Source organism: Elaeis guineensis, chromosome 1 (genome assembly GCF_000442705.2).
Source record: "Elaeis guineensis isolate ETL-2024a chromosome 1, EG11, whole genome shotgun sequence".
Lineage (NCBI taxonomy): Eukaryota > Viridiplantae > Streptophyta > Magnoliopsida > Arecales > Arecaceae > Elaeis > Elaeis guineensis.
In genome coordinates, this window is record NC_025993.2 from 150389959 (window position 1) to 150462047 (window position 72089).

The 72089-nt window shown below is 39.2% G+C and overlaps 4 protein-coding genes across 7 annotated transcripts; 2 read left to right on the plus strand and 2 right to left on the minus strand.

Annotated features, from left to right (window-relative positions):
* Positions 1 to 36779: 36779 nt before the first annotated feature.
* On the minus strand, positions 36780 to 40582 carry LOC105061049 (GDSL esterase/lipase At2g04570-like). 2 transcript variants are annotated; one of them, XM_073243724.1, is made up of 3 exons: positions 39078 to 40582; positions 38499 to 38988; positions 36780 to 37091 (listed from the first exon to the last, which is right to left on the minus strand). In XM_073243724.1, exons 1-3 carry the CDS (start codon positions 39441 to 39443, stop codon positions 36898 to 36900), a joined length of 1050 nt encoding a protein of 349 aa, XP_073099825.1. In that variant the 5' UTR covers positions 39444 to 40582; the 3' UTR covers positions 36780 to 36897. The 2 variants fall into 2 exon arrangements, with proteins under 2 accessions (XP_073099825.1, XP_073099828.1); XM_073243727.1 differs by lacking the exon at positions 36780 to 37091 and adding an exon at positions 37766 to 37875 and having other exon boundaries at positions 39078 to 40579.
* A 1323-nt stretch (positions 40583 to 41905) lies between these two features.
* Positions 41906 to 48696, minus strand: LOC105061014 (probable carboxylesterase Os04g0669500). Its single transcript, XM_010944924.3, has 6 exons — positions 48277 to 48696; positions 45667 to 45719; positions 44422 to 44545; positions 44209 to 44330; positions 42920 to 43027; positions 41906 to 42263 (listed from the first exon to the last, which is right to left on the minus strand). The coding sequence occupies exons 1-6, from the start codon at positions 48563 to 48565 to the stop codon at positions 42174 to 42176; spliced, it is 786 nt and encodes a 261-aa protein (XP_010943226.1). The 5' UTR covers positions 48566 to 48696; the 3' UTR covers positions 41906 to 42173.
* Positions 48697 to 52705: 4009 nt separating this feature from the next.
* Positions 52706 to 57790, plus strand: LOC105061013 (mediator of RNA polymerase II transcription subunit 11). 3 transcript variants are annotated; one of them, XM_073243744.1, is made up of 5 exons: positions 52714 to 52876; positions 52981 to 53097; positions 54900 to 54939; positions 55029 to 55094; positions 57550 to 57790. In XM_073243744.1, exons 1-4 carry the CDS (start codon positions 52823 to 52825, stop codon positions 55052 to 55054), a joined length of 237 nt encoding a protein of 78 aa, XP_073099845.1. In that variant the 5' UTR covers positions 52714 to 52822; the 3' UTR covers positions 55055 to 55094; positions 57550 to 57790. The 3 variants fall into 3 exon arrangements, with proteins under 3 accessions (XP_010943225.1, XP_073099845.1, XP_019701509.1); XM_019845950.3 differs by having other exon boundaries at positions 52718 to 52876; positions 54900 to 55094; XM_010944923.4 differs by lacking the exons at positions 54900 to 54939; positions 55029 to 55094 and having other exon boundaries at positions 52706 to 52876.
* Positions 57791 to 58783: 993 nt separating this feature from the next.
* On the plus strand, positions 58784 to 62428 carry LOC105061012 (uncharacterized). Its single transcript, XM_010944922.4, has 2 exons — positions 58784 to 59260; positions 62033 to 62428. The coding sequence occupies exons 1-2, from the start codon at positions 58854 to 58856 to the stop codon at positions 62169 to 62171; spliced, it is 546 nt and encodes a 181-aa protein (XP_010943224.1). The 5' UTR covers positions 58784 to 58853; the 3' UTR covers positions 62172 to 62428.
* Positions 62429 to 72089: the final 9661 nt, after the last annotated feature.

The following is a 72089-nucleotide window of genomic DNA, read 5'->3' on the forward strand; positions in this document are numbered from 1 at the left end:
TGTGAATGCAAGGATGAAAATTCTTGTATAGTCAAATTTTTAAAGGAGATTTTTGCATCTCAAAAAAAATTTATTTTTATATGATTTACTTTTTGACAATGAGCCCATAATTTTATTTGACATTTCTTTGCCTTGACCTCAGATAACTTAAATGAAAAAAATAATAAAGTAATATAGCTAGTCAAGAATTTGTTGTATCTGTCCTTACAAGATTAGATCTATTTTAGTGTTTTTCTTGACAAAGAATGATAGTGTGATCATTTAAATAAGAAAGGATATCAAAAGGTATTCTCAACCCTGCCGTCACATGCATGCTTTCTTATTAACTTTAAGCAAACTATGCCTCATTTAATGGCTAGCTTCTGGTTGTTCATTCTAATACTTGGGCAATTTTCACACCTTGATAATAGTCCAAATTTTTATCCAGCATAATTTCAGGAGCAAATCAGCTCACTACAGTTTAGCGAATAAAGTAATGAATGCACTGTGAAATCAAAGCATAAAAGTGCCACCGATCGCCTTAAAATATTTGAAAATCCTGTATGCTTTACTTTTTTCTTTAACTCTTGCTTATTTGCATCCTTTCCTCTAGGCTATCCTTATGATCTTTCAGCCATTTTGCTTCAATATGAATATGAAGAATAGTTTATTTTAATATGTTCTACATTTCAATGACTTAACAGACATCCACTATTAACAGCTATGCTCATTTAATTTTTATAAAAAATTATGTTAAATAATTTAAATTTTTAATATAATATAATTAATTTTTTATTTATAATTATGTTAAATAATTATTATTTTATTTATAATAGATTTAAAAAATAATTTTAAAATATTTAATTATATTTTTTTAAAAAAATAAAAATTATTAGCGATGGCAATGCCGTGGCTAATAGTTTTTTTTAAATAAAAATACTATTAGTGATGGCTTGCCGTCGCTAATAATTTTTTAAAAATTATAATTAAAAAATAAAAAATATTAGCGATGCATCGTCATCGCTAATATCGTCGTTAATAATTTTTTAAAATTATAATTAAAAAAATAAAAAACTATTAGCGATGGCGTTGCTAATGCATCACTAATTATCATTATTAACGACGATAAAATCATTGTCGCTAATAATGGAAATTAATGACTAAAGTATTTCTGTCGGATTTTTAGCATTGACAAGCCGTCACTAATAGCATTAGTGATGGCAAGCTGACTATTAGTGACGGTAATTAGCTGTTACTAATAGTGAATTTTCTTATAGTGATATAGGTGCCATCATACATCTTCCATAGTAATATTTTACTCAATTTATTTCCTACTATCACGGTGGAAACTCTAGTCACAGGTCTCCATGCTTATCTTACACAACTTCGATATATTTATGAAATGCCTCAGTTTTTGGTGAGAAATGATTTCTCTTAATATTTTTTAATTTTTTCGATCCTTTTGAAAAGCATCATCATCCTTTTGTGTCCATCTTATTCTTAATTAAAATTTCTGCTGTCTTCTATTTTCATTATTTTTACTTCGCACAAGAAAAACAAGCTTTGCATCTGTTAAATACTAGTTATCATGTAATGTTAATTTTACCTTGATTTTTGATAGATGATCAACGAATGGGTTAGTGCTACAACAAGAAATAGCAATGCGATAAGGTCATAATAAGCTGCCCATGGAACTCAATATAAAACCAGTGCGCCATATCTTCGTCGCTTCTTGCTTAAACATTTGCCTCCTATCGAGGTTTAATTACCATTTATCGAAGCAAACATTTTGAGCACTTATGTTGAGCCTGCATGTCTTCCAGTGCCAACTCAATATTCTCTATAATTACGTGCATAGGGAGACACATTTCAACGTTTAAACATTGAATTTCTCCAACCATTGTATGAAAGGTGCTGATCGCTCCGCCAATAAACTCGGCCAAAGGTTTATTGGCACACTAATCTTGTTGTTAAAAATCATAATTGGGGAAAAAGGTCTTGTTTGTCATTGTTCGCTTTTGCAAATGAAGTAGTTGAGCTAATATTTTTTATCCACGATGCCATAGGCATTGGAGTGCAAGCATAAAGCCTTCTACTTAAGATTTTTCGCCTGGGTAACTGATATAGATATCTTGTCTAATGTGCAATATAAAGTTCTACCAAAAAAAAAGGTGCAATATAAAGATAATAAATATAGTATCATATAATTAATAAAAAAAAATTTATATCATTTTGTATTTATCATCACTAGTCACTATGATTGTAAGGATGTGTGCGGATGTGTATTTAATTACACATCGATTATTCATGGAGAAGATATTGAATGTTTGTGCAGAATCAAGAAATTTAAATAATATTTTTGAATTAATATTTTAAGATAAAATTTTAAGTTATTACAAATGATATCGGAGGCGATCCAGTTTATAGCTATGTGGATTGGAGGATGCCGCAATATTGATTTATCGAGATTGATCACATGTTACCATAGTAATCTTGCGCGAGCATATATTTAATCCCACTTCGATTACTAAAAAGATTTTATGTATTTATATGAGATCAAGGAACTCAAATAATATCTTTCGGCTGATTTTTTTAGGTGAAATCCTAATTTGTTACCATAATAGTAGTTATGCTACTAGAGTGGAGTGATCATGGAGTTAGTTTAGGAAGAAAATATGAGCCAACTTTACTAAGCAATCAAGTACAATTACAAATTATGCATTTCATAAAATATCATCATATGCATTGAGTCAATAATCTATTTTTTTAAAATAATATTTAGAATTTGAAACATCGGACTCAGATCTAAATCGGGGAGGAGGCGGATGAGAGCCCCAACTATCTCAACTTTTATCCTGTTCCTCCCTACCAGAAGATATTGCAAGAAGAAGACTGAAAAGAGGAAGGAGGACAAACTGACATTAAGAAAAGAACAAGAAAACCAATCAGAAAGTGAGACTCTGGACGGGATAAGCTCCTCGAAGAACCAGAATACTCACTGGAGTTGAAGAAGAAGGCTGAACAAATGGCTGCAGGAATGAAGCACGAAAAGAAACAGGCGGTTGGAAAAATAGTGTCAGTAAATTGTCTCCCAATGGCTCCAATCAAAATCCCATCTTGCTAGATCTTTGCAATGTGTCTTCGATCGAAGCTATCTGACCTCACAATTCTTCGACACACCATCATTCTAATTCAATTGCACTGACAAATCTGTATGAAATAACACAGAAACAATCAATATTTGACAAGTGGCACCATATGATTGGCAGATCTTTAACTACTACAAAGCATCTTTTAAGGTCGAAATGATAATCTGCTTCGAGCCATCCATCCCTCATAAATGCTCCAGGATTCATGAAGCATCGAATCTCTTTAAAATAATTAAAGTGCAATTCATGAAGCGACTTGTCAAATCAAAATTAGATTTTGTGAAGTGATGCGGTGATTCACCTAGAGACCAAAACAACTCAGATTTACCGAACTCGAACAAGCTCTGAGGACTTTTCTGAAGACTACTTCCTTCATCTAAAGTGACTACTTTAGACTCGAAAATAAGGGGTAAGTGTTACGGGATCAATCCATCTCCGCTGATGTTCTCAGAACTCATCCTTGAAAATTTCGGACTGACGGAGACACCGACGTGAACCTTGACAACGAGCACTATCAAATCCATCATGAAGTGTAAGGACAAAATAACCTCATCGGCTTCCGTTCGACCTCTAGCTCGGGGTCCTACCGGCCTCTGAATCGATATCTCATCGATGACGAGAATGAAATCCAGTGACCAATGCAGATTCGGACTCCTGCTGATCTCTAGATCGGGATCTCACCGACCATAAGAGACGAGGTCTCATGATCCGCCCCGGGATGGATCTGATCGAAACAACACCTCGGCCATGGGCCGACCTCAGTGCATCGACCAGTTGGATCACATGGGTAATTAGCTGAAATATCCCAACAAATTCTCAGAACATGGCCACGTCATGTAACAAATGTCCACGACTAACAACTTGGTTAGTGGGCGGACACCCTTTCCCGACAACTTACGGGTTTAGGTATAACAAACTCCACCTCCTCTATATAAAGGTAAGAAGGAGAACCTTGAAAGATGTGAACACCATACTAGGCCACTCTCTTTTTTTTTACTGTGCTCAAGCTCTGGCTAATTTAATCATTGGGGGGTCTCTTGTTGGAGCACCCCCTTCAATGCTAGTAGCTTTTTTTCGCAGATCTCTCGCAACGTTCTGATGACCCAACCAATATCCTTTCTCCACCACATCAGCTTGATGTGGAGCTTTGATGCAATTAATATGCTCCTAATATTATTATTATTTTCAAAATAAAAATAAAAATCTCTCACATCTTTTAAAGAGTTGAGTACCGTGCCGTGCCGGCATAATCCTCCACATTAAAGCACCAACTGCTCTACCACCATAATGAACAAAGTAGTAATGGCAGCTAATCTCATCCTCAGAAGACCACATCACGCGGCTCACAGTTCAACAAAAGAAATAAAGAGGAACGCATTGTTGGACCATCGAGACACTGGTGCAGCGAATCAGTACATGTTCCTTTCAGATGGTTCAATATATATATATTCGCTATGGAGTTTGAAGCAAGGCTAGCTAGCTTCCATCATGGAGTAGAACCATTTCAATTACAATAGTGGATAAGAGACGCACATCCTTGCATCCAATATGTTTCATAGGGAACAATTTTTATGATCCTTTCTCTTTCAATGTTTTCTTTCCCTTTTCCTTTCTCTCATCATTGATGTGAAACAGAATGCATTAATCAGCATTGGTGTAGAAAACGAAAAGACAACTATCAGAAGTTGCTTTCCTTTCTCTCTCACGCCTTAACCACTCAAGTCTTATGATGTTATCTACGACCAGACCATCAAGATGGTGCCCAAAGTAGCACAGCAAATACCCCACAGCAATAAAAAGCCCAACTGCTAACCACTTATCTTGAGTTTATTGATATGCGTGGAGGATTATATATTAGATTTTGATCGAGCTGTGGATTTGCACATATAGTTTGCGTTTGGATATGGACATAATCACGTCATATTAGAACTTGACTCATTGTTGTGCCTCGAGCACATTCTCGTCCAAGGTTTTAATAACAATCGATATATCTTCAACCGTTGACTGGTTGGACAATTTTTGCTACACTTGGGGAAGATAGACTGTTGTTGAAATGAGAGTTTTGTTGGTGATCTTATTTCCATTGTTAAGAGAGATAACAGAGAGTGGTTTCAAAAAGTTTTATAGCGTATTACCTGTTTAATGTTAAAAAAGATATTTTCCAAGCTATTGCACCTGAAAATGTGTTTCAGCTTGCATAGCAATGCAAACTTGTGAACGCCACATCTTGATTAACGTGCAGATATGGATTACAAGTGTTGATAGTACGGAAAATTATTTGTGAATTTTAAATATAAATTGCACGTATATCTGCAACACATTCAGTATTCCAATGACATACCTCCTTTTGTACTCATCATCCGAATCCTTTCTCAGGACCGGGATAGAGTGGAGTGGCAACGATCTGTCACACGAAAACCTCCGCCTCTCATCTATTTTGACCGAAGAGAACAGGCGATTCTACAGGGTGATTCCAAAATTACGGAGGTTTGTTCCCATGAAAAATAATCAGCAGACAAATGGGATAATATAGTGTTATAGCAAGCACAAATATAGGGCACACACAGATTCGTACAATCACACAAAATAGAGAAGAGAAAGAAAAACAAACACAGGATTTACGTGGTTCGGCTGAAAAGCCTACGTCCACGGGCAAGACACGAGAGAAAAATTCCACTATGATGAAAAGAGAGATACAATCACTCCAGAACTCTCCAAACCCTAGCCGCACTTTGATTTCCCAAACCTCTCACAAAAACTGCCGAGATTGGCAGAAAATACAATATTTATACTGGTCCGTACCGCGGGGGGCGTTGCCCCCCGCACCCCCCAATGAGGTCAGTGGTGGGCTTCGGGCATGGGCCTATCGGCCCATGCCCTCCGCTACCACCACAGACCTCCCAAAATATTTCATTCAGGTCGCAACGCGGGCTTTTCAGATTGGGTCATAATTCGAGCCCATAAAAGATATCCAAAATTCAAGCCACATTAACAATTCTTCCCCTTGGCTTAAATTTTCACTATCATCAACAAATTTATCTCAATACTCTGTCTTGCCAAATGCCCTCGCAAGGGCACTACTGAGCACTACAAACACCAACCAAGTCTAGGCAATGCCTAAACTTGCTAACTGGAACTGTCTTGGTCATCATATCTGCCGGATTATCATGTGTAGAAACTTTCTGCACAACTATAGTACCTTGTGATACAATGTCCCGAATGAAGTGATATCTAACATCAATGTGTTTTGTTCGCTCATGGTACATCTGATTCTTTGTAAGATGAATGGCACTCTGACTGTCACAAAACACTGTTGACTTGTTCTGCATCAATCCAAGATCACTCACCAAACCCTGTAACCATATAGCTTCTTTTACTGCTTCTGCTAGAGCCATATATTCAGCTTCTGTGGTAGACAATGCAACTGTAGTTTGCAATGTTGCCTTCCAACTGATAACACTACCAGAAAGAGTAAACAAATAACCTGTCAGAGATCTCCTCTTGTCTAAGTCCCCTGCAAAGTCTGAATCCACATAGCCAACAACTGAATCACTCATCTTGGCCCTATCGAATATCAGACCAACATCTGTAGTACCCTTTAAATATCTTAAAATCCATTTCACTGCTTGCCAGTGCTCTCTCCCAGGACACGCCATGTATCTACTCACAACACTGACTGCATGTGAAATATCAGGTCGAGTGCAAACCATAGCATACATGATACTACCCACAGCACTAGAATAAGGAACACTGGACATGTGTTCCATCTCTTCATTTGTTTTAGGTGACATATCTGCAGATAACTTGAAATGGGCAGCAAACGGAACAGTTACAGGCTTAGAATTATTCATGTTAAAACGCTGAAGTACTTTCTCAACATAAGTCTGCTGAGACAAGAAAAGCTTTCCAACACTTCTATCCCGGATAATCTCCATTCCCAAAATCTTCTTTGCAGCACCCAAATCCTTCATCTCAAACTCATCACTCAACTGCTTTTTCAGTATATTAACTTGTGACATGCTTTTAGCAGCAATAAGCATGTCATCTACATACAACAGCAAATAGATAAAGGAATCATCTGAAAGCTTTCTGTGATACACACAACTATCATATGAGCTACGGATAAAGCCATTACAAATCATGAATGTATCAAATCTTTTGTACCACTGCCTAGGAGACTGTTTCAAACCATATAAAGATTTCTTAAGCAAGCAAACATGATTTTCCATACCTGGAATGACAAATCCTTCAGGCTGACTCATATAAATTTGCTCCTCCAACTCACCATGCAAAAATGCTGTCTTCACATCTAATTGCTCGAGCTCTAGATCATGAAGAGCAACCATAGCAAGAAGGGCTCTGATGGAACTGTGCTTCACAACTGGAGAGAACACTTCATTGAAGTCAATCCCCTCCCTCTGAGTAAAGCCTTTAGCTACCAACCGTGCCTTGTAACGAGGTGCTTCTATCCCTGGAGTGCCTTCCTTTTTCTTGAAAACCCACTTGCAGCCTACTACTTTCTGTCCCTTAGGCAATGTCACAAGCTCCCAAGTTTGATTCTTATGAAGTGATTCAACTTCTTCACCCATAGCACCGACCCATTGATCTGCATCTGAACAAGAAACAGCTTCACTATAATTACTTGGTTCATGCATATCAACTATCTCAGCAACTGATAAAGCATACGCAACTAGATCTGCATATGCATATCTCTGCGGAGGTCTGATCTGTCTTCTCTCCCTACCAGTTGCAATGCTATATGGCTCTTGTTGCTGTTGTTCAGGTGCATCCTCTTCTTGATCAGGATCCTGCACCTCATCATCTGGATCACTGAACTGAACTGCTGAAGTATCAACCTCAAGCTTCACCTGTTCTCTGACACCGTGATCTGATTCTGATATTGACTTCTCCCTCTGACCATCCAGTAAAGCAGACTCATTAAATGTCACATCCCTGCTGATTATTAACCCTGGAGACTTTATATCATTGCACCACAATCTATAGCCTTTCACTCCAGATGCATACCCTAGAAATATGCATTTCTTTGCCCTCGGCTCAAGCTTACCATCCCTCACATGAGCATAAGCAGAACAACCAAATACTCTCAACTGAGAGTAATCAGCAGGTGACCCGGACCAGATCTCAAAAGGAGTTTTACACTCAATAGCTGTAGATGGAGATCGATTTACCAAGAAACAGGCTGTATTAATTGCTTCAGCCCAGAAATCCTTTCCCAAACTTGAATGTGAGAGCATGCTTCGTGCTTTGTCACAAAGCGTTCTGTTCATGCGTTCTGCAATACCATTCTGTTGTGGTGTCCCAGTACAAGTGCGGTGTCTCACTATACCTTCGTCACTGCAGAAAGCATTGAACTCACGATTACAAAATTCCAATCCATTATCAGTTCTAAGACGCTTGACCTTCTTTTCTGTCTGCTTCTCGATCATCGTCTTCCACTTAACAAAAGTTGGAAATGCCTCATCTTTTGTTTTCAGAAAATACACCCAAACCATCCGAGAGTAATCATCAATCAAAGTCATGAAATATCTGGCACCATTCTTGGAAGGAATTCTGTTAGGACCCCATAGATCTGAATGGATGTAATCCACTGTACCTCTGGTCCTGTGCACTGCCTTTTTGTTGAACTTCACCCTGGTCTGTTTGCCAAACACACAGTGTTCACAAAAATCCATAGATTCTGTTTTCTGTCTGTCCAATAAGTCTCGCTTGCTCAATACAGATAACCCTCTCTCACTCATATGACCAAGACGCAAATGCCACAGCTGAGTCTGATTCTGATTACTGCTCCTAGATACTACTGCAGCTTCCCCTGAAACTATACTTCCCTGAAGAACATACAATCCTGAAACCAAACTGCCTTTCATGAGTACCATAGAGCCCTTGCATACTTTGAGAATTCCATTCTCTGCATGGTATTTGTATCCATGAGAGTCTAGTGTCCCAAGGGAAATTAGGTTCTTCTTCAATCCTGGAACATGCCAACACTCCATAGTTCTGACAATCCCATCAAACATCCTTAATCTGATGTTACCTACACCCTCCACAGGTAATGCACGATCATTTCCCAGAAATACTTTACCACTCATCTGTTTATAAGTGACAAACCAATTTCTGTGTGGACACATGTGATAAGTAGCACCACTATCAAGGACCCAGGAACTCTGTCCATGATCTGAACTCACAGATAGAATTTCTCCAGCACTATCACTGTCATCAGAATTATTGAACCTGTCAACAACATTCGCAGAACTCTCTGATTGCTTTCCCCTTTTATTTTTCAACTTGGGACAATCTCTCCTGTAGTGTCCCCGCTCCCCGCACTCAAAACAGTTAGCCTTTTTCATTCTAGACTTTGATCTAGCTTTAGATTTCTTTTTAGTTGAAAAACCTTCCCTTGACTGTGTTCTTCCCCTGCTCAACAAACCCTCTCCCTCAGATCTGTCTCTATTGTCTGAAAAATTCTTTTTCAACTCCTTCGATTTTAGTGAATTACTAACATCATCTAGTGAAATACTGTCTTTTCCATACAACAGAGTATCAACAAAAGTCTCATATGAGGGTGGCAACGAACATAACACAATCAAAGCCTGATCCTCACTATCAATATCAATATCTATATTCTTCAGGTCCATAATGATTGAATTAAATTCATCCAGATGTTCTTTAATGGGCGTACCTTCGTTCATTCTAAGATTGTACAGTCTTTTCTTCAGATAGAGACGATTTGTCAGCGATTTGGCAGAATACAGCTCCTCCAATTTCTTCCACGCTTCAGATGCCGATTTTTCACTAGCAATCTCTCGCAGAACATTATCAGTGACGCTCATGAAAATCGCACTCAAGGCTCTCTCCTTCAGATCGGCCTTGTCCGCCTCCTTCATACCCTCTGGAAAGTTATTCTCAACTGCCTTCCATAAACCTTGCAGAATCAAGGAAGATTTTATTTTAATCTTCCACAGACTGAAACTCGATCCTCCGTTAAACTTCTCCACCTCATACTTCGTTGAAGACGATGCCATCTGTGAACCTTAAACTGCACGCATACAATGCTCTGATACCAATTTGTTATAGCAAGCACAAATATAGGGCACACACAGATTCGTACAATCACACAAAATAGAGAAGAGAAAGAAAAACAAACACAGGATTTACGTGGTTCGGCTGAAAAGCCTACGTCCACGGGCAAGACACGAGAGAAAAATTCCACTATGATGAAAAGAGAGATACAATCACTCCAGAACTCTCCAAACCCTAGCCGCACTTTGATTTCCCAAACCTCTCACAAAAACTGCCGAGATTGGCAGAAAATACAATATTTATACTGGTCCGTACCGCGGGGGGCGTTGCCCCCCGCACCCCCCAATGAGGTCAGTGGTGGGCTTCGGGCATGGGCCTATCGGCCCATGCCCTCCGCTACCACCACAGACCTCCCAAAATATTTCATTCAGGTCGCAACGCGGGCTTTTCAGATTGGGTCATAATTCGAGCCCATAAAAGATATCCAAAATTCAAGCCACATTAACATATAGCTTAAACTTTTTATTTGAAATGGACTTCTAAATTGTATACGTGGCTATGCTCAAACTCTCCCTTTCTCACTACCAAGTGGTATCAGAGTCGATGATCAAAAATCCTTGTAGCTCTTGGAAAAGCGTCAGGATTAGTGCATCAAGTGGGTGTGACAATGGGCTCTTGGAAAGCTGCTTCTTATAATGGGGTTTAAATAGTGACCATTGTACCTTTCTCATTGGTGCTTTGAGATTTGTCCTTCATGACTTTTTTGAGTGATCACTGGCGATTGGGCAGGATGCAGCGGTCAGCAGTGCTAGATAGGATGGCAGGCAACCCGGAGAACTGCCAGGGGAGCTAACAGGGGGGAGGATGGCTGGATTCTGCAGGGAGGAGGATAAGAAATGGCCGCTGGATTTGGGTCTCACCGGAACCATTATCGAAGGAGGTGGAGGAGCTCGTCCGACGGTTCTCGAAGGTGGTGGAGCTCTCAGAGGAAGTGGTGCGGGTAGAAATGGAGGTGCAGGCAAAAATGAAGGTAGTGGCCAAAGCCTTAGCTGGCGTGTAGCGGTGGATGCTGTGATCAGGGAACACTGCTTGCCGGAGGCGCAAGCTACAATCTAGAGCTCGGCTACCTCTTGCTCTGATTTGCGGTGGTTGGGGAAAGGATGTGATCCTCGGACGGCGTAGGTGATCGTCAGCCAGACTCTGGCAGAGGAACCATGGAGGCATGTTCTTTCTTCGGAGGAAACAATCTAGTTGGCTTTGGTATGGGTGCGGCTATCGTGGCTCCTAGTGGAGCTCTGGGGGGAGGCAGCGATCCGAAGCATCCTTCGTTGAGCCGGTGAGCCGATGTCTGTGGATGCATGCACGGTGAAATGAAGGCGGCTCGATTTCATTCGGGCCTGTGTTCGGCTTGACCTTGGGCAGCCGTTGAGGTTGGGGGTTTTAATCGATGGACTGGAGGGCCCCTGATGGTAGAGATTCATGTATGAAAATTTTGATGGTGTTTGTTTCTGGTGCAACCAATTCCACATGCCGGCTAGGTGCCCATCGGATGAAGAAGAGGAGAGCTCTTATGGTCGGGCTTTGGTCGGACAACGTGGTCCGACCTGGCGGAGATGAGACACTAGGGCCATGGGTGGTTGCCATCCGACGGTGGCTACTTGGTCGGAGGGAGGTGGGACAGGGACGGAAGGGGCTGAGTCAAATTGGGCCCCAGGAGCGAAACCCAGACCGTTCTGATTTGGAAACAAGTTAACTCGGGGTGGTTCGGACTGAGTCAAACTTGCAGTGAATTTCAATGGCTAGATCAATCTTGTGAAGATCACATGATGGCGATCACCCCTCTGACCAACAGCTAGATCATAGAAAGGGGGTGGCGTGGAGATTCGTGCAGGCCTGGGCATGGGCCTGGGTGCAGAGATGGGCCTGGGTGCTGAAGAGGGGTCTTTCGGCTCGCCAATAGATTTAGCGTGTTGGTGGTAGGTCGCATAGGAGGGGAGGGCCCGAGCGCTAAGGGGCCATCTGGGCCGCGATCTAGCCTGGTGAATCCTGTTGGGGTGGGCTCTGGCTAGCCCAAGTGAGCCGACCCAGTGAATTTGTTGTGGGCTGGGTGCTTGAGAAGCCAAAGGGCCGAGGAAAAGGGCCCACTTATTGTAGAAAGGCCCTTCATGTCTGCACAAGGCCAAGGACAAGGGCCCAACCTATCCAGAGGATCAGATGGAGGTGGTTGCCTCCCCAAAAGGCCCTAGGATCTTCTTCTTCTCAGCTGGAGCTCTATGGGATGGGGAATCAGCTACGCTTCAGACAAGCACACCCATAGTAGACCAGGGTGGCCCAGCAGTAGCGGGGTACTCCAAGCAAAGGGTGGTGGACGAGATGGTTGGCGGCCAAGCTCCTACGATGGATGGCCAGGGTTTGGATCATGACGAGGCTGTGGTCTGGTTGCGGCAGGCCCCTTAGGGGGAGGAGGGGAGGTCAGATGACATGGACTCTTCGATAGTTGGGTCGAAGGTTGATGCTGAGATGGAGGGGAGTACTAGTGTGGAGCCCCTTCCTTGCCAACCTCCCTAATGAGGCTACTAATTTGGAACACTCGACAGGCGGAAAAGTCCTCGTTTCGGATGACATTTGAAAGGATCTATAGTAGCATAGACCATAGATCTGTGTCCTGCTTGAGACCTGACTTTTGAGGATGAGCTTGCCCAGACTAGAAGACGGATTCCACCGACATGGAGTACCTATCCGGTGGAGTCCAGAGGTCTGTTCGGGAGGATCATGGTGATGTGGCATTGTGGCTCGATCAGGATGGATGTTTCTATAGCTACGAGCAGCAGATTATTTTTGTCATCTTGGAGCAGACTGATGGCCCTTGACTTCTGTCCGACGTCTACGCGAGCACTGAGTATAGGAAATGGTGGGTTCTTTGGCTCGAGATATAAAGGCTGGTGATGTAGGGCTTGTATTCTCTTATCGCTGGGGACTTCAACTATATTGTGGGGTCCCATGAGAAGATGGATGGTAGATAGTATGTGGATACTATTGACTCTAGAAAGTTTAGAGAGTTTATCGATGACTTGGGCTTGATTGATCTCGGTTACACTGGACCCCAGTTCACTTGGTGTAACAACCATCTTGGGAGAGCCAGGGTTTGAGAGCTGATTGATCAAGTGCTTGCTACCACCACCTGGCTCCAGCGGTTCTCAGCCATCAGGTTCAGCATCTTCTGAGGATCGCTTTAGACCACCATTTGCTTCTCATTACTACTGATAGCTCGCAATTGTCTAGAGCCTGTGACTACCCAGAGCTCCGTTCAGGTTCAAGATGTTCTGACATTCTATCCGAAATCATGGAACCTGATCAAGAAGTTTGGAGGATGGTAATTCGTGTGATGCGAGGTGTCTGATGACCAAGAGGCTTGAGCTGGCGAGGCATCGACTCATTCGGTGGAACCATTTTGAGGTTGGAGATATCTTTGGACATTTCAAGAGGGTAGAGGCAGATATTACGGTGCTCCAGAGGAGAGAGGACTAGGAGGAGGGTCTTGTAGAGCCTGATCTGAGGGAGCTTTGCCACAAGCTCTCGGAGCACCACTCACTATTGAGACAGTAGGAGACTTTTTGGAGGCAGAAGTCCCAAGTGCAGTGGATCAGAGAGGGCAACCGCAATGCCAGGTTCTTCCACCAGGTTACAATGATTCGAAGGTTGGCCAAACATATCAGATAGTTGAGGAAGAGTGATGGTAAGATGGTAGAGGACAGTAAGGAGATCAGAGATCAGATTCTTTAGTTCTTCAAGTCCTGTTGGACTGCCTCCTTGGGTGGGATGACCACCTCCAGGGGTCCCATCTACTTGCAACATTTTGATGAAGAGAATACGGCCTTGACTCATCCAGCATCTACTGTTAAGGTGGGTAGAGCCCTTTGATCTCTCGATGAAGATAAAGCTTCGGGACCAGATGGCTTTCCTCCCCTCTTCTTCCATAGATACTGGCCGATTGTCGGTGGCCAAGTGACTAAGGCAGTACAGATGGTATTTATTATCAAAGACATCTCAAAGCAGTGAAAGAGGATCCTGATTGTCCTCATCTTGAAGAGACTGATACATTGGCTCCAGGATATTTAAAATCTATCAGTCTTTGTACCATTCTCTATAAAGTGCGTGCGAGGGTCATGATTGGATGTCTACAGCTGATTATCCCATGACTGATTAACTAGAAGTAGGGTGTTTTTCTCAGTGGCCGCTACATCACCGACAACGTCCTACTCGTCCAGGAGTTCATGCATGACTTGCGGTGCACCCCCATTCATCGAGCTTGATGATGATCCAGCTAGATATGGAACGGGTGTACGATTGGATGAACTGGTAGTTTCTACGCCGCATACTTTCTGAGTTCAGATTTCATGATGGATGGACCGATTGGTTCACAGATTGTGTGGAGTTTCTGAGTTATGCCATCTTAATCAATGGTTTTTCGATGGAGTTCTACTCGATGGGCAGTTTTCATCAAGGGTGCCCTCTCTCCCCTTAATTTTCTTTATGTGCTGATGCTGTTTCTCATGCTCTTCGAGTGGCAGTTCAGGGGGTAGAGTTGGAGCGCTACTAACTTGCCCTTGCAGTTGCTCTCGCATCTTCAATTTGTAGATAATTGCTTACTCATTGATCGGACTTCTGTGCGGAATGCAGGGTGCTTTGCATCTATTGTTGAGGCCTACTGTTGGGCATTGGGCCAGCTTATGAATCTGGAGAAATCTACTATCATTTTCAATCCTAAGATGGAGATCCAGGTAGAGCAGATTATTTGGGATAGGTTGGAGATCCTTGAGCTAGCAAATCAAGACTTTACCTATCTTGTGGTCCCTATTATGGAACTGAGACTTCGAAGGGCTAATTGTAGGCTCATGGAGTAGCGATTTCAGGAGTGACTAAAGGGCTGGCAAACCAACACCCTTTCTGTGATGGGGAGGATCACTCTTGTGAGATTCATCCTGAGTTTCATTCTGATATATCTCCAAGTGAATGCTGTTGTTCTGTGTTCTTGCCTTAGAGACCTGGAGCAGCAGCTATGGAACTTCCTTTGGGGTTCCAGATATGCAGCTGCGGGCCTCACCTACTATCTTGGGAGGTTGTTTGCCAATAGGTATGGGATGGAGGGTTGGGATCCAGTTTTTATTAGTCAGAGGGGAGGCTATGATCGTCAACATGCTACCGGATTCCTCACTCAACCTGACTGCTTGTGGAGCAGAGTGATGAGGGCTCGATATAGAATTTGAAGACAGAGGTCCCATATTTGCATTGAGTGCAGCTACTCCTTTATCTAGAGGGAGATCTGTATCCACACCCTTACAGTGATGACTCAGATTAGATGGATGATTGACAATGGAACTTTTATTGATGTGAGCCAGGATGTATAGATTTCTAGCCTCCTACTATCTTGTTGGCCTATGTCAGCATGGAGGTGGATGATGGCTTGCGAGTTTGTAAGTTGATTACTATCGATGGCAGGGGTTAGAGGGCCCAGAACGTTGGTCGTCTCTTTGGTGGCCAGCTTGCGGATAGGATCCTTACTATACCCATCTCTCTACATCAGAGCCATGATTTGAGGGTGTGGAGCCGGTCATGTTGCTCCAATGCCCCTATCAGAGATCTTGTTGCGATGTGCAAGCCTATTCCTAAGCGGAGGATCGATGCTGCTTGGATCTGACGGGTGGCGGCTCATCTTTGGATCAGACTTTTGAAGGAAAAAAATCTGTTTCTTAAGAAAAATGCAGTGGATAGCTAGGATTGCATTTAAAAACTTTCTATAACAACTTAATAAAGATTAGATCTTTACCTGATACACAGTAAAATTTGAGTCAAATTTCAAAAATTTTGAATCCAAAGTCTCACATGGATCTGAATCCATAAATCCTCTACTTTGCATGCACGCCAAACTTTCTAGAAAAATGAATGAAGCCTCAGATTGAAGCACCTTCGCAAGACAACAAGGGAGGAGAGAGAGAGGCTCTGGTGTGATGCCACACACCAGTAAGAGGGATGTCCAAAAGGCCTTGACGCCATGGAGAGGAGGGATGCCAAAGGGATCTCACGCCAAGAGGGAAGAGGACGCCCACAACTCCTTTACCCCTTCTCTTTCTCTCTTTCTCACCTTAGCACACAATCTAATTGTTATTCTATGATATTTAGAGGTTCTCCCTATTTATAGATATTTTTTATGACCTATAAGACTAGAATTTTTAATTTAAATAGGGTTTGAATTAATTCATAACTTATCAAAGAAGGAGTCCTAAGGAAGAAAGGATTGGTGCCTAATTAGGCACCCTCATGCACCCACGCCTACACCCAAGTGTGGGGCAGCAACAACCAATACCCATCACCTCTTGGTCGGTCATGAGGAGAGAGAGTCTCAGTAAAAGTGGATTTTAAGGATCTAATCCAAATTTGGGTCAATTCGAATCCAATTCGAATCTGATTCGAACCAAATTCGAATAGGCTGTCAATCTCAAACTGTTTAGGACTAAGTCTAACTTAGATTTATGAATCCAATTACGTCTAATTAAATAAGATCTAATTTAAAATTAATTAATAATTAAATCTAATCTCTCATAGACTCTTTAGATCATAGACCAAATCTTGTTCATCTTCAAAATTGAACATGAACCTCATATCTAATGCTAGCTAGATATAGTCAACTGTTTAACCCCGTATGACCCATAACTTAATTTTTAATCAAGTTAATCTATTTATTTAATCAAGTCATGTACTTTTAAATTGAATATATAGACTTAGATCAATTCTTTCCTACGTCGTTTGACCTTGTGTGTGGCTCCATAGATTCGAATACTAAATCGATAGCATAGAAACTATTTTCTGTACTAATCGAAGTTACTATCTAGCAATAATTTTCAATATCCGGATAGGTCGAATAATCGTAAGATAATATTCAAGAATCTATGCATATGGTTACTGCATAATTCATCCTTTGACTCTGAATGCTCTAGAATGGTCTAGGATTAAACTGTCAACTTTGAAGGATCATCCACATTGTATTCCAATCTTTCAAATCTATTACATGGATTATCCTGACCAAGATTTTACTAAATTGAAATACAATGATACATCAACTTTTATAATCCGAAGGGATTAATTTCATCTTGATCTACACACAGACTTTGCAAGTACTTTGACTATACTCATAGCTTTCCGTCACTGTATTAAAAATGCAGATAGTTTGATATCAAAGCATAGTGAGTTGCTTACAAGTCACTATGATGATCTCAAGTCTGAGGGACACTTATGTCCATATACTTCTCGAGCTGCTCTTGACAACAGAGTACTTAGTAGGTGAGTCACTTGTTCAGTGATGATGTGCTCCTACATCTTACCTGTATGCCATACAAATCTCTCACGCTCTTTGGTTAAGAAGATAACCAATCTATATAGCACACAACAACCTTCACTGATAAACATCATCATCCTTTAATGACGTATCATTTGGTCGCAAAATATTTAAGAACTATACAATAAATTTTTTTATAGATTACTTTATAGTTCTAAAGGCTTCATCACAATACAAGAGTTCTAGTGAGAAAGATATAACTTTATGATGAATGATGCTAAAATAATTTTTATTCAATGATTAATAATTTATATATATATTACAAAATGAGCATAATTGTCCAAATAATTGACTTTAGGATATATTTTTCAATAACTTCCTTGTACTAAAGTCAATCGAGACAGTATCTTATATCCATTTTTCACTTATGATCATCGAACTCTTTGATCCTAAGAGCTTTAGTGAAGGGATCAACTATATTCTCCTTTCCGTCGATCTTTTGAAACTTGACGTCATCTCAATCCATAATCTCTCATACAAGATGATAGTGATGCAGAATGTATTTGGTATGTTGGTGTGATTTTGATTCTTTCGTTTGAGCTATGGCTCCAGTACTGTCACAATACAGCAGAAAGGGCCATCAACAGTGGACGTAACTCCAAGCTCGATGATGAACTTCCGCAACCACTTCACCTCCTTTACAACATCGGATGTAGCAATATATTCTGCTTCGCATATATAATCGACCATAGTATATTGCTTGAAACTCTTTTAGTAAATTACTCCTCTATTTAAGATAAATACGTAACCTGACATGCTTCTACTATCATCATGATTTGACTGAAAATTAAAATTAGTGTATCCCATAAGTTTTAAGTCAGTGTCCCCATAGATAAGTCATTGGTCATTAGTATTTCTCAAATACTTAAGGATTATTTTCACAACCTTCTAATGGTTTTCATCCGAATCAGACTAATATCTACTCACTACCCCTAATGAATATGCCACATCTGGTCTCGTATACGTCATGACATACATGATAAATCTTACTGTTGAAGTATATGGGATCTTACTCATACGCTCTCTCTTCTGAGGGGCTGTCGGACAATCTTTTTTGGAGAGAGAAATTCTATTGCCTATCGAAAGATAGCTTTTCTTAAAATTCTATATATTGAACCGTTTCAATATGGTATCGATATACATGGATTGAGATAATTCAAGCAACCTTCTAAATCTATCTCTATAGATCTTCATGCCTAGGATATAGGATGCTTCTCTTAAATCCTTCATGAAAAATTATGATGAGAGTCACAGCTTCACACTTTGCAAAGCTGAGATGTTATTTTCTATTAACAGTATGTCATCTACATACAGTGCAAGGAAGATAACTGCAGAATCATTAGCCTATTTGTAGATGCAAGATTTTTCTTCGTTCGTAATGAAGCTATACGTTTTGATCACCTTATCAAAACATATGTTCTAACTCCTAGATGCCTGCTTCAGTCCATAGATGGATCTATTTAGTTTGCACATTTTAGATTCATCTGTGGATGTGAACCTTTTAGATTGTATCATATACACCTCTTCTTCCAGATCTCCATTTAGAAAAGTAATTTTGACATCCATTTGTCAGATCTCATAATCTAAGTGTGCTGCTATCGCAAGCATAATCCGGATAGACTTGAGCATTGCCATAGGTGAGAACATCTCAACATACTCAATACCATAACACTGATGGTAATCTTTGGAAACTTGACAGGTTTTATCGATCTCCACCTTTCTGTCCGCTCTTTTTTTCTTTTGAAAATCCACTTGCACCCTATGAGTTTTATCTCTTCGGATAGATCAACTAGTATCCATACACTATTGATCTCCATGAACTCAATTTCAGATTTTATGGTCTCAAGCTATTTCTGAGAGTCAGATCTTTGCATGGCTTCTACGTAGGTGATCGGGTCCTCATCGTTCTCATCTAGTTTGATAGGATCATCATTCCGAATCAAAAAATTATAGTATCTGTCTGGTTGATGCGGTATTCTATCAGATCTCCTTAATGGTACCTCTACACGCTCTAGATCTCCTTAATTTTGCTGATATTAGTTCTTTTTTCAAAAAATTCTTTTTTTAAAAAGATTATCCTGTTGCTGATGAACATCTTTTGATCTTCAGCAAGATAAAAGTAGTATCCTTTAATTTTTTTTGGATACCCTACGAACAAGCATTTATCGGACTTTGATCCAAGCTTATCAGTTTTTAAATGCTTGACATAAGTCAGACACCTCTAAATCCAAAGGTGTGAGAACACCGACTTACGTCCTGTCCACATCTCATATGGAGTTTTATTGACAGACTTGCTCGGGATTTTGTTAAGAATATGCAAGCAGTTTCAAGAGTGTATCCCCAAAAAAAGATTGACAGATTTATAAATTCTATCATGGATCGAACCATGTCTAATAGGATTCGATTCTTTCTTTTAGATATCCCATCATGTTGTGGTGTTTCAGGAGAGGTCCACTGAAAGAATCTCATTCTCCTCTAGATATATCAGAAAATCACTGACGAGGTATTCACCTCCTCAATTTGACCGAAGAGTTTTAATGCTCTTTCCAGTCTATTTTTCTACTTTACTATAGAATTATTTGAACATTTCAAATGATTCAGATTTATGCTTCATAAGGTAGACGTACCCATACCTTGATAGATCGTTTGTAAATGAAATGAAGTAATAGTATCCTTCTTTGGCAGCCATATTCATGGGTCTACATACATCATTATATATTAGACCTAAAATATCACTGACTCGTTTATATTTTTTTCTTAAAAGATGACTTGATCATCTTACCAAGCAGACAGGATTCACAGATCGATAATGATTCAAAATTATTAATTTCAAGGACACTCTTCTTGATTAACCTATCTATCCTATTCTTATTCACATGACCCAGCCTACAATGCCAAAGGTAGAAATCACTGATATTATCTATCCTAGGATATTTGTTCGATGTGTACATTACAACAATAGGCTGTGATAATATATATATGCTATGCTTTAATTGTCCATGCATAATATAGTATCATTCACAATGATATCATAAAAATTATTCTTTATTAAAAATTTGAAACCAAATTTGATCAAAAGGTCTATAGAGATGACATTCATCAAAAAGGAAGGACAATAATAATACTTATCTAACATGACACTTTTGGACTCGAAAATAAACTACATAGTTTTTAAAGCTAGAATTGAAATAAGATTTTTATCTCCAATATTCAGGAATCGCTCACTTTCTCTAAATCTCCTACTAACCTGCAGTCCCTACAATGAATTGCAATACCCAGGTAGTAGTATCATAAATAAAGAAATTATAAGGAGTTATCATATAAATATCTTATGAAATAATCGATTGCTTATTTCTATTATTATGTGGCTTGTTTAGGTCAAGAAAAGCTATATAAGTCGAACAATTCCTTTTCTAATGATCCAACCTCTTAAAAAAGAAGCATTCTACCTGGTACTTATCAACTTTCGACTTTTTGCTTTGGTTTAACTTGGGATTAGTGGCACTATTTTCTGCACCTTCTTATTCTTTCCTCTTTTAGAGCATCGACGACCTACAGAAAAATCTCCCACTACATGCACCAGCTCCTTCTGGAGCTGATGGTCCTTTTCGAATGTCTACGCAATCCTAGCTGTTGGTGCAAAAATCCGCTTGCGTCGGAGAAGCTGGAGATGAGGGAGTCGCGGTCGCCGTCGGGACCTGCAAAAGAAGTCTAAACCGGAGGTGGGGTTGCTCCGATAAGACCCTCCGACGCTCAAGTCAGTTCTCTGCCTCAACAAGAATGGAGTGCTCGAACGGAAATTTTAGCAGAGTTTTTAGGTAAAAATGAGAGCCCATAAAATAACGTATCTGGGGTCCCCCTTTTATAGGCGGGGGAGCAACAGACTGATACCAGTGTCTGTAACTGTCTGGTAGTGGGCCGTCCATAGTCAGGAGGATTTGTTGCGAAGAGTAGTGGAGTAGACCCGTGGCTATCACCGAAGCGCGCCACGTGGAGTCTGCCGCAGGGAGTGGAGCGGCGTCCGTTGTCGCGACTTGCCAGAGGATGGAAGAATCGTGCGGTATCCATCATAGGAAGTGGAACAGGATCGTGGGCATCATAGCGGTCTGCCAGAGAATAATGGAGCCGCATGGAATCCGTCGCAGGAAGTGGAGCAGGATATTGGTCGTTGCTGCGTCGCGCCAGGGAGCGCAGACCTGTCGGCTGAAGTTCGGCTGGAGTGTCTGGCGGAGAGGGGTGGTTAGCTGTCCATTTGAGAGGAGCCCGGAGTTCGGCTCCCGTAAGAGTCCGGACGAAGTCTTCCTTTAGCCGAAGTCGGAGACGAGGCTCGGCTCCCGTAGGGGTCCGGGCGGAGTCTTCCTTGGAGTGGCGGACGGAGCCCAGCTCCCGTAGGAGTCCGGGCGGAGTCTTCCTGCGATTGAAGTCAGATGCGAAGTCCGGCTCCCGTAGGAGTCCGGACGGGGCTTACCGGCAGTTGAAGTTGGCGGCGGAGCCCGGCTCCCGTAGGAGTCCGGGCGGAGTCCTCCTTGCGGTTGAAGTCATGGACGGAGCCCGGCTCTCGTAGGAGTCCGGGCGAAGTCCTCCTGCAGTTAAAGTCAGGTACGAAGTCCGACTCCCGTAGGAGTCCAGACGGAGCTTACCGACAGTTGAAGTTGGCGGTGGAGCCCGGCTCCCGTAGGAGTCTGGGCGGAGTCCTCCTTATGGTTGAAGTCGTGGATGGAGCCCGGCTCCCGTAGGAGTCCGGGCGGAGTCCTCCTGCAGTTAAAGTCAGGTGCGAGGTCCGGCTCCCGAAGGAGTCCGGACGGAGCTTACCGGCAGTTGAAGTTGGCGACGGAGCCCGGCTCTCGTAGGAGTCCGGGTGGAGTCCTCCTTGCGGTTGAAGTCGTGGATGGAGCCCGGCTCCCGTAGGAGTCCGGGCGGAGTCCTCCTTGCGGTTGAAGTCGTGGACGGAGCCCGGCTCCCGTAGGAGTCCGGGCGGAGTCCTCCTGCAGTTAAAGTCAGGCATGAGGTCCGGCTCCCGTAGGAGTCCGGACGGAGCTTACCGGCAATTGAAGTTGGCGGCGGAGCCCGGCTCCCGTAGGAGTCCGAGTGGAGTCTTCCTTGCGATTGAAGTCGTGGACGGAGCCCGGCTCCCGTAGGAGTCTGGGCGGAGTCCTCCTGCAGTTAAAGTCAGGCGCGAAGTCTGGCTCCCGTAGGAGTCCGGACGGAGCTTACCGGCAGTTGAAGTTGGCGGCGGAGCCCGGCTCCCGTAGGAGTCCGGGTGGAGTCCTCCTTGCGGTTGAAGTCGTGGATGGAGCCCGGCTCTCGTAGGAGTCCGGGCGGAGTCCTCCTTGCGGTTGAAGTCGTGGACGGAGCCCGACTCCCGTAGGAGTCCGGGAGGAGTCCTCCTGCAGTTAAAGTCAGGCGTGAAGTCTGGCTCCCGTAGGAGTCCGGACGGAGCTTACCGGCAGTTGAAGTTGGCGGCGGAGCCCGGCTCTCATAGGAGTCCAGGTGGAGTCCTCCTTACGGTTGAAGTCATGGACGGAGCCCGGCTCCCATAGGAGTCCGGGTGGAGTCCTCCTTACGGTTGAAGTCATGGACGGAGCCCGGCTCCCGTAGGAGTCCGGGCGGAGTCCTCCTGCAGTTAAAGTCAGGTGCGAAGTCTGGCTCCCGTAGGAGTCCGGACGGAGCTTACCGGCAGTTGAAGTTGGCGGCGGAGCCCGGCTCCTGTAGGAGTCCGGGTGGAGTCCTCCTTGCGGTTGAAGTCATGGACGGAGCCTGACTCCCGTAGGAGTCTGGGCGGAGTCCTCCTTGCGGTTGAAGTCATGGATGGAGCCCGGCTCTCGTAGGAGTCCGGGCGGAGTCCTCCTGCAGTTAAAGTCAGGCGCGAAGTCCGGCTCCCGTAGGAGTCCGAACGGAGCTTACCGGCAGTTGAAGTTGGCGGCGGAGCCCAGCTCCCGTTGGAGTCCGGGTGGAGTCCTCCTTGCGGTTGAAGTCGTGGACGGAGCCCGGCTCCCGTAGGAGTCCGAGCGGAGTCCTCCTGCAGTTAAAGTCAGGCGTGAAGTCCGGCTCCCGTAGGAGTCCGGACGGAGCTTACCGGCAGTTGAAGTTGGCGGTGGAGCCCGGCTCCCGTAGGAGTCCGGGTGGAGTCCTTCTTGCGGTTGAAGTCGTGGACGGAGCCCGGCTCCCGTAGGAGTCCGGGCGGAGTCCTCCTTGCGGTTGAAGTCGTGGACGGAGTCCGGCTCCCGTAGGAGTCCGGGCGGAGTCCTCCTGCAGTTAAAGTCAGGCGCGAAGTCCGGCTCCCGTAGGAGTCCGGACGGAGCTTACCGGCAGTTGAAGTTGGCGGCGGAGCCCGGCTCCCGTAGGAGTCCGGGTGGAATCCTCCTTGCGGTTGAAGTCGTGGATGGAGCCCGACTCCCGTAGGAGTCCGGGCGGAGTCCTCCTTGCGGTTGAAGTCATGGATGGAGCCCGGCTCCCGTAGGAGTCCGGGCGGAGTCCTCCTGCAGTTAAAGTCGGGTGCGAAGTCCGGCTCCCGTAGGAGTCCGGACGGAGCTTACCGGTAGTTGAAGTTGGCGGCGGAGCCCGGCTCCCGTAGGAGTCCGGGTGGAGTCCTCCTTGCGGTTAAAGTCGTGGATGGAGCTCGGCTCCCGTAGGAGTCCGGGCGGAGTCCTCCTTGCGGTTGAAGTCGTGGACGGAGCCCGGCTCCCGTAGGAGTCCGGGCGGAGTCCTCCTGCAGTTAAAGTCAGGCGCGAAGTCCGACTCCCGTAGGAGTCCGGACGGAGCTTACCGACAGTTGAAGTTGGCGGCGGAGCCCGGCTCCCGTAGGAGTCTGGGTGGAGTCCTCCTTGCGGTTGAAGTCGTGGACGGAGCCCGGCTCCCGTAGGAGTCCGGGCGGAGTCCTCCTTGCGGTTGAAGTCGTGGACGGAGCCCGACTCCCGTAGGAGTCCGGGCGGAGTCCTCCTGCAGTTAAAGTCAGGTGCGAAGTCTGGCTCCCGTAGGAGTCCGGACGGAGCTTACCGGCAGTTGCAGTTGGCAGTAGAGCCCGGCTCCCGTAGGAGTCCGGGCGGAGTCTTCCTTGCGGTTGAAGTCGTGGACGGAGCCCGCAAGGGTTAATCCCGCTGAGAACTTCGGCTGTGGGTATTTTATACCCAACACTAGCAAACCATGATAGTTCACTACAGGCTTGATCATTCTATAATGACTCAAAAAGGATAGATAGGATTTCGATAGCAAATTGAGGATAGTATCCTTGCCTAACTGTTCATGTAATGGAAAGTCAAATTTGCTGAAGTATTCAATTTGCTCGATCATGTACAATACATGATTAGTGACTGATGCCCCCTCTCGCATATGGGCATTGAACACAACACAGAAGATTTTATGTCTCTCCACATCCTTAGGGGTGCCAAAGGACATATTCAATATTTGAATCATATCCTCTGGCTGTGCATCCTCAAACTTACGACTAAGTTCATCGTTCATGGCTGTCCTCATAATGTAATGCATCATTGTGCGATCATTGAGTCACTTCAAATAAGTCTTTGATAGCACAGGGTGCATTGGCAGTAGGTTCTTCAGGTGGTGGATCCATAATCACATACAGAATTCTCTCATGCTCCAGGATGATTTTTAACTTTCGATACCAGCTATCGAAGTTGGATCCGATAAGCTTATCGCTGTCCAACAATGATCAGAGTGATAGTGTGTTGGCCATAGCTGAAAAGAAGAAACATAAACCTATTAGTATATGAATTATTTTAATTCGAAAGATATGAATTTTAGTCTAAAGGTTCTTTCACTATTTTATATGAATTGGTAGCCTCTATCTCCAATTCGAAGAATTATATTAATTTCTTAATGGGTACTAAAATCACACAGATTGCATTCGAGCTCGAGTATGGCTCGACCAACCTTGGTGCATCCATAGATAGGTTGATAATCAATTATTTCTCTGAACAACTTCTAGTAATTAGTTTTATTCTAGATATTTCTTCAATAGACGTGTGTACCTCTACTAAAAATTCTGATTAGATCCAATCATTAACATGACTACACCAAGTGCATCCAATAAACGAATGTTCAGCCCGAGTGTGGCTCGATCAACTTGAGCATTGATCTGAAGGGTATAACAAAATGATCATATGATGAATGATAATTTTAATACCCAATAGACACCTAGCGTGTGGCACCTCCAATGCCTATTTAGAATATTAGACTCATTATCATGCACCTTAATGGGAGGTTATGAACAAGTTATCTCTATAACTGTATCATTTTAAGGACCTAATAATTTAAAGAATTTAATTTTATTGATTTGAAAGTAAGAAAAAAATTGATCTGTAAGTCGTAAATCTCCCACTGACTTCACCAAGTCATGTAGAAGATTAGATACAAGCTGGTCTAAAGATATCTGAATCAGTCATACTGATTTATCTTAATGGCATAGATCAGCTCGAATCGATTAGTGATCTAATCAAAATATAATCTATCATGTTGATCAGATAAGTGAGATCAGTGAGAGGGATATACCATTAACTCGTCATAGACTCCATCTAGGTGAGTAGCTCTTAATTAATTATAACTTGATCAAAGCTGCTAAACTTACCTTAGACACCAACTGGTTAACTAGTTTCGATTTGGTCCACCAAAAAATTCGGGCTCAACCACTGAGTCATGATTATGGTCCATTTATTAAGATAAAAATATGGACTTGATCAAGCTTCAACTATTGAGATTGATCTAGAAAAATTCTAACCTAATCTAATTTAATTCTTGATTAGAATTAACCATTTCTCAATTCAATCTATATTTATTTTTAATCCTAAGTCTAACCCAATAGAAGGATCTGATTCATGCTAATCTATTGCCCATCGATTTATATGGTGGCTTAGTAATTTTCAATTCTTAAATCTAGATCGTTTAAACTTAATTCTAAATTAAGTGTGTAAAATATATGTTTCAGTTTGTAGAACTATTCTACTAGAGTTTCAAGTGAAGCATACCATATGTTTCATATCATGAAAATAAATTTTTATATCAATGTTTAACAATTAAATATGTATAAGTGTGATATAGACTTTATACATACATCACATGTATCATGACTATTTTAGATCACTACGGATTAGAACCGAAATAATAATATTAAAATTTTATAAAAATTGATTAAAAATAGATTTTAAAAAAGATTGTTATTCCAATAAAATTCAGCAACAAGAATATTCTATTATAATAACTTATAACAAATCTTAACCAACTGTTGATTAGATTCTTATAATCTAATCAAAATCAGATCATAAATTTTATTTAAATAGATCTAAATCAGATTTAATGTCTAATATAAAATTTTAGTTATATACAATATGTAAATAAATTAGAAATAATCAATTATGCATCCGTGTATCAAAGTCGATCTGGCTCTGATACCAATTGAAGGAAAAAAACATGTTTCTTAGGAAAAATACAGCGGATAGCTAGGGTTGCATCTAAAATTTTTTATAATAATTTAATAAAAATTAGATTTTTACTTAATATACAGTAAAATTTGAATCAAATCTCAAAGATTCTAAATTCAAAGCCTCACATAGTCTGAATCCACAAACCCTCTATTTCTTGCGTACGTCAAACTTTGCAAGAAAGTGGGATGAAGTCTCAGATTAAAGTATCTTTACAAGGCAACAAGGGAGGAGAGAGAAGGGCTCTGGTGTGATGCCTCACACCAGTAAGAGAGACACCTAAAAGGTCTTGATGCCATGGAGAGGAGGGACACCCAAAGGATCTCACACCAAGAGGGAAGGGGACACCTACTACTCCTTCACCCCTTCTCTTTCTCTTTCTCACCTCAGCACACAATCTAATTGTTATTCATGATAGTTAGAGGTCTTTTCTACTTATAGATAATTTTTCATGACCCATAGGACTAGGATTTCTAATTTAAATAAGCGTTGAATTAATTCTTAACTTATCAAAGAAGGAGTCCTAAGAGAGAAAAGATTGGTGCCTAATTAGGCAGCCTTATGCACCTACGCCTATACCCAAGTATGGGATGGCAACAACCAGCACCGCCATGAGGAGAGAGAGTCTCAGTAAAAGTAGACTCTAAGGATCTAATCCAAATTTGGATCAATTCGAATCCAATTCGAACCTGATTCGAATCAAATTTGAATAGGCTGTCAATCCCAAACTATTTAAGATTTAATATCAAGTCTAACTTAGATTTATGAACTCAATTAAGTCTAATTAAATTATATCTAATCTAAAATTAATTAATACTTAAATTCAGTCTCTCATAGACTTTTGGATCATAGATCAAATCTTATTCATCTCCAAAATTGAACCTAAATCTCATGTCTAGTACTAGCTAGACATAGTCAACTGTTTCATCCCATATGATCCATAACTTAATTCTCTATCAAGTTAATCTATTTATTCAATCAAGTCATATATTTTCAAATTGAATATATAGACTTAGGTCAATTCTTTCCTATATCGCTTGACTTTATGCATGACTCCATAGGTTCGAACACTAAGCCGATAACACAGAAACTGTTTTCTGTACTAATCAAAATTACCATCTAGCACTGATTTTCAATGTCCAAATAGGTCGAATAATTGTAAGGCAATATAAGAACCTATGTATATGGTTACTGCATAATTTATCCCTTTGACCCTGAATGCTTTAGGACAATCCAGAGTTAAATTGTCAACCCTGGAGGATCATCCACATTGTACTCCAATCTTTCAAATCCATCATATAGATTATCCTGATCAAAATTTTACTAAATTGAAATACAGTGATACATCAGCTTCTATAATTTAGAGAGGTCAATTTCATCTTGATCCACACACAGACTTCGCAAGTACTTGACTGTACCCAGTAGCCTTCCATCACTGTATTAGAAATATAGATAGTCTGACATCAAAGCACAGAGAGTTGCTTACAAGTCACTATGGTGATCTCAAGTCTGAGAAATATTTATGCCCATATGCTTCATGAGCTGCTCTTGACAGTGGAGCGCTCAGCAGGTGAGTTACTTATTCAGTGACGATGTACTCCTACATCTCACCTGTATGCCATACTAGTATCTTCACACTCTTTGATTAAGAGAACAACCAATCTATATGGCACACAACGACCTTCACTCGGTAAACATCATCATCTTTTAATAACGTATCATTTGGTCGTGAATATATTTAAAAACTATATAATAAATTTTTTTTTATCGATTACTTTATAGTTCTAAGGACTTCATCATAATACAAGAATTCTAGTAAGGAAGATGTAGCTTTACGATGAATGTGTCAAAATAATTTTTATTTAATGATTAATAATTCATGTACATATTACAAAATAAGCACAATCGTCCAAACGATTGACTTTAGGATACATTTTCAATAATTTTTTCTTTGAAAGGTTGTTTAGGATTAGCTTCCGACTCAAGCACTTCTTAAAGACAAAGACATGGAGCTATTGGTTGCCTATCCAATCTACGGATTGGAGGACGAGATGACTAAGCACGCCTTGCTTCGTCGTCTGCGGGCATGCTTTATCTGGGGAATGGCAGGAGGCCAACCCTAAGGAGCTATGACTGACTCCTGGCTTTCCTCATTCTTGGACACGATTCGTCAATGCACAGTAGAGAACCAGGCCGTCGGTGGTAGGATGGCATATGCTGCTTATCAGATCTGATTGTCCAGCAACACCTTAATCTTCGATATTGAGATTTTTTTTATGCATCGGGTGCTAGAGAGAGCCTGTTACCTTGTTGAGGAGCACTATTGGTTCGACGCTGCTGGACGGTTCCTTGTCACCCCGAGTCTCTGAGACTCTCTTGCTACACATGCAGTGATCCAGAGGATTCTTTTCATCGCTTGGGAGCCTCCTTTCTCAGGGTTTGTCAAGGTCAACTTTGATGATAGTATCAGAGATGGCAGAGGTGGTGCGGACTACGTCATTTGGGGCTTGGATGGTAACCTTCTGACAGTTGGGTGCTCACACCTATTTGAGCCGTCAGTCCTAAGAGCAGAGCTCCAAGTAACCTGGGCAGGCATCACTTGCGCACAACAGGAGTGCATATAGAGAGCATCTTCATGGTGGGTGACTCTGTCACAATCATTAACTGGATCCGGGATGAGATGAAGTGGGTAGAGGCTCACTCGCTGCTCCATGACATCTGAGAGTAGGGCTGGCAAAATATGACCTGACCTACTAATTCGACCCATGTTCGATCCATCATAAACAGATTTGAATTTAGACTAAATAGATTTGAATCATAAACGGATTGACCTGTTTAATCTGTTTAATAATTGGATCAATTTGAATTTTAAATATTTGACCCGTTTAACTCATTTAACCTATTTAATATTTAAGTCGGATTGACTCAGATAATCCATTTAATCTGTTTAACTTATTTTTGACTTATTTAATCCGATCTATTTAACCTGTTTAACCCATTTAAAATTTGTTTAACCTATTTCAAATCTGTTTAACCTATTTTTGATCCATTTAATCCGATCTATTTAACCCGTTTAACATGTTTAATCTATTTAATCTAATTTAACCTATTTAATCAATGGGTTAAACGGGTTGGGTCAGATTATCTATTTAATAACAGGTCAGATTCGTGTTTGAATTTTTGATCCGTTTAGTAAACAGGTCAGATTTGGATTGACGATTTTTTGATCCGATCCGCATTGACCTAATTCATTTATAACCCGGCCCTACTCGATTGCCACCCTATCTGAGAGTCCTAGGTCACTTTTCTGCGACGGCTGTTGGACATGTCCACCGAGAGGCGAATAGTGCCACGGATTGGATAACTTCATTTTTGTTGATCATACCGGAGATTGATTATGGCGCCATGGAGATGTATGTCTACGAGCACTTCGTAATATTTTGTATTCTGACTTTTTAGATTATATTGCATCAGAATGGTATGATTGCCCTGCTTGTATCAAAAAAAAAATTCTTCTCATTTTCTATCTAATCATTTAGCCAATTAGTGTTCAAAAGTTCATCATATATAGCAAATTAGACCGCATTCTACATCGAAACTATTATTACGTGTTAAACAAATATTAGCAGCTTTGCTCTTCCAAATTCATTTTAGATTAGGGTTATATTTTAGCCATACAACATAGCAAAAATTAAAATATTAGCAGATGTACTAAAAAATAATTTTATAATTTTAAGCATTAATTTAAGCTGTAATAATTAGTAACTCGAAGTAAGGTGTAGCCTTAAAGAGATTTATAATATTGTTGATGTTATATTAATATTCTATATTAGTTGTTGGTGGCTTGTGATATGAATAGATGTTGAGATGATAAGAGTGTTGGAAATTCTCATGAGATGGGCTTCCATTGATTATAGACCGATTTTTATTTTGATTTGTTATGAAAATATGGGCTAAATTATCGTCTGAATGAATGATTAAAGAGCCATGATTATCAGTGATCATATTATTTTAGGTTCTATTATCTTAGTTACGTGATATAGCAGTTATCAATATAGATCTTACTTATCTAATGGGTCTGTGATGGATAGATCCATTAGCATTACTAATTGCATTAGGTCCCCACTCCACTTCTATATATATCCGTCTGTAGAGAAACCATAGGGCATCGATATCTCTACTTTCAAACTATCCTATTATGGTGACAGATATAAGTGGAGACAGAAGGAAGATCTATTCCGTCATTATTGATTTCTTCTTCCACAAGATGCAGGATGTTGGTACAGTGATCGTGAATAGATGCCCAAGAATTTTAAGAATATTTGATAGATTGGATTTTATTTTAATTTTTTGGATGATTAATGTTCTAATCTTGTATGAAATCCACCAAGTTTTTCTGCAACGAGTCCATATTTCCTTCGTATCATATTTGTGTTATATGTTGTGTGCCTAGCACGAGTACAAACCAAGCTCTCGCATCGGCCGGAAAGAAAAAAACAAAAGAGAAAGGAAAAAAAAACAGCAAGGACGAGGCATTCACAGCCGCCTTGCTGCTACTATAAAATATAAAGGAAGATCTCCATTTGGTTTTTTTATTGGTCCTGATCGATCCACCTCTAACTCTTGCCCATCCTCGGACAACTTACGCGGCACAACCCCTGCCGAATTCAACTTATATAACTTTGATTAAAGGAAAGGAGGGACATGGGCAACAACATAAGAACATGGCTCTTGCCTCCTGTCAAAATTCCTCCTTCCCATTCTCATCATACTGAAGAGCTCTGCCATGTTTGAGTGGTATAGGATGGTCTTTTTTTTTTTTTTAAGGAGATTAATTGAAAGAAAAGGACAGCAACATCATCCCCATAATGATCAACAATAAAGAGCAATAAAAACAGCAACAACAAATGAGATACGCTATTAATGCTTATTATAATAATTCTTATATTACATAATACACCTCCTTCAAAGCTCAAATATGGACTATTGTTGTTGAATTTTAGTGGTTGAGCAACTTCCGCGTGGGTTCACGGGAGTTGCGACTCGCGTGTTTTTCCTATTGGACTTCTGCTTGCGACCTTAGATCTGTATTTTTGAGTTGGCTTCTGGTCAGCGTAAAAAAGGTGATTTTTCATATCATCACCAAAGATCCCCAAAAAAGTCCCCAACATATATATAGATATTTTTATCAAGTTATACAATTTTTTTTTAGAAAAGAATGATCAAGTTGATGGAAGTTCATAAAATTAAGGAAGGATGAAGATTATATGTTACGGGATCAGATTTAGTTAACCATGTGAAAGGGTGTATTTACGAGGGATAATATATTTTGTCTTTTTTCAGAGAGAATATATTTTAGAAATTGAAAGAACAATTTGCTTTGTAGCAATATTGGGGGATGGCGTCCATGGTTTTGCTTGATGCATTTCAAAATTTTTGTTTCTAAGATGAAGTATACTTTTAAATGTGAAAAACAATTAAGGATGACAATTGACCTAATTGGCAGAGTCACTGGGTGTTGATATTAATAACTTGGGTCCAATTAGCCTTTATTATTTGATTTTGCTGAGCTTCCTCCCATCCTAATACTCAAAAGACAGGCAACAGAGTATGAGAGACGTAGTTGGGTCATTCGCTATAACTATGGCATCTTGATACTAGGTCTAATCAAATTCTGGCTAGGTCTCCTATTATTCTCATTGTCAAAAAGAGGATAAGAGAAACAAAGATATCAGCAACCACTTGGAGAAGTGTCGTATTACTACTTGATGAAAGTTGCCGATCTTTTCCTCACTACTCAAAATCCCTAATCAAATCTACAAGCATGTTAGGATCGATGCTAAAATGATCTAATATAATATTGGGTATAAAATATGCATTAAGATGCAAGATGCATAAACATGCATATACTTATGTGATAATCCAAGATCTTATCCAAAAAGATTAGTTTAAAGATATTATTTAAGTTTCTAATCTTATATAAATATTCAAGATTTTTCCAGCTAATAACCAACGTCGAATTGAACACATTCCTGCACCAGTTCTCACATACTTCCTCTATTTAAGTTCTGTTATCCTTGCTAAGCTAAGAGTTCAAATCCAATCATAAACACCATGGTCAACTCGTGGTCGAATCAATAAGTCATGTTGCAATATCCTCTAGTCCACGTAGATCATAGGTTGGATTTGCTCTGATATCATTTCTAATAATCAGGATCTTATTCAAAAAAACTAGTCAAAACATATTATTTGGATTTCTAAGTCTTATATAAATAACCAATATTTCCTCAACAAATAATCAATGCAGGACTAAACATATGTCCGCATAGGTTCTCACACTTCAGAGGCTTGGAGTTTGATATGTTGAGCATCAATTTCTTGGATCTTGTACCTCATGTTGCGGAGAACTATCAAATGATCTAATAAGCATATCCTGCTAGTATTTCCTTTCAAGGTGGGAGGGGGTGGTTAGTCTTCCACTTACATCCTAAGAAAGCAGCACAAGATTAGACAAACAGGGTGGAAGGTCACCGGTCTAGCGGAAAGCTTGTCGAGCTGGTGGCTAAATTGGCAGGGTGGTTGCGTTCATGGACTCGAGTAGGAAAGGAGAATACAATGATGCTGTATTCCTCATAAAGGGGCGTTGAGAGCTACCAAAACAATTGGTCCACAAACATGCAGTAGAAGAATCGTAAACAAGCAGTAGAATAAGCCACTTTCAAGTACAACTTAAGATGCACAAAAGCAAGGAACAAGCATATGCATGAATAGCATGCTTTGTAGTAGTGATTTTGGACGCTATAATCAAGTAGCAAAGAGAATAGACAAGCTAATAGAGGCTTTATGTAAGGGTTTCTTACGAAAACCATGTGCCAGTAAAATTGGGATGCACTGAACCATAAATAATTATTTCTAAAAACTCAAGCTAAGGGGTTGTCGTTGGAAAACCAATAGTTGTAGAACTTGAATTAGCTTCCCTCCTATATCAATCTCTTTATCTTTGTTCCAGGTAAAACAAGCATGTATAGGTGCTCATTTGACATTTGTAATATTACCTCTTCATTGTCGATCATAACTGAGATTGGTCTAAGATATCTAAGTTCTTTTTCATTCCTTAAGTAAGAGGACTTAATTATTATTTGCTGAATGATTAATATGAGAAAAAACAAAAAAGATCGAGTGACGATAGGTGAAAGAACAATTAAATTTAACTAATAGCGATTGTGATGCCATATAAGCGAGAATAAAAGAATTAATCATGAAAAGAGTAGAGGAATTTATCATCTCTGCTTCTCTAATCACAGCCAGTTTTGTCACTTGAACCTCATATAGAAAATGGTACCAAAAAAACCGCATATAGAAAAGGAGTAGGTCGACTCCATTACTTGTAGGTGATGCTGGACCCACTCCTTTTTTTTTTTTTTTCGAGGTTAAGTGGGTTGTAACCTCCATTGGATCTGCTTTCGTGATAGTAGAAATATCGCTCTATTTTTACAAGTCATATGAACTCATGCATGGAAAGTTGATTCTACTCTATGGATCTCTCGACCTTCATGAACAGTATATCAACTCTAATTTATGGAATAAACCTTGACATCCATACAGAAGTAGTAAAATCTTCGCTCGGACAACCGATATCCATGTAAGAGCGAATTGAAACTCTGCTCTTTGAGTAGAATTGGAGTTGCATGCTTTGCTGGTTGGCAGATCCTTTCACCATCAAGAAAGGCTTTGGATCCCAAACTTCTAGATGCTGGTTGTTTGACCAACTGCTCCATAAAATTTTAAGATAGAGATGACTGACAATTGATAGAAGCATTGTAGTGTTGAAATTATTTTCGAAAAGAAAACATGGATCTTTCTTTCTCCTTGTATCATGTAGATTGGAATTTATTTTCAGCAATAACATCTTTCAGGAGGTGGTTTCTTGTTCTGATAGCTTTTCTCCAGCACTTACCAGTTGTTTCTTACATAACTGCTTTGGATGGTTGTTCTTGCAAATAACACCTATGTTCTGGTAACTTCCTTTAGGAAGTTAATTTCAACATCAAACCACCCATATGTCGTCTCTTGTATAAGTAACAAATGACCAAACGCGAGAGCCTTTCTAGTGTCAAAACATTAATGATTAACCAACCTTGACCAGGCTAATATTTTTGAACCTTAATTCCTTCGAGACAATAAGTAATATTGGTTGCAGAATCAATTTGGAGTCAACAAGGAAATGTTATCCCAATATTATTGAAGGAATAGACTTCATAGAATAAGAGCTTTGTTGCATTTCCTTGAAGGAAGAAAAACAGGGAATAAAGTGCATTTAATGTGCATTAAATTTTACAATGATTTGAATTTTATCACAAGAACGTTGTCTCAATTTTTTATTGATGGGTTTGGTACGGAAATTATTTATAATATTTTATTATAAAAAATATTTAAAATATTACATTATCATTTTATATATATATATTATTTTTTAAAAATAATATTTTATTATTATTATTTTGTTTTCTTCTTTCTCCCCTATGGCTCCTCGCTTCTCTTTGTCCGTGGCTTCTTGGAGCCAACCCCACCAAGCACCCATGGCTCCTTCACTTCCTTTGTCCGTGACTCCTCCGTGCCCCCTTATGGCTTCTCCGCATCCCTTTGCCACCCGTGGCTCCTCCATCCTTGATCTCTTCCCCCCCCCACCCCACCTGTGTGTGCCCATGCACAGTTTTCCAACCCCACACCTCCTCCGCCTTGATCACCTCCCTCCCTTTGCACACGCCTGCAGTTCTCCACCCCCCACCGCACCTCCTCCTCCCTTGAATCTTGATCACACCCCACCCTCAACCCCCATCTCCACCCTCCAGCCATCTATGGTTCCTCTGTCTCGATGACCCATTGAGAAGATTTTTTGAAAAAAAAAAAATTCAATTTAATTATGAAACTTGTCATTAATATTAATGTTGAAATAATTTTAATTTTTGAAATAATTACTGTATCAACTGTGTACATTAGCACTTCAACTGGTTGAAATCCGATGATATATATTTAATTTTATGATAAAAAATAGATAAATAATAAAATGATTGAAATATCTTTTAATGCACCGTAGCAATATCTTTTTTATGTATTTGGAGAGTGAACGGGATAAATGGGTAATTGGGCTTTCCCTTGAGAGGGAAGCAAGCTATTCATGTTTAAGGCTGGGATGATTATGTAAGAATGGCATAAGACTATTTCATCCGGCCAAAATGGTTGTTTGGTGGAACAAGTGGGAAATAACAGAGAGAACGGAGATATTCCTCCACTTATTCCATAACCAAACACTGCCTAAGTGCTTGAGGGTTGAGAAGAAGGTATCTTCCAAATTTGTTCATTTTAATGAAGATCCTCAATCCTTGTATTCTTCCAAGTATTAATCATCCACCCATAGCTCTTGTTTCAAAAGCATCCTTATTATGACTCACGATGTTGGATGAAGGTTACCTACATCATTAAGATAATGTTTAGATATTTTTTTAGTAAACTTCTTCTTTATCCTTAAATCTAATCAGCACCAGCTACAGATGCATTGTGTTTGTTATAATCATAAATAAAGTTGTCAAAAGTTTCTTTGGTTGAACTTCTCGAACCGATGGTCAAATCTTGTGCCGTTCTGTTCTTACTTCCTTTTGGCAGTCTGCTGTCCTAATCTCTCTTCTCTCTCTTCTTGTATCAGTTCAATATTTCAGTGAATTGGCCCCACGCCCGACGGTACCACTTTGCAACAAAATTATGAAATATTTACGTATGTGCTACAGAAACGGACTTCAAATTTCTCACTTACCTGGATAAAAACAATTACATGTTGGTAATATAATTCCAGACGAGAATATTACATTTATATGGCAATGTATGTTACTCTGACCGAGCAATACATTTACTTAAATATGGCTAGAGTAGTGTTCATCATTTGATCGGCAACAATGTGGTTCATCCTCTCGGTTGGGTGGAACGCATCCCAGAAGACAAATTTGTTGGCATCTTGGCATGTGAATGGACTCTTTTTGTTGCACATGTATCCCATCTCAAAAATTCCTGTGGCGCAACAGCCAGATGCTGCATCCTCAAACCCTACACACCATGTAAACACATCAGACTTTGATGGCCATCTAACTAGATATGGATTATTGAATCCATAGTGAGTTTAATCCAATTCCTTAGCAATATATTTTCCTTCTCTCAGGTGAGTTATTAAACAATATCTGTTAGAAGGCAAAGCCCCTACGACGATGATTGGAAATTACTAAGGTGGGTTGGTTACATTTTTGGATTTTTGATTTTTAAAAAATATTTTTTATTTTTTTTTATTTTTACTATAAAGTAAAAGTAAAAAAGTAACTACGTTGCTATAAAGCAAAAAGTAACGTTTGGGGATGGCAGATGAAGAGCTTGATGAGGAAGAAAGGTTTGAGAAGGAGGGAGAAGGGGGTGGGAAGGTAAAGGCTCGACGAGGAAGAAGGATCCAGGCTCTTTACTTTTTGATTTGGCGTTTTAGATGTGGGAAAAAACAAAAAAAACAAGTTTTGAAAAGCAAAAAATTTTTATTTGCATATAAAATAATTATTTTGATTTTTTTGATTTTATTTGTTGCTTTTTATTATGTTACTAAACATTATTTTTGATGTTTGCTTTTTAAAAATCAAAAAATAAAAAAAAAATATTTTTTTAATGACTAACCAAATATCATCCTAAATGGATCAAGTCCATGGACTGGTCTAATAGTCACTCACCACATTATCCTCCTCTGTACTTAAGTTATTCAAAATGAAAACGGGATGGGAATTCATCTTGTTATCCACTATACGTGTGCCTCAGGATTTGACTGGTCCACTGGACTTGGTCCACCTTTTAATTTCTGCATGAAGATATTGATTTTCAGCACTTGCAGTAATTGAATGTGTTCATGTCGGCATGTGCATCCATTGATTCTTTCAGGCCCATGGCTTGGTGGAGCTAGATTAATTAATTGATTGCACTAGCATGCACAAAGTTGTTACATATCTGCACGGATCATGAATGCATATGATGCGAATACAATCGATTGTTATGGTCGCATATTTTGAAAAAATAGTCACATATGCTCTAAAGCTCGACAATTAGTACCGGATTCAAAGTTGAGCTGAAAATAGCAACTGAATTGGATTTTATAGAGCGAGCAAGTTATTAATCATATAAGGGCCACAACCTAATCATGATCTTCAATCTAGTCAGGGATTATTGTCCAAAAATATCTTTATATCGTATATTTTTCGAACATACCTAAAAGTGGTCCCTTAAATAAAAGTATGTGACCACCCACTTATGAATTATCCTTGCAGACGTATTGCCATCTATAATACGTGACAGTATTCATGTTGGAGATGGACCACAGTCCAATGTCTGATGCCAACGCCTCCAATGTTGGCATTTATGTGATGATCTATCATTAAATATTATGCGTTACCGGAAAAGTATAGGGCAGATTTTGCTGGAACTCACCATATGTCAATGGCTTCTGGAGGACATCCAAAAAAAGTTGGTAGACATCACTGTATACGATCGTGACACCATGCAGTTCTCCGTTGAGCTTTTTGATCAAGCACTGCAGCTTGCTGTTAAAATTCCAGGCCACCTTGTTGTATAATTCGTTGCAAGCCCCCATCGTCGGACTGGTGACTCGTTCCAGCGGTAAACACCCCATCGGAAGAATGCCGGTGACGTCTACTTTGCGAGCACCAGACTGGTATATTTCTCTGAGGAAACCTTCGGCAATGCCAATTAGGAAGTCCTGGTACTCCTCCACGGTATACTGCGACCCTCGGCCACCGGGTACCGTGTAGTAGTTCTCCAGGAAATCATTGGTCCCCAAGCTTATAATATATAGAGACTCTCTCAGTGTCTGTTGGGCCTTGGCTTCCCCTTGGTAAGCCTTCAACTTCCCACAGAATTCTTTGAAGTACTCCAATTCCTTCCATAGAGGTATGACGGACTGCAGAAAGAAACAAGCTAACATCAGTTCAAAGGAGTGTAAGCGCTCACATGAAGTTTATATTGCTGAATTGTGGCCCAAGGACTTACTAGCACATCAGATGTGGCGTTGTCGTAGCCACTACCGGCGGAGGCGAAGCAGACACCGGCGGCGAAGTCCTTGATGCCATATGTTGGGTCGAGGTAGGCCGGTACGGTCGGCGGGAGCCCGAAGGCTTCTGAGATGAAGTCGGTCGCAAGCCGCCCATTGCAGAATCGACCGGTGGGCTGACCGCCGATGAAGTCACGGCCGTAAGGCTTGAAGTTGCTCCTTGCGATGGTCGGTATGTAGTTGTTGTTACCGGTGTCGACCGATGAGTCCCCGAAGATGATGATTGCCGGAACTTTGGCAGTGATCTCAGCGAGATGAAGAAAGAGCGGGACTAACAGAAGCCAAGGCAAGGAGTTTGGTGACATCTCCAACCAGGCAGGGTAATGCGGAGTGGAGTGTAGTAATGACTAAATAGTTGAGTTGGTGAGGGCTGGAGAGAAGCCAAGGCGTAAGGCAATGGCAGTGAGAGACTGTTTAAAATTCTGAGGTAATAAATGGTGGTTGGTTATCTAACAGTGAAAAAAATGAGTCAAATAAGTACGTATATATATATGGTTCTAGAACGTCCAAGAGTTCGCAACAGCCTACATGGATGGCTAGACTAAAGTGGCAAAGGCTGCTGAAAGTGAAAGCAGAGACCCATGGGGTGCTTCCGCCCAACAAAAATGGGGAGGGCATTATGCCGTCATTGAAAGAGTATCGGCTGGTCCATCCAAAGCTGACGACTACCTGCACCGTTTTAGCTGTTGGATTTAATTCTTTTTGAATCCTTTCCAGTTTATAATCCAGTGTCTTTCTTTTGCCTCTGATTGAAGGTGTGAGTTTAGCAATGCTGTTGATTAAAGTCTCCTGCTGATTGTCTAAGCGAGTTGGATTTAAAAAACCCTGCCTTTATTGGGACTACAGGGCCTTGGCCCTTGGTGTATAGGAGGCAGGCTATCCTTCCCTGCTGTATCAAATCAATAAGACTTTTACATCAATAGTAAATAACAAGGTTATACTTCACTTAGAAAGCAGAGTTAGTAGTATACAGGTAATTAGGATTCGCAACATGCATTCGTGACTGTGTCCAGCACCAATCAAAGTAAATGGAACCAGATCTTATGCTACATCCTGTGAATTTGTTTACATCTTGAACTATACAAATGTTACAATTGATATAATTATGGTCTATTGCTAAAATAATTAATCATGGTTTATGGTAGTGCAGGTAAGGAATGAAGACAACGATCATTCAGGCTCTAAACGAGTAAAAAGCATGCCAACGACTCTTTGCAATAGCAGGACGACGTATGACTTGGAGCCAATAGCAGTCATCCAAGACATCCTGTGGTTAGGTCTGTCCTCAACCTATCCTTCCACCCTCGATCTTCTTCTAACGTCATTCTCCGCTTCCTTTCTTAGTCTTTAAATCTAATCTCAACTAAATTAAACCACATTGTGGGGTTAGATATCTAATTCATAACATATCCACGTCCATGTCAAGACTTCAGCCATTTGGTGGACTGACATAACAAATTTGTTGAGTCCATAGACGTGGTCAACACTGACCAATTTGGTTTGAGATCATGCATGCAAACAATACAACTGATTACAAGAGAAGAATCCAGCTACAAAATACCTTCATAAGGTTGATGACTAATAACAGTGTTACTTAAACAAGCATCAAGATAGTGCACAATGTGGAATGGTTAAGCTTTATCCAAAACCAGTAGGATGCTTTGAGCTCAAGTGGCTCTCAGAAGCTAAGCTTATCCGGGCCCCCTCTCACCAGGTTTTCCAACTCAAAGGCAACCGCTGCCTAGCCCTGTACACAACCTCATGCTTGGTCTTGCAAAAGTACAAGAGGTCACCCCATTTTGGCCCAAATTGATGCCAACCCACTCCAGATTGCAAAAGGATGGGAAGAAAAGTACAGGGGGTAAAGATGATAAGATGGGAGCACTCTTAAAAACCCGACCGATGCTATGATCGACTGCTTGTGATTGCATAATATTTGTCGGTGTATTCATGCCAAAAAGACGGATGGCTGTCCTAATGGAGTAGCATCTCCGACATGGCTGAGGCAGCGGTCTCAAATTTGTTTGAGACCATGAGGTTGTATAAAAACTACAGCTACTTCTGTAGGCTGATTGGATCTGGGAAAATTATTGGACTAATTTTATTTTGTAGCTAGCATGTGCAACTTTACTGAATTAAGCTTACATGTATCAGGTCCTCCACCAAGGCCAACAATTGATTACTTAAACTATCAACGATTCAGGTGATCAATTTATAATATGCTTCTACCTGAAACATGCCCTAGTTCACAGCTTGTTGCTATGCTTGTTCCAGTTCTCCGACTTGCTCTACAAACTCGGCACAGGAGGAACTCTGGTTCATCAGTTTATTCTAGAAACCAGCATGCAGAAAAGGCCTATATTCCAATAGCTTCAAGCATATATGTCAGAAATCTTTGTTTCTCTCTCACAATTCTGACACCAACTGGAGTTGGCAGTTCAAAAATATAATAAGTTGCGTTTTGCTAACCTGGAATAATCGCAATACATTCTGGGTTCGGGTTGTATCTTTTGGGTGAAAGAATGATTGATCTTCTTTTGCAACGTGGACCATTGGATTGCTCCCTGTACAGCTCTCAAAGCACCCTGAATTCCATCCATCTCCCTGCACACATCTGAAAGCAACCATTGCATAATCTAATCGTGGAGTCACATGAAAGAAGGTGAATCCTTCTTTTGCGCCAAAGGTACAACCTTTTCCCATGCATTCTTTCTGACCTCAACTTGGTTTATATATTGTTTGTGCAGCAGAAAGAAAACTATGCACGTCACCGAAATCAAACTCGGAAAGCAGATTCTTGAATTAAGCATTCTGAAGGTACCATCCATCTTGGACACGTCTAAGATATTTCAGTTTTGTAAACCATTATCTCATAATAAAAATGTCACAAAGGAAAGACGGTGCAAGTAGGATTTCCTGGCATCCATAAACAAAAACATCACTGAAATGCCAATAAGGAGATCAAAGTTGTAAGAAAATCAGAATATGGCGGACGGGATGATCCTCGAAATAGAAGATCCGAAGATGACAGGTTTTCACGAAGAACTTTCGAGACGAGCCTTGATCCATGCCTCAAGGGATTTCAGCTCTTCATTTGTTATAGAATGGCCAAGATCAGGATAAGCCTGAAATTTCCAAAATAAACAAATAATTAACAAAAGGTTCAGGTTATATTTAGTGTAGGCATGCTATATATTCATGTGTGCAGGGATTTCACCCCTACATGCAGTGCCAGCCGCTGTCTCCTGCCACCAAACTCATATCATTGTCCAAATAGGCACACTGGTGACTGACAATCGGATTTCTCATGTCAATCACTACGTTATCACAGCTGGGGTTGATTAACATAACAGAAGTGGATGAGGGGGATCCTCTCTATGCATGGCCAATTTGGCTAGAAGAATTACACCAGAGGCAAGTGATCCACCATTGGGTTTTCTCACAACAATCGCTAAACCATCACAGATGAGGGTGGGTGAGATATGAAAATAAAGTGGATGCATGTGGTGGATTCTGCGTCCATGTATGACCTATTTGGGTTCAATGATTACAACCAATATAGATATTCCATGTAGGTCCAGCATGAATGCATCAATGGGAGGTTCATGCAGTGTATCAACGTGACAAACTTGCATGCTTGTAGTTTTAGCACTCTTCTTGGTAATGATTACAGGAGCAGATAAGTCTAACAGACATATGAGGCACCGATGTGATAGCCATAAAAATTGGATACCCACCTAGCTAAAACACCATAAGCTGGAAAGAAGCAGCAGAAAAGTACCTTAAATTCACAGCTCATACCAGCTCGCTCTAGAAAAGGAGGTCCAGCTTGCCCAGCCCCAAACAGTACTGTTCTGTCAGCCATACCATGAGACCACAAAATGGGCGTCTGCAATATTCCAGATCAGTATATTGCATGAATAAAGAATAAGAAACGTCATAATCGATGCAAATCGGTCACTATAGATGAATTAGAGAGAAAAAGTATGCAATCAAGCAAGCACATGATTCATTGGATCATTCAGAAGTGTATGGCATCATATGATATAAATCCTCTTTTAGGGATAACCTATGATATAAATTCTTTTAGGAGTAAGCTATGTCCCTCAGCAAAACCTACAGTTGTTCTAGCAAGATGAAGCTTATCATGGTGGCTGTTCTAAATAAAAAACCATATATTATCTCCTGATTTGCTTTCTATAGATCCCATTTCCTAGTATCATTAATTGCGCACCCAACAGCATCCACTTACATTACCAATGCAGCTTCAAGCTACAAGAATTATGTTATTGCATTTGTATCGTAAATGTAGAAACAAAGGTTGAGACTTTTGAGCAATCATTACATCATTTTCTTTCTGCATGAGTTCATACTTGAGCTGAAAATTTTCTAATCATTTTAGAAACATCTAAGCTTGCTGGCAGTCTCTTGGTGGTTTATAAGATACCCATGATCAATTCTGTCCTTGCTAGAGTTAGGGGGATTTAAGGGAGGTTATCCCTCCGTATTTAGCTTGATGTTGCCTATGTTCACATTTACCAAAAAAAAGGGAAAAGGAAAAAGGCAACACGTACAGTATTGCGACACAGCTATTCGACCATATTTCATTACTTTAGAATTTTTGTTTGTTTATTTGACTTGCATATGTTTGTACATAACTGACAGTCCCATCAGTAATGGCTCAAAAATTCTAATCTAAAGCATTAAATATCATGAATTCTCAAAGGAACACATACCACAGTCCACAGCAATGATTACCAAACATGAGTAAAGCCACCACACAGCTACTATTGATATACTATTAGATGTGAACACATAACTAGTTGAGGACATTATATTATTTTCAAAATTTATGCTGTTTAATATGACTTGCATATGCAGGTATCAAGTCAAGCAAAAATGTTGGTCTCAGTAGTATGGCTGAACAACTCACCCCATCTAAAACATTATGAATCACACATGCTCATACAAGCACACATCATAGCAATGATTACCAAATGGAGTTAAGACACCATATAACAATTATAAATATAATATTAGAGGTGAAATCCAGTCACCCCTGTTAAGTACCTTTCTAGCTTCGGGTGATATGCATTCTATGATTGACGAATTAAAAGGAACCCATCCACTGAAGACAGCGCCTCCTCCCAAAGTTTTTGGGTAGAGCAACACACTTGCCAAGGTCAAGGCACCTGCCAAATTAGAATTGTTTGCAGGTGATAATCACACTATAATAAACCTTATAATAGCAAAGCAACAAAAGAGAAAGAAAAGATCATCTACCTCCTTGACTAAACCCACAGACGAATATATTTTCAGGACTGATGCCAGCAGCTACCTCCTTGTCTATCATCGCATGCACATTCTGGACAGCTCCAAGAAGTCCCTTTTCATCTTTCGGGGATTCCTGATGGTCACCAACAGGGTCAGAAGACAATAACATATACGATGGGCATGTGAAAAAGTATGTATGCATGATCTGATCATTTTAACCAGATATAGGAAAGGACTAACTTTACTTTTTCTTCTTTCACTTTTTTCAAAATTTCTTGTTAATTTCTCCCAGAAGATAAATTGAGGCCAGATATCATAGACGAGGAACATAGGGTGTGGTTAGTCATATCAGAAAACAGAACACCCACTTTGGGAAAGTGAAATGAGTGCCTTGGCAGTCAAATAGGGTAAAAAAGATTTAAAGGGGACGAATCAACTTGGCATTTAGTTTTCCCAGTGGCAAGAATGCTTTGCTAAAAACTGGGAATGATCTCAAATGGCCAGCATTGGGCCTACGTCAATTTTTCAATAAGATCCATTTTTCCCCACACAAAAGGACATCTTTAATAGTTTTAAAAATATTACAAAGTCCAAGGAATGTTTTGGATAAAGTTTAATCTATTTAAAGGGAGCTATTGCTGCACTTATTGCTGTTAAAGCTTATGCATGAAGTTAAGCTTTCAACAAGGTGGACATACATAATGTTCTTTCTTTCCTGGGTTGTGTAAAATTACTGCATTTCTTGATTCCCAAGACATGATCTGACCTAAGTATCCAACTGGTCACTCATCTATCTCAGCAATTCATCATGTCAGTCCAATGTTGTTGGGTGCTTGTTGCCCAGATCCCTTACATTGTGTTTTACCATGTTTCCTGCACTAGTACTCATATCTTCAGCCATAAGATGACATCCAAAGCAAAAGCAAGGTTGCCCATACCATACGTAAGAATCTCAAGAACTTCTATATGAGAATTCAACAGAAAACGAAATTTTTGAGGGAGACCTAAAAGCTACATATGCAATTATAACAGACTTCAAATGCAAGGTTTAGGTCCCCAATAATCAAAGATAAAAAAACAAACCAGTAGACAAGCTAAAACTCCTATGTCGGTTACTAGAAAACCTATGAGAGCAAACTTCACAAGTAGAAGACCCAAAAAGCAGCCTATCAAGTTAAACTGATGTTCAAATGCAAGACCTTACACTATGTGCATAACAAGATTAACAAGATAAACTTAGGAAGCACAACTTACAGCGCTCACAGGTATTTCATAAATATCAAACCATGAAGGCATGATAGCACCATCTGCAGAGAAAGACATCATAAAATGGTGAAGTGTTATGAGAAATCAAATATAACCAATGGAAATGAAAACAAGAGTTGAAAGTGCAGACAATAATAACAACTTACATGAAACTAAGTTAATTTATTATCAGATATACAATTATATTTCCTTATTTCCAAAATATTGACTAAAGGCAGTTATACTGAAATGGCGAGCAACAGGTACAAGCAATTTATAAAATAAGAAAAATATAAGAATAATGTGCTTCAGTTAAACTTCTATGTGATTATAGTACCAAAAAAAGAAGGAAAAAAAAAAGAATTCGAACTGAGTAAGCGCTCATCATCACCTTGAAAGAAAAGTGGTGCTATCTTTCTCCATCATATGTGGAACACTGCAAGATCCACTTTCATTAGATACATTTAGAAGAATCTCATTTCCTTTTTATTCAAGTGCTCTCCTCCCTACCAGTCTCTAAAAGTATGTGGTTCTTATGTTTTGGAAGAGAATTCCCCAAAAGAAGGATGCATTTCATATTCAAATTGAACAAGCAAGAGGATATTTCAGTTTCTGGATGCATGAAGCAGGTAGGTTGAATTATCGCGAATCTAGCTGTTGAACCACCTGCTCATCTGTCACTTACATGTTCTACGAACTCTCTTTTATTTCAGCCAGATATCACTTCCCAATCCAATCAAAGCAAAAATTGTCAAAATTTTTTAATGCAGTAGTTTTTTTCAAAAAAAAGAAAAAATTCAAACTCATTCATGTGTCCTTATTGCTTTAATTCAAAAAATACAAGTCAGATTGGTTATCTTTTCTTATCTAAAGATTTGACTTGGAAGACTCTAGAGATAATATATGCATGTTCGGAAAATTGTCTTGGTTTGGTGTGCATAAATTGTGGCCTACAGATACCATATGTTTCGATCATATGCAGGGGGTCACCATATTCAGTAGATAGCTTGTTTAACTCATATCTTGGAGTAAATATCAGTATTGTTTAACAAGAACACCTATGGTTTCTCAAGTTTCACCTCTGGCTCTTGAAAACCACCCTTTCTCTCCAAAATCACCATCATTGCACATTTATGATGAGATGAACATACTCAGTTTTAGGCAAAAAGAACTTCAAATTTAGTATCAATTGGCTTCAAACTGACAAGCAGCGATTTTGGATATATATTTTTATCTAAAAATATTAGAAATCTTATTTTTTCACAAATTGCTTGGTTCTGTTTGATAATTATATATCCATGGATCCTTCAACAATCCTCAAGTTGTGTCAAGATTAATATGATTTGATATGTAAGCATTTTTGCTATTTGCTACACAAAATACTATAATATCATAAAAGAAAGGCCAAAACTAAACAATAAATATTTTATGTTTAGGAAGCTGAATTTCTGATTCAAAATATTCTCATCTTGTATCAGGGTTCAAGCTAGATGTTATACTCAATTAATTTAACACGTATGATATAGTCACACCATTTTTTATACGTGTAACATAAAAAAAATAAAGTATATTACTTTTAAACATGAAAAATAAATGCACAAAACTCTCTTTTCCACCCAAAATTAAATAAAGAAAACTTACCTTGAAATCAAAAAAAAAAAAATGGTGCACCGGTATGGTTCAGTATGGTACCGTACTGGTCTCCTACTGGCATACAATCCATTACTAGTATTGCAAACCTTGCAAGGGCCTATCATGTGAGACCAATTTGCTTATTGTTTCTGCCCTTTGTTTGACATAACATCTGCATACCCCTTGCTAAACCAATTTGTCCAAGCATTATTAAATCCAAAAACTTGTTATCCGTTAGCCACCAAAAAGAATTGTTTTAATTTTAACCAAACCATAGGCTGTCGCTTTTTTTGGAGCACTTCTTTTCTGAAATTGTAGTTCTCAGATTTTCAGTGCTGGTCACCAACAATTTTAGAGAATCCAGATTCCTTTAAAAGGAGATCACTGTTCCACCTAATATTGTTTTCTTCGTCAACTTCAACCCAGTACCTTCCACCTAATATTTGGAGACCTTCTCCTGATTCACTCATTGCGAGATCCCCTCTCCAACCCCCAACCCCCACCCCCCCCCCCCCACTAGCGAATTCCTTCTTGTTCTCAGTACTTGATCAAGCTTGTTACTTTTGTCCTAGATCCATGATCAGCAAGTTGGAGAGTTTCACTGCTTATCCTCGTTACTGTTGTCCTACCAGGTATTTGACAGTTGGCCTCTTGCACTTTAATACCCTAGATTGCGATTCATTCTTGCTGGTAATTTTCTTTAATGGCTAATAAAATTTAGCAACATCAATATATAACATGGAAAGCCATCTTGATAGTTCTAAGTCTAGCCCAATATAGTATCAGGACAACCAAACCTAGTTCAATTACCCAGGCACTGAAGACATTACAATGTTGGATACACAGCGATCCCGTCCTAACGTCAAAAAAGGAATCGTCTTTGGCTAAATCGACTGGAAAACAAACTAAAACCCACAAAAAAATTTCAGAAAACAGAAAAGAAAAGAAAAGAAAGAAGGTTGGAAGGAGGGGAGAAAGAGGACTCACAGTTGCAAGAGACGGGAGCGTGGGGGGCGGAAGGGAAGGACCACTTGGTGTGCTTGAACTCAGGGAAGGTGAAGAAGGTGCGGATGGGCTCGTTGGCGGGGCCGGAGTCGCCCAGGCCGTGGAGCCAGAGTACGAAGCTACGGGCAACGGTGGTCATGGGGCGGTCCAGGAGCGGACGAGGGGTTTGGCGCTGGACGAAGGAGGTGAAGAGGGAGGTGGCGGCGAGGGTGATGGCGACGAGGGCGAGGGGTTTCAGGAACAGAGGATAATTAGATCGGAGGAAGCTCATTAATGTCGGTGTACCCAGCCCATTACCGTTGGTCCGTTTCCGTTTTGGCGATGCTCATCGGATGCAGATGAAGATGAAGACTTGGTGCCCGCGCCGGTAGGTGGGTAGGAACTAACCAGAAAGAGTAACGTTTACTACGCGTGAGGTCGAAAAAATATTCCTTGCAACGGTGATACCACGTTAAATTTATAATAAATTAATAAAAATTTTAATATTTTATTAATTATTATATATTTTATTAATTTTTTTAAATTATATTTTATATTATATTTTATTTATTTTTAATTATTAATTAATTTATTACAATGATAATATAGTACCACCATTGTAATAATTTTTTTTTTGATAAGATCAGTGTGTTGAGCTACACTTTGCAACGATCCTTTAAAAATTTTTTTTTTTTATTTTTTTTTTAATTTTAAATTTTTATTTTAAAAATTTAAATTTATATAATTATAATATATATATATATTATTTATTTTTGATGAATAAATTATAAAAAAATTAGAGTGATATTCATTGAATTTTGATTCATTTATACTTGGATCCAAAAAAGATTTCAAATGGATTCTAAATTTTAAAAAAAATTACAAAAAAACTTAGCTATTTATCTCCGACTTAACAAAGTTAACAGAAAAGATAAAATAATTAAAATACATTCAGTTCATATATATCAATTAATTTTTAATGAGTTATCTAAAATAAATAGCTTGATTAATTCATTAAAAATTCATACCGAGTCCCCAGACCATATGCACATCATAATTTTGTATCGTACTTTGTATTTCATACCCCACACTCCATTCAAGTTTAATTGAAGATAATTAACAAAATAAAAGTGAGATGACTTACATGAAAAAAATGGAGTACGAGGAGGATTTCAAGAACTTGCCTCGCTCAATTTGAAGCCATGATTGGAGATTGATGGCATAGAGCTGCATTACGGCTGGCAATTCGTGTTCACAGATTGTAAACGAGTCGTGTCGATCTGGATTATGATCTAGAAGTATAACACAGATTAGCTCAATCCGAAAATGATTTATTTAATTAAACATATCGACCTGTGGAACACGAACATGACATAAATATACACAAATTGACACGACACCATCCATCTGACACGATTAAGGGTCAAACGGATACACGACCTGCCTAATGATCCATTTAATTGTCTGATTTATTTATAAATTTTAACTAAAATAATAAAAATTTAGTCAAAAAATAAAAATAATATAAAAATAATTTAGTTATGTGCTATGCTGATTCATAGCTCTGAATTCTATCATTGTTTGTTTTAGGTTAGGGTTATAATTTTTTTAATTTTTCTCATTTGTCCTCAAGTAATCTTAAAATAAATGTGTTAAACATGTTTAAACTTGTCGTGTAATCCGTTAACCTACTTTTATCCATTTAGTTAAATGGGTCAAAATGGGTTACGCAGGTCAACCCGCTTAAGGCATGAATTTGTCATGTCATAAATGGATCAATCTATTTATGATCCGAACCCATTTATTCCAAACTTGAAGCCCCCTAAGTATGTGTCATGTTGTATCCGTATCAATAGATTGTATCAAAAATTACTAGCCCTATGCTGCATCTCTTTTTTTTTTCTTAAAAAAGTATCAAAGACTTATATAAAACACTTCATAATCACTCATCGAAGTACATCTATATTCACCTTCAGACTCCTTGGTGAATTATAGGAATAAGTGAGAAAAAGGTTTTTCATGATATATGCAACATGACCATGCTTGAAGAACCCAATAAGCAAATCAAAATGGGCTAGGATATTATTTTATAAGCCTAGTGAGTAGTGAGTAGAGGAAGTCATAAACAATAAATTATTAAATAAAAGAATTGTACAGTAGCTTAATTCAATGGTCCCTTTCTAATTTGTTTTGAAGTTATTAAATGAGAAATATACTTAGAGAAAAAAACTCCATAATATCTTTTTAAAAAAATGAAAATCAAAGTTAGATGGAAAATAGGGGTAATGAGATTCTAAAAAAAGAGGAAAGGAATGAATGGGATACTATGATGCCAAAGTTGAAGCTAATGATGGTGTGGCAATAGACATGGTGGCTAGCTTGAGATCACCAAGGTAGTTGGTAAATACTTGGGTGATGATGTTCATGCTAAAAATGATCAGCACAACAATTCTCCATAGCTTCTTCAAGTTCTCTCATATACTCCTCAAAAATCCAACCCCCATCCAAGTCTTCTCATAAGAGAGCACCCCTCAACTCTCCTTTCCCCATGTCTTCTCTTCTCCTTAAATATTCTTGATCTCTTTTTCTTGTTCTTTCTTTGTCGTAGTTGTATTTGATAGCATATAGAAAACAAAGACACAAAACAAGAAGATATATATATATATATATATATATATAGATAGATAGAGAGAGAGAGAGAGAGAGAGGAGGTAAAAACAAGAAGAGAGCCCCATCAATCTTATTAATTTTTGTAGCATTCGAGAATACACCCACGTAGTCCTAGAGGCCACACTTGAGATCAAGACTTGCAGAGCACACAAAAGATGGATCGAGGAGGATGGAATGTGAAGTTGAAAAAATTTGTTAGTTCTAGGCTCCTCTCTTTCCCTTCAATTTATCTTTTTCTCTACCCTTCATCCTATCTTCCTTTTTCATTCTCCACTATCATCCTTCCTCCCTCTTCTTTACTTAGTCGTCTCCTTCACTATATCTGATAGAATGTAAAATATAGAGTATCTACTGGAAAAAAGTGGGATGGAAGAAGATAGCCACTTAAGAGTCACGTGATTCTTCTTTTCCTCTACTCTACTTCGTATCAAAATCAAGGAACTTCTGAAAAAGGATACTTATAATATTTCATAAAATTTAACCTCTTAGATGACCCTTACGTCATAATGTTATCTAAAAGAAACAGATGACTGGATCTTTTTGTAACTTTTTTAAAGTTTTGGGATTCGTTTGAGACTTTTTTCTTTTGAAGCCAAATATAAATGGATTAAAGTTCAAGAGATGTTATTATAATTTTTCCTAAATCATATATAGAATCCTCTCTCTTTTTTTTCTATTTTTTTCATATTTTTGCTTTTAATCCAAAAGTTTTTGAAATGTGAAGGTAAAATTAGAGATATTAACATCATCTATTAACAAGAACAATTTCAAGTTTTCAAGTAATAAGAATAAAAGCCAATTCAATTGCCTATTGGAAGTTATAACCTACGGACTTGAAGTGGCTAGTGCTCTTCACAAAGAATATATCTTATAATATGATTTTATGATATTTCTAATTCTCTAATTATTATGCGATGCGAAGTATTTGCAGAGATGGAGGAAGCCATCTCCGATCGAAAAGAAGTGACAATATCTCAACGGATGCATGTGGCCCAATGAGGCTATTCTAGAAGTGAAATAGGGTTATAAGTTGATCGATTTGGGTCTAGATCCGGATTGACCTAGATCTGATTCTAATTAATCTTAGGCAGAGATGCAAATGGGTTGAATCAGATCAGGTTATAAGTGATCCTAACTTGACGCAGTTTCTTAATCAGATTTTAATATTGACCTAGACCTAACCCAACAGAAGATTGTATTAGGTCGGGCCAGGTTCACGACCAAAATTTTTGATCTAATTGATCATTCCGATCAAATCAGATCAATATATATCTTGGTCTAACCAAAAAAATTTGAGTTCGGATCAAATCTAGCCAACTATATTGTAATTATCATGTAGGTGACTACTGTTAACCATATAAAATAGACAAATAGTATTGTTTTCAAAACAAATTAGCATACAAAAATAATTTTAAATCTATCTTAGATATTTCTCATACAAATTTTAAATCACAACTTAGAAGTTCAATCACATTTCGGTCCTAATAATATACCAAATTCGGATCGGATCATAAAGTAGAAGATCCAAAATGATCCAAAAATCAAATAGGCTGAGTTGAATCATATTTCAATTTAATAAATCGAGATCCGATCTAAAGAACGGAATAAATTTAATTTTAGAATCCATCTTTAAACTGAGTTGGATCATATCTAAATAGATCAAGCCGAATTGAGTCACCAATCAATCCGGTCCATTTGCAGCCTGTCTTGGCCCTCTTGGGTCTGTGGCACACCCGGACACCTTGCGGGTATGGTACAATCGGATCCCCTCACGGGCCCGTTCCTTGCTTCCTGTCTTACCTTCCCCGCTTTCAGAGCCTCGCCGCCCCTACCCTGCTGCTCCTTTTCCCCTCCCTCTCCATCTGCTGTCCGAGACGAGATGGGTCCTCACGGCCAAACCACCTCTCTCCAACGCCTTCTTCTCGTCGAGAAGGTAATACCCCAAATTCCTAACATCGGTTTTTTCTCTCCTCCTTTGGCTACGTTTTTCTGACGGAAGGTCCTTCTCTCATTGCCTTGGCGCTCGGGCGCGGGCAGCGAATAGTTCGGGTGGTGGAGCTCGCGGGATCGGTGATGGACGAGCTTGCCAATTCCACTGGACCCCGAACGGACATCCTCACCACCCACTGCCGCGAGTTCATGCAGTCCATCAAGGTATCTCTCTTCCCAGCCCTCTGAATTTATTGATAATGTTTTTATTTCCCTTTTTGTTCTGTTCTGGAAAGTGATCTCATGATCAAGTCACAAAGAGAAAAAGAGGGGGAAAAAAGAAATATCTGGGTTTAGTTTCAATGAGTTTGCTCTGGGGTTGGTCTCTTCCGGCCCGGAAGATTTATGGAAGGAGACTCCGCGTAGATGGAGAACACGGGATCTGTGAAGGGCTTAAATTGAGGATGGAAGCCTCTTTTGTTCTTGGAATGGTGCAAGATTTTACTGAAGAAGAAGGTAGGTGCTTTGGTGTTTGGTGACAGGATTCTGGCTTGGGAATGCGCGGAGAAGACAGTCTTTTGGTGTTTAACATGAAACTTATTGTTAAATCATTTTATTTTGCAGCCTTCTGGACTGTAATAGAGAACCATAGTGGTGCTTTTTTGCTCTAATATTGATCAGGTTTGGTCCAAATAAAATCAGACTATGACTTGGATAAAGGCACTTGGAATTTGTGTAAAATTTACAGAATATGATTTTAGGTTGTGTCGTAGTACTTATGGGTTGGTTGGCACTGACTTAGTTGTTATTACCTATTGAATTATTAAAATCCTTATTTGCTAATAAATGTAGTTGTTTCTGTATTTATTTATTTATTTTATGGAAATATAGATGTTAATTTGAAGTGTACAATTTGCAAGAAGTGATGGCGTAAAAGTAGTTTTTTAAGTTGTTTTTAAATAAGTGTGCTTGTTATCTGAAAATTATATTTTGTAATTACAATTTTGGCTTATTTGGCCCCATGATCACCTATACCAACTCAAAACAGCAAAGTCCAAGAAGCCAGTGTAGAGATATAATATCACAAACCTTTCCATAAAAATTTGGTAAACATCATTATGATAAATTATTTAGCCTGTAATGCAATTAGAGAAGACAAAAGTAAGGTCTTGGATCTGGATTGCTATATTTCGACGCTGCTTGTGATCATGGTAACAAATCTGAAATCTCATCAATTTATGTTTAAAATTCTATTCAAGAAATCATTTCTATTCGTCATTAGGAAAAGACTGTGTTAGAAAATAAGACTTCAAAATAATAACTTTGGTTGAAGGGGAACATGCAGTGGGGTATAGATGCCTATAAAATGTTAAATTCCAAGTTCGTCTGTTGATAGATGAAAGACAAGTTTGTAAGTGCCAAGGGGCTCACTTAAATGCAACTGTTGATAGAGAAACTATCTATCTGAGGAAAGATATTACTAATAGTCTGTTAAATTATGTTACATTAGGAGCTTAGTTGTTGAAAATTGTAAGCTTTTTTTCTCATTATGTGTCATACAATCCATCAACTAACTAAGGTGCAAATAAAATAATGATAATCATATCTTACTGAAGTTGTATAATACATCTGTTATTGTAAAGCAATATGGATTAAAGAAGGTATGCTAACATTTGGAGTATCAGCTGCAATTGCAGTTTTGGTCAAGTTGAGCAAGTTATTTTATTTTCTGTGGACAAAGGGTTTGATCCTTTTTTTTCTGCATAGGAGTGCATAAAATCTCCTACTTCTGAATGTCAACAATGTGCTGTGCTTTTACGCATGCTAATATAGTAGATATTTTTCCTTAAAACATGCACCTTAGAATATTGCCTCTTTGCACTTTTCTTTGACATCTTACTTTCTTAATATTTATACAAGTCTTGTTTCATGCGATAGTTTCTTTGTTCTTTTTTTCTGGTACCTAAACAAAATCAATATATGTCACGTGATCAAAGAAAATCACTGAAAGTTCAATTCTGGAACAGGAGATTCAAACAACATTGCGTGAGGAAATCAAAAGCGCATGTGAGTATCGTCCATTTGAGAAGTGTGATTATAGTGCCAGAATTTCTAATGAGATTTGTTGCAAGAAATTGGAATACATTATTGAGCAGTTGGATGGCATGCAACAAAGCATTGATCAGTGTAAAGATGGAATATGAGAAGCTAAACTTCATCTAGTAAGTATCTAAGTATAATACTTCTCCCAACTTAAAACTACCATGACAGAACGGCTTATCATATAAAAAGTGTTTTCACATTAGAACACTCCCTATTACAAGAGACATGCTTTTTGATGTTTACCCCATTTTCCTAAATTCAAGAACTTGACTGGGATATATCGTGAATGCAATTGATTACATAGAGCAGCGCTTATAAATTTTCCAAGGAAGAAATACCCTGTACTGTTCAATAGTTAATTGATATGTTGTGTGCTCTCGATACATGAATCATTCCAAAAAAAACCAAAATATTATAGCCTAGCAGAATTTCATTACGTACATTTACTTTATAGTGTCTTATAAAATCAAAAGCCCAACATATCTCCCTATAAACGTAGCATAATTTCCTAAAATTTTGTATGAAGAACTGAAGAAAAGAAAAGAAACTAAATTCCCTTTGAGGTTTTGTATGATAGGATGACATGACAGGTAACATGCTGAACTCCATTCTTCTTAGCTTGACACTGTTCTGTTACAAGCAGATTATGTTAGTAGACCCCACATACATCCTGCATGCCAAATAACATCTGACCCCTTTTGTCACTTGTCACCTACATACCAATAGATCCACTTAACTCAGTTATTTCAATCGTGGTGAGCAACTCCATAAGATTTACCATCTTAAGGCCTGTATTTTTATTATTACGAAGGTGTTTCATATCTCATTATGTGTTTGAGACATTTTTTGCTTTCCAATATCACCCTAATGAAAGGCCAAAATGAGTGGGGTCGTTCTGTTCATTTCTCAAAGAATATGTGCATGTTTCTTCCTCATTATATCGTCATTGTTGCATGGACCTCTCTGAACTATGTGAACTTCCTGGAGTTTTCTTGCAAACCTAATTACATAATTGATTGTTGCCATTTGACATCATATAATAGTTTCTTTCCAATGCTTTTTGGGTGCAACTTAGAGTTTCTTAGAGACATAATTGCGAACTGATTCAACTTAGTTTTCCAAGAAATGGGAAACATGCCAGAAATGTTTGGCTGAATCACAAGGTGAACTGGTGGGAAGGTTCATGGACTTGCTTTGTCATGGTGCAGCCCAACCAAGCTAGAAGCCAAAACATGATCTAGAGATCCCTCACAACTCTGGTGCGCGTGCATGGGGTGGGGTTTGGTGGGATGGTTTTGGGGTCACTGAGCCAGTTTTTGGGCTGGTCATACATTCTTCATCATTCAAGCTTTGCTTCAGCTTGAGCTGATTTCAGCTGTGAATATTCATCTTGGGCATTTTAGCCACTTGAAATAGCTGATTCTCAAGCTGAACCAGGGTTCTTAAATTCACAGGCTGGGCCTATCCATGTTTTGACTGCTTACAAGCCAAGTCTGCAGCTTCAGCTTGACCAGTTCCTAATTGAAAAAGTTTTAAATGAGCTAAGCCTGAGCTGTTCATGAACAATTTGAAACCTTACCTTGTAGCCAGATGAACATCAATCTACATCTCAAACTTTTTGCATGGTTTGAGGTTGGCCTTGGCAGTCTGGCAAGTATTTAGCTAGGGTAGGCCTCTAACAAGTTGGGCTTTTCCCTCACCAGCTGCTCGACACTTGGGAGGCTGAGGTGGTGGGTTGGACTGCTGTTGGCCCAGCCCATTGTTCTCATTTATCGGAAGAGTGAGGAAAAAGATGATGGAGATCCCTAAACTATTACTTCTATCATCTAGTGTTAGGACTATGCGTTACATTTTGCAGGGAAAATGACACAAGATTATTGTACATAAGCTGTTCCTCATAAGGTAGGTAAACAAATTCCCTTTTCAATTATTCATCTGCAAATAAAATCTCGAGCATCCGAGGTTACATGTTGTCATTTTCTTGGTAAGAATGCACCAAGATTTTCTTAGATTGGTACCTGAGAGAAGTATTTGCATCATAAGAACATTGCTCGGTTTCACTTTCTTATATGCTGATTTGCTTACCTTCATACTCTTGTTATCCTGCAGTGGCTCAACACTTAAGCCACACGTAACTCCTTTCAGACAAGACTTAAGGCTGTATTTTGTAGGCATTCAAATCTCCTTGTTTCGTTGTGCAGGTTCAACCATCTTGAATTTGAGCTTCTTTGTGATATAGAGATTCAATAACACTTGCTACATTATAGATACAAACTACATTTGCACGAAAGTTCCCAGGTTTATTGTCTAAAATGGACCGCTTCCTCAGTTCAGTTGATTTAATTCAAAACACATTTTTTTGGGTTATTCCTTCTTATGGGATCTATGCTGGTTCTTAACCTATCTATTATGGATACAAGGTCCTTCAATGTGTTTATTTTTGGCTCATTCTTCTTCTTATTTAACCTCTCATGTAACAAAAGGTCTTTTACGGGTCAGCTCCAGTTAAATCATGATTACAATCAGTGCACTTAGCATATGTTTGACTAATTCGCTTCTCAATTTTCTTTTCAGGATGAGTCATGCAATTTTCTTTCTCATCGTGAGTGCAGCTGTGAATATTCTGTCATTGGGGCTACAATACAGCTTGAAGGAAACGGATCAACATGGAAAACAAAATGCCCTCTGATTGCCCAGGATCATGAATCAATGGATGGAGAAGTTGCTACAAGCAATTATATGGACTCTCCTTTCTTTTATATGATGAGATACATTCAATGAACTTGTTATGGAATGAAATTTACTTCTGACTTCAGATGCATTAGTGGCATGGGGTCATTGTTGGAAGGTCATGCTAGTGATAATATGCTTCAATTATATCATTAGCTTAGGAATTTGGAGACAAGATACGTGAATGCCTAGCAAACCACTTTAAACATAGAACATGCTAAATGATCCAAATAACACACCCAAGGCCTGGCATCTTTCTTAATAATTATGATTCAAAGAGGCACGTGGTACCTTAATCTGACCGCCCAAATGAATAGCTTAATAGCTGATGATCTTCCTGGAGAGTCGAGTACCATTAATTTCATCCATATGTGAGATTTATGTGGCCATGGAGCACAAGCTTCGGCTTAGGGCCAGGGACCGTGTGGTCAATGTGGATCTATTCACGCTGTTCTCTTGGTCTTTGTAGCTCAAGGCGATGTGGCATTGCGTCCAGCCTACCAGGCGCTGGCCCATCTCTTTCGAGGGTTTTCTTTGACAGTGCCATCGCCTAATAATCTAACAGTGGTGTCCATCAAGACTGTAATTTACCGTAGAGAATATAAGTATATAGACGCGACGGTTGCTTTTTGCCCATTTCAAATTCTATATTGAAATCTCTAAAAACAAACAACTTGTCGGTATTATATATACAGGGAGAAACAACAAAATATAGTACTAAAATAATAATATCATCTTTAATTAATTAATAAATTTTCAAAAAATTATAGTTAAGTTTATTTAAAATTTCCATCAAAATAAAAATTAAATAATGACCGTTGCTCAGCACCTATGAGGTATGGTTGTCTTGCAGATGTATTTAATCTAATCGAGACGGATGGTTCTGGTTAATTCAAATTAGAATATTATAGTAAACTATATTTTATTAAAATATTAATTTAATGTTAAAAAAAAGATAAAAGATAAAAAACAAAATAATTTTTGATTTTGATTTTGATTTTGATTTTGATTTTGATTTTTTAAAGGGGGACACGAAATTTCGCCATCTTTTCCCTCCATATAATCCCCCCTCCTTTTTTTCCCCTCTTAACGGATAAGCTCTTCACCCTCCGGCACCCTCTCTTCTCCTCCTTAGAAGAAGAAAACTGATGGCGGCTTCCTGTAATCTTTTCCTACTCCCCTTCGCCAAGAGCCCTGCCTTCTCCTCCCTCCTCTCATCTCGCCCTCACCTCCCAACCCCCTCCCGCCACTCCGTCGCCCTCTGCTCCGCCTCGCTCCCTCTCCGGCCGCCGTCCGCGGCGGGGCCGCTCGACCCTGCCGTCGCCGCCGTCAGCCCGGCCCTCCGGCATGCGAACGTTTTCTTCTTCAGGTCGGGCTACAACGTCCAGATCATGGTGGATGAGAATGAGTCCGAGGAGGCCCTCCTGCGGCGGTTCCGGCGGGAGGTGTCGAGGGCCGGGGTGATCCAGGAGTGCAAGCGGCGGAGGTTCTTCGAGAACAAACAGGAAGAGAAGAAGCGGAAGGCTCGTGAAGCTGGGCGAAGGAATCGGAGGAGGTGATGCGCCAATTCCCCCCTACTTTCCCTTTTCAGTAGTATTATCTGTGCTTTTTCGGTAAAAAGAAAGAATTTATTTTGCAGAAATGGATATTAACAAGGGTAATCTATTTGCTGGATTCTAAATTTATATATTTCAATTAATTGTTTGGATCTTGGCTTCAGCGGGGGGAAAAAAAAAGCCAACATCGATGCTCTTTTTTTTTTTTTGAATCATGGAGGACATCGATGCTTTTTTTTTTGAATCATAGAGGAATGTGTTGGTCATATGATGCTCTCTCCAATTCACATAGCTCTAATTCTAGTACATATGTATTCAATTACCTCTTCATTGTTTTTGAATAATAGGTCCAGAATGACGAATTCAATTATGTAGTAGCATCTCTTTGTCATTGATTTCGGCATGAAACTCAAAGATATCTATTTTCATTAAAAGGTGTTTTCTTGAACAGTGGAATCCATATTAATATTTCCATTTTCTTCAGAAGTGGCATTTAAGCCTTAAATAATATTATGAAGTGTGTAGACACTTATGTGAAGTTTTATTCACTGCAAAGAGGTGGACCATCTTCTATGTTGCGTAAATTAAATGGAAGAAAGCATATCAATTCTTTCTAGATTTTGAGGACAATAACTTTAATCTAGAGAAAACAGATGTCCGTTTGTGGCCGAAAAACTGCTAGGTAGTAAGTAGTGAGAATCAATAATACTTGCTTGTTGGGCTTCAGCAATAAGCTAACGAAAGGTTGTCTGTGGATAGCTTAGATTGCCCGGATATTATACTTTGTGGTCTCTGTTGAGTGTATGCCTCCATGAAAATTTCTGTCCTCATGCCGGTTAGATGTAGGAAACAAGGTGTAGGTCTTAGTTTTTGTTTGCACAAGATATCATGATAGGTTGCAAAAAGGTAACGATAACCTATTTAAGGATGAAGGCTTTGGAATGAGATTTCTTATTGGAGATTGACCAAAGAAACCTTGAAATGGAAATGGTATGAATAACACAAGGATCTAGTTTTTTAGCAAGCCAGCTAAAAAATCCATGTAACATGCAGTGAAAGCTTGTTGATAGCTAGGATCCAATAGGTATGGGTGGATATTTACTGAAATAATTTGGCTATATTAAGCGGGTAAGACTATTTAAGGTCATATATTATAGTTATCTTATGAAATAAAAGGAAAGGTTGGTGTAGTGGAAGTAGAGACACCAAAATAAGGGTTGCCACAGTATAATGCTTTTGACGTATAGAAATTAAAGTTGAAGTACCTGATAAGTGTCACTCTCCTCTTCTGTTGGTTTGTTCCAGACTGATATGTACCAACACAGGCCATAAAATTCCTCTTATATATTTTTTTTCTTTATTCATCATTTGAGTTTATTTTGTCCTCCTTGAAGTGTAAAATCTGGTTCCAAAAGTCAATCCTGGGATTAAAAACATTCACAATGCAGAATGATCAGCTACTTGAAATTAAAGTGCAAAGATCTGTTTTCTATTCTTAATGAGGGGAAATCAAACCATTAGTATTCCATACTTCCCAACACTTCATGTATTTTTAGTCAATACAGATTGTTTGTGTTGTTATCATGTATAATCAAATTTTCTGAATTGTAGATGTATATGTAACCATAAAATAGAAAATGAATTAAAATGGAGAGTAATTGAATAAATGTCTAGTATGTCCAGGAAAGAAAAAAGAAGAGTAGATGAAAGAGATGATACATGCGGTATATTTATAAAGTATTATGTATTCATCCATTAAATGATAATTTCTCACGCTTGAAACTTCATATGAATAATTCTTCATTTTGTATCTTAGTACTTAATGCTATTTGATTAGCTATTACATTGTGTTTTCATATATCCCAAGTTCTTATTGTTACTTCTCTAAATGTGGAAATTCAAACTTATTACTTGTCTTAGTGCTTTAAACCACTTTTTTTGTTTATACATAAGCATGCTTGTTTATATAGCTTTTTAACTAAATTTTTTCTTCATATAAATAATCCATAAGCAGTTAGAAATAAATTGTAAATTGTTTTAGTTACAAACTGGTAAACCAAGGATAGTGTATCCATGCGTGTCAAAGCCGTGGTTTCTATGCTCAATTGCATGACACCATCATGCCACATGTTGGCATGATAAAGTGTGGTACCTGCTGCACCAACATATAGCAGTACAACAAACGGTAGATAAATACTACAGATAGATGGACATAGATCTAGATCCAAACTTTCATTTTGCCATTTGGATTTGACCAATCTCACCAACCAACGCATTGTCAAATGGTTTAAATAGAGTTCTTTATGGAAGAATTCCAAGCTGAGATGAACGAATCATTAGCTGTCTTGAGCTTGAACTGCAGCATTGTTACTGAACCCTGTGCCTAGCATCCCAAACTGTTTGCTGCTTTGTGTAAACTGCTGGTCCCATGTCCTGTATTAATCAAAGACATATTGTATTTTATATAATTGATACAAGTTTGCTTTTAACATCATATAATCTCAGTCAGAGTTACATTGATTGACTTATCCTGCGTAACTACATATCTTTCCATGTAATCTTTTATATGGTTGATTAATTGACTGCTTAGAGTTGGTCCTATACATGCTTGCGACAATTTCAATCTCAATACTAATAAATAAGCTGCTTCTGATCCATTCTATGTGGTTATTGCAAATGTAATAGTGCATGTAGAAATTTATGCACCCATACTTTAGGAATATTAATTACCATGACAAGTGTAACTTGCTAAAAATTCCTATTCTTTTCAGACGGTCAGGGCCAAGATTCTTCTCGTCGTCATCCTCGTCATCATCATCAGCAGCAGCAGGTGGTGATGCTGCTCGTAAATTGCCTTCAGAGGATGTAGATGACAACTGGGAAATGCCGGACGGCGACCTTCCTTACTGAAAGTTGGAAGCATTTATGCTCAGTTTTTTACAGATGCAATTTTTGTATGATCGATTTGTAGTTCTAATGAATTGTACAGATTGCTCTTCCCTTGATATCTGCAGCTTCAGTAGCATGGATGGTTGCACAACTTATCAAGGGCCTTTGTTTGAATTCTTATAAAATTTTTATGAGGTTCAAGTCGGAGAGTTGTACTAAAAATTGGTAGAAATTGTGCTCTGAACATTTATATTCTTTGCAAATCATGTTTTCTAGTATCTTTTTCTTTCAAATCAATTACTTACAGCGTCAGTCCTATTCATAGTTAATCTTTTCTGCTACGTAGTCCAACCTAGCACTGCAAATGAAGATAAAATTAACTTAAATCCACTAATAGATGAATCCCCAAAATCCCTGCCTCCTGCAGGGTTTTTGGGTGCTATTACAAGCTTTGATGGCATGATTACTGGTGTGCTGTGCCTGTGCTATGAACCAAATTGCAAGGGCTCAAGCATGTGCTTGTAAGAGAGAGAGGAGGGGAGTGACCTCACCCTTGCAGTGCAGTTTGGGTCGCTGCTTAGTTGTCAAAGGTTAAAAGGTCATGGATATATTTTTCAACCAAGATCTTGCAGTGTAGCCTGCACCACAGAGTGCTATACACCCTTGGATGATCACTATTCAGAGATGGACGGCTGTCAAATAGTATATACATGGTCTAAACTCATGGCTGTCTTGTTTGATGGCTATCCATGGTTGCACAGCACATGTAGAGGATCCATACTCCATTCTTTTTTTCCCCCCTTTTAAGCCTATAACTAATCACATACATGACCCTTGTCCCCACCTTGCCTTAATCCACACTTATTGTATGATGTACACCTATGTTGTTGCAATTATTGGTACTTTTTATCTCAAAAAATTTATTGGTATTTTTAAAGAAAAAATAAATTAAAAAGGACTAAAAAGAAAAAAACAAGAAAGAATTTTGTGTTCATATAAATAAATAATATTTTTTTTATCAGGTCATATCACAACCATTTAACTTCAACAAACACTTCGCTGCAAATACCACAAATCAGGGAGCAGACTACCTCCAAACTGAAAAGCTCTCACAAAATTAAACCTTGTCGTAATAGGAATAGGATTTCGGACTCGGTCATAGGAAAGAGCAGTCTCCAAACCCGGACCACTCATTTTCCAACGGCTCCTACCAACCAGAAGAACTTCCCCTCACATTAACCAACCAATGGCTTCACTTCTCTCCGACCCTTTTAAGTGCCTTCCCTCCATCCCCTCCCTCTAACCTTTCCCCGTCTCCATCAGCATCCAATCATCACCTTGCTACATGATGGCCTCCGTTCGTGCATGCATTGTCCTTGCGATGCTGGCATGCTTGCTGCTGATGAGATCAGCTCAAGTTGCAGCAGAGAAGGTGGATATACCCCAAGAGAGCGCTGTGGGGACGAGCGCCAGGACCGGTGGCCACCACTGCAATCCGGCCAACGAGACCTGCCGGCCCGGTGACCCCGACGCAGCTGAGAACCAAGCAGAGGAGTCGACACTAAACGTGGCATCAGCCAACGACGACGATGAAAACGATCATTCAGACATTGATGACGATGCAACGGAGATGCTTGATGAGGATTTGGTTGTCTTGGGTCACTGAGAAAGATATGTAATCTTTCATCTGTAGGGCATAGTACACTATCTGTTAATAACATCCCTCTGCTCATCAATGGCTTTTGTTGTTTTTGAGGGCCACTTTTAGTAATTGCATTTCAATCTTTTTAAGTACTTGCTTTGGAAAATGTAAGTGAGATGTTATATGTAATCAACCAACTTCAGCAGTCTCGGGAGCTAGCAATTTCATGGGAGCTATGAAGTATGCATGGTTGTTGCATGAACCAATATGGTGATATGGATAAGGTCTAAATGAACTTGCAATCTAACCTTGATTTTTTTTTTTGGTCACAAAAAATACCTTTTCATTATGTCTATCTCGATATTTTCTTTCATTAGTTTGGGTTTTGGGTGTTGTTTTTCTCTTCCAGTTTTCATTATTTGCTGATGTGGGGCTTCGATAGGGAATGCCATTTGAATCATATTCTTGGTTTTGGAATTCTAAGGCTGGTTTAAGTTGTTTATATCCAACTTTAGAGGTCTGTTTGCGTGCTAGATATCACCTAAGTCATGGGATATCTCTCGTATGGTGCGATCTGCCAAAAGTAGAGATCGAGAAGGAAGAGAGAGGTCAAAGGAACTGCAGAGGCAGTTTCTTCTCCAGCGCCTAGCTTTCGGTTCCAATATCCATTTATTCGCGTGGGCTCCAAATGTCTCTCAGGCTTCATCCTTCTGCCTTGTCCCTTTGTTTAGGCTTCTTCTGTCTTGTCCTTTCATTTAAGTGTTTTGCTACGGTCCAAAGAATATTTTAATATTTTTATTTTGTATCTATTTTTGATTATCAAATTAAATATAAATCATTCGGATTCTGATTCGATGAAATATTCATGTGTATGACTGATACAGTAAATATTTTAAAAAATTAAAATTTATTCATATCACAATTAAATTGATTTTTTTTTCAAAAATTGATCTATCCGTGCCACCGAAGACAAAGAAGGTGTGGGGCAGTATGCTGCAAGGGGGGTGGGTTTACATTGGGGGGTGGGGGAGAGAAAGTGCAGGGCGGAGAGGAGAGGACTGCAGAGAAGCCGTGAGCTGCCACTGGAGGGCGCACGGGGGCGCATAGAGGAGAAGACACAGGTCATTAGGGGGGGAGGGGGATTGGCGGTGGCAAGGAGAAGCTCTTGGCCGCACGGGATGGGGGGAACCACAAAGAAGCCACAGGCTCCTAGAGTGTAGGGGCGCAAAGAGACCTCGGGCCGCACTGAGGGGCGGGGTTTGGGGGTGGTGGTGTGGGGGGATAACGAAGAAACTGTGGGATCCAGGGTGTGGGGGCATGGAGAAGCCTCAGGCCACGTGGGTGAGATGGGCAGAGGAGCCGCGGTGCTGGGTGGGACGGGTATGGGGGCATGTAGAGGAGCTGCATCACCGCATAGGCGGGAGGGCAGGGGTGTGACCGAGAGAGGAGGGAGAGGGTATGGGGGCATGTAGAGGAGCCAGGGCGCGCATCGGGGGAAGGGGGGTGTTCTCCACTGGCACAGGGGAGGAGGTGGTGGCGTGGAAGAGCCGTTGGTGGTGTTTGCAAAATGGATAATATATAATATCTGAAATATATTTTATAATATTTTATTATAAAAGAGTATTGTAATAAAATTTTTTATTTAATTAAGTGCCTCATCATGTACTATACCTATTAGAGTGCCTTGGGCACAGGTTTTCTCACTATTACATTATGGTTGGAATAAGGAAGCATAGCTTCAAAGAGAAGACAATAAAATAAGGGGGAAGCAAATATGGCAGAAATTTAAGAAAGCATGCATGATGGAGATTTTTGTACTATCTCAATTTAGAATGCCACCGATCAATTTTTTTTAGCTATTATAGTGTTGCTAATTTAGGCTTTCCCTGCCAAATAATTCTTTATCTAATGGATATTAAAGTAAGGATAAAGAAAAAAGAATAAAAAACTAGAGATAAATCTCCACTCTATTTTTAACTTAAAACCAACTTCTCAAATGAGTTTTATGTAAAAATAGCTATCCATTCCAAATATAAATTAAAAACAACTACTCATTTTTTACTGAAATTATCCTTATACCTTTATATCCTTTAAAATACTATAGTATTACATTATCATATTGCAATATTTCTTTACAATAAGGTAGTATTACATTATATTAGTATAATATTCTTTTTTAATAATATAGTATTGCTTTATTATATTTTATTAGTATAATATTTCTTAACAATAAGATAGCATTACATGATATTAGTATAGCATTCTTTTATAATAATATAGTATTATTTTATTATATTATATTAGTATAGTATTTCTTTACAATAAGGTAGTATTATATTATCATAGTGTAGTATTCTTTTATTGTAGTATTATTTTGCAACAATATAGTATTACTTTATAATAGTGTAGTATAATTTTATAATGATGTAGCATTACTTTATAATAGTGTAGTAATGCTTTTATTATAGTGCAGTATTATTTTATAATAGTATAATATTGTATTATAATAGTACAGTATTGCTTTATAAGTGCAAGGATAATTGGGTTATTTCATTCTATTTAGATAGTTGTTTTTAAGTTATGTTTCAAAATGGAGAGTATTTTTTTCTTGAAACTTAAGTGGGTAGCTACTTTTAAGTTTAAACTCAATTGAATATTTCTTATTAATTTTCTCAAAAAAGAATAGGTGGTCAAAGAGCCAAGCATCCAGTAAATTGAGTGCATTAGTCCATCCTTGAAAATGAATCATGTTATTTAGAAATATGTGGATCTATTTAGGAACTAAACCCATGCCACCTTCTCTTTGGTAATCCTCCAAGACAAGGAAACCATGTGAAGTCACCCTAGGAGATCAATTTTTTGAATCATATTCTCATAAATTTTATTTGATTTTGATGCAACCATTGACAGTAATTTATCTCATGAATTCTTCACCTGCAACTATAATATCTACTAATCATCTCTACTATTATTATACAAACTCCTAGGATTATAAAAAAAAATCCAATTGCCTATCAGTCAAATTATAATATGATTTTTTCTATGATGCTCTAAAGGATATTTTAGTCCATTTACTTCTGCCTTATTTTTGAATTTCTTCCTTGGCAATCGATAACCCAATAATATGCATGGAATATTTCAAATGTTAGGATTGATTTAACATTGAAATGGGTAGCATCGCAAACCTCATAATTAACTTGAACTTTAGAATTTTTTTTTTAAATGCTCTCACTTCACCTCTCCTCTCCCAAATCTCAATGCCAGATGGGTAGCGATGGTAAGAAGGGTTTGCGGGCTGGCTGGATTGCTGCCAAAGGCAAAAGAAGAGGGGGCTGGGTCTTCATTAAGGGCAGAAGAAGAGAAAGGAGAGCAGCTAGGTCTTCTTTGAGGGTAGAGGAAGAGAAGGGGATTGGGTGGTTGTCACTACCGTGAAGGAGGAAGAGGGAGAGGAGGAGTGGGTAGGTGGGGTGTTAGGGGGGTGATGGCTTGGGTCTTCGTCGACTTCGAGGGTGGAGGAGGAGGAAAGGGGGTGGCTTGGTCAGATGAGGCTGAGTGGCAGAAGGCGGGCAAAGGAGGAGGAAATAAGGCGGCTGGGTTGGATAAGGCCGAGCAATAAGGAGATGAGTGGATGAAGATGAAGGGAGTAGCTGGGTTGAAGGAGGTTGAGTGGCTGAAAGATAGGTGAAGGAGGAGGAGAAGGGCTGATTGGGACAAAAAAGATCAAGTGGCAAAAAGCCGGGCAAGGAGAAGGAAGAGGAAGGAGGCCTGGTGGTGGGGAGATAGATGAAGGAGAAGGAGAAAGAGGTGGCTGTGGTCAAACAAGTGGACTAATGGGGAGGTAGGTGGCGGAGGAGGAAATGAGGCAGTTGAGTCAGACAAGATCGAGCAGTGAGGAGGAACTCTATCCATGATAGGGGATAAACCAAAGGTTGATGGAGAGTATTAAAAATAAAAAATAAAAAAAGGGCTGAGTAGATCTGAGTTAGTCTAAAATATCTGACCTAGTTCAACAAAGTCAGAATACTATTTAGAAAAAGAAAAAAAAAAAAAAAAGGAGGAAAAAGGATGGCAGCTAGCTAGTTCATTAACTTGCTAAATGGAAATTATCCTAACTATTCTTATCCAACGAATGGCTAGGATCTTTCCTACTTTTTCATAAAAAATAATAAAAAAGCACTATGTCATGCCTATTATAATAAGGGGAAAAATATCCCCTGGAATAACTTCTTGCCTCCCTTGCTCTTAGATATGATCACAACTATATATAGATGACAGTGCCCTCTATGCACCGTGCTGCTTATTTACTTCATGATGCAATGAAAATACAAGAAATAAACAAGCTCGAGAAGTGCATGCACATGCATGTGTGCGTTTGCGTCAAGTGTTCTGCAAACAATCTTGATCAGAAAGATCCCATCCATGATCGATCCATCTAATGTCCATGCTCTCGAGTAATCCACATGCAGTGGACTACTGCATACCTTCATTTGATATTAATTTAATAATTTCTTTGGTTGTACGTTATAAGAGCAATTTCGATTCAAATTACCGCAACTTCTCTATGATCTATGCAAACTTGCATTGTCTTCAGAAAGTAGACCAAACTCCAATATTCCAAGCAGAACCTAGTATCAAAATGCTTTCCTACCATCCTTATTTCTTAAATCAAGTTCACTATGTTATACAGATTGATCGAATGCCACAAGTAGAACATCAGATTGATTAATTTTTAGATTTGTCTGGTCAAATTGTTCTTGTACACATTTTCAGATCTAGTTTTGGGTCATTCTTCATCATGCTATATCCTCTGTCACCACCCTCCTATTTTTTTTTTTATCTTATTTGATAATTCATATATTATTGTTCAAGAAATTTGTAATGCTCGTCATCACACACATCTCCTTCTATCAAAATGGGATTAATTGTGAAGAAAAACCTTCAGCCAAGAAAGCAGATTCTCTCAGCAAGGCTGCTTACGCTGGTCCAATGTCTGAACATGGCTTTAGAACTGGAAACCGAAAACCAATGCAAATTGGGCTGACCCGGCCTGTTGCTTAGTTTTGGGATTTTGACCACCGCCTCTCATTAATATGGTCTCGTAATGTAGGGATCTACTCCCAAGCAACTCCGCTTCGTAGATGGAGCTGTCCTTCTTTGTCTCCACAAGCAGACAAAAGCCTTGGCCTAATTGCCATGCATGATTGAAACATGGGCTTTCCAAGCCTTCAACACTTACACGCCAAGGTGGTCCATATAACTTTGGAATGAGAGAGAGATAGTGAGGAGGGGAGAGAAAGGAGGAGCAGAGAACTCCCCTTTTACCTAACACACTCATCCTTTCCACCAACACTATGCAAAGAGAAATGCACCACCTCAAAAGAGCTGGATCTCTCCAACTACTCAACAAAACATTTTAAGAAGTACCCATCTTTATGAAGAGTTGTCAACATTTTTTTAAGCTTATTTTTCTCTTAAGAGGTAAGTAAGAAGTGGGTTCCATGTCATCATGATTAGAAGTTCAGATGAATGTCCCCATGGATAATTTTCAGATGTTTTTAAAGCATGCTGGAGTGCAAAAGTGATCTTGGCTCTTCATCTTACAGTTCGACGAGGTTATGGACATGAGGAGATTCAAGTGTGGGGCCAGAGAGAAATGGTGGTCCTAAAAGCAACAATGAAACAGAAAAGCCTAAAGAACAATTTGACTAAAGTAGACTCCAGTATTAACAATACAACAACAGCTCCTTTTAGGAGTTAATTATTATACCATATGTCAAAAAATAAATCTATTGTGCTTTTTGAGTAAGGTTATTATTATCATTACTTCCATGTTGTCATGATAGTTAGTTTATTAAGCAGGAGATGCATGTAGATACGCTGAGTATTGCTCATGGTATAACGTACCATTGCAAATCCAAAATTGTCTGAAAAAGAGTATTGTAGCTAGGAGAATGAATGAGGTGAAGAAATATATATCTGTGATATGATAAGAAGGTTTTGTATAACAAAGCTACGTATCTGCATTGTCATATGGATCAACTTTGAGACATCCCAACATGTTCTTATGAATATTTCTTTTTTTAGTATAATGTAATGATTATTTCCTCAAAAAGTGATAGGGAGAGGCGTCTGTGCTTGCGACCATATGATTGTGCATGTATGTCCATGCGTGGGTGCATGTGTGCATAGGTATATGCACTTAGCAGTTATTTCAATTTAGTGTTAAGTTAGCGGTCTACATATATGAACCATCATAACATCTACAGGTTGTAATTAATCACCTAAATGCTAGTCAATATGATGCAAAAGAACCAATAGACCACCCAACCTAGTGAGTTTCTCTGTGTTTGAAACCAACCTCCCAATTAATAGGATGAGAGTGAGCACTGCATGAATAAAAAATTTTAGTAAGAGCCCTACTTTATAGGAATTTCTTTAAGCTAGGGTGATTTAGAGATCATATCCATTCTTTCCTACTTGAACTAGGCACCTAACTGGACAGCTGTTAACACTATTTTTGATGGAATGGCTGGTAAAGAATGCCATGCTGCGTTTATTAAATCAGAAAAGGTATTCACTGACAACTGTTAACCCTAATGATGACACTGCAATCCACTTCGCAACTTCAGGATATTAAGTTTTTGGAGAAGATACTCATCGAATCTAAATTTGAAACTATCTTTTGCTTTCATTTCGTTGTTGTGCATTTTTTATGTGCTTCTCTTCTTCTTCTTTAGGCAATGTTTACTTCGCATTTTATATAGACAACCAATGTTAAATACAGTTTATGGTAATCTACAAAGTATACATACATGATATTTCACAAGCCATATGCACACAAAATATCTCTTAACCATAATGTTAGATATAACAAAACAAATAATCAAACTATTGTTAACTACCAGTAATATTTGCACTTTCATGGTTTTTTTATTTGAATATTTGCATTTGCACTTCTATTGCTATTATTATTGCTGGAGTTGCTTCTATTACGCTTGCAGATAGTGCTACTATATATTGTTCCTGCGGTTGTTGTTGTTGTTGATGCTGCTATCATATACTCTCTTCTCCTCTTGCTCTCTTAGGCACTATAGTATTTTGATATATTTGATCATTATACACACACGTGCATATATATATATATATATATAATATATATATATAAATATATATATATATATATATAACATACATACATATGTGTATATATATATACATACATGTATGTATGTACGTGTGCGTGCGAACATAAGAACCAACACTTTACCACTTTGTTGGGATCAGTTGTGCATTGTGGAGTTTATACCCATATATCATGGTTCCGATATGCATGCCAATGCTTAAGTTGCAATTGAGTCGAAATAAGCTTGGAATGCACTTGGATTGACCAGTACTTTATGGGTTAGTTTTCTTTCAAGCTTGGATTAGTCTAATTGATTTGATCATAAGCATGGAAAAATTGCACATACTTAACCTAGGATTACCTGACTATGGCTAGAGTTCTAGCCAGCGGTTGCACTCCTCTTCCACTCAAAAAAGATTTAATGTTCAAACATTGGAATTGTAGGACATCGTTAATTAGTGGCACCACTTCTATAGTTGAGGTCCAAAGAGCATGGATCTTTGGGGTGTGCGTACAGCACCGCAGGGTATGGTGCATCCATGAATGGCATCCATCATAGGATGAATGACTGTACATGAGCACGCATGGCGTACATCATGTGTTGTTTGATGGTCGTCCATCTTGCGATAGATGCCATCCACCGATGCTCCGCACCCTGTGGTGCCACGCACACCTCACATGGGATCCATGGTCAGTTCAAAACCTTGTCAACTGTAGCATGTCTAAGTTGATGCAAGCACGATTTACAAAGGTCGTCCAATCTGATCCATGCCCTCGTGTGCATTGCATGATCAGACGACGTGCCCCATAACTAAACCGTTTCGGTGAAGATGGCTGCATGGATGAATTCAGGCACCCAAGTTAATTAACATCACCATTTATGGTAGGATAAAAGCCACTAGCATGGCAGCTTGCCTTTACTGCCATGCTGATACCGGTGAAGAAAAAAGCTTGTACCATTGCATGAATTATGTTATTTCTAACAAACATAACAATATCGAAGGTGAGTAAATATTAATATTATATTCCATACATCAATGATGTCGCAGATGACATTCTATCCAAAAGAAGTGAAGGGCCATGCTATTATTCATATGCCTCAGTAGATTGGGAAAGTATGTGTGCTTTTAGTCTTTAATATATGATATTTACATGTGCATGAGAGGTGGAAACC

Bases quoted from the DNA above. Each gene is read 5' to 3' on its own strand.
- LOC105061049 (XM_073243724.1), bottom strand. From the start codon at position 39,443: ATGTCACCAAACTCCTTGCCTTGGCTTCTGTTAGTCCCGCTCTTTCTT. The intron at 38,989-39,077 runs GTAAGTCCTTGG...TTCTTTCTGCAG, and splicing joins ACGCCACATCTGATGTGCTA to TCCGTCATACCTCTATGGAA. The intron at 37,092-38,498 runs GTGAGTTCCAGC...CATGGTGTGTAG, and splicing joins CCAGAAGCCATTGACATATG to GGTTTGAGGATGCAGCATCT.
- LOC105061014 (XM_010944924.3), bottom strand. From the start codon at position 48,565: ATGAGCTTCCTCCGATCTAATTATCCTCTGTTCCTGAAACCCCTCGCC. The intron at 44,546-45,666 runs GTAAGTTGTGCT...GGTGACCATCAG, and splicing joins ATGAAATACCTGTGAGCGCT to GAATCCCCGAAAGATGAAAA. The intron at 42,264-42,919 runs GTACTTTTCTGC...TGGAAATTTCAG, and splicing joins GTATGAGCTGTGAATTTAAG to GCTTATCCTGATCTTGGCCA.
- LOC105061013 (XM_010944923.4), top strand. From the start codon at position 52,823: ATGGGTCCTCACGGCCAAACCACCTCTCTCCAACGCCTTCTTCTCGTC. The intron at 52,877-52,980 runs GTAATACCCCAA...GGGCGCGGGCAG, and splicing joins GCCTTCTTCTCGTCGAGAAG to CGAATAGTTCGGGTGGTGGA. The intron at 53,098-57,549 runs GTATCTCTCTTC...TTTTCTTTTCAG, and splicing joins AGTTCATGCAGTCCATCAAG to GATGAGTCATGCAATTTTCT.
- LOC105061012 (XM_010944922.4), top strand. From the start codon at position 58,854: ATGGCGGCTTCCTGTAATCTTTTCCTACTCCCCTTCGCCAAGAGCCCT. The intron at 59,261-62,032 runs GTGATGCGCCAA...TATTCTTTTCAG, and splicing joins GGGCGAAGGAATCGGAGGAG to ACGGTCAGGGCCAAGATTCT.